Source organism: Puntigrus tetrazona, chromosome 13, assembly GCF_018831695.1.
Source record: "Puntigrus tetrazona isolate hp1 chromosome 13, ASM1883169v1, whole genome shotgun sequence".
Classification (NCBI taxonomy): domain Eukaryota; kingdom Metazoa; phylum Chordata; class Actinopteri; order Cypriniformes; family Cyprinidae; genus Puntigrus; species Puntigrus tetrazona.
The window spans coordinates 17,800,294-17,872,382 of NC_056711.1; the positions used below are offsets into that span (position 1 = coordinate 17,800,294).

Genomic DNA, 72,089 nt, shown 5'->3' on the forward strand with positions numbered 1-72,089 from the left:
ATCTGTGCTTTAAATCAGCAGGGATGCATTAAATCGATTAAAAGTGACAGTAAAGACATTTGCAATGTTACAAAAGATTTTTATGCATTTCAACAAAAATATTAAACAGGTGTTTTCAACGATGATAATAATAAATAATCAGCATCTTGATGATTTCTATAGGATCATGTGAGGCTTAAGACAGAAATAAATTATATTTTGTAATATATTGAAATAGAAAGCATAGTAATATTTATAAAAAAATTACTAATATTTTAAGTTACTAATATTAGTAATACAGCAAATACAATAGTAATAATTTACAATATTGAAGTTTTTATTTTATTTTGCTTAAATAAATGCATCCTTGGTGAGAAGAGACTTATTTCAGAAACATTAAAAATATTACCAACCTCAAACTTTTGAATGATAATAATTTTGTGTTATTTTTTTACTTAGTATTGCAGATATTTTATGTGCACATGTTTCTATATATACATCATTTTGAAAGTTAAATTTATGTCTGTACGACTATTTAAGCGGCAAAAATATATCCAACCTATGTCCAACGCAAATGATCTCAAACAAACGACACTACCGAAATGTGGAAATGTTGAGGAAATTTAATTTATGTAACTTTTTATGGCATTGTAAAATCAGCGGCTGAATCACAAAAACATGAAGTAAATGAAATTCAAAATCACAAGAAAATCCTGATCTTTTTTTAATTAAAATGCATAAAAAACTACATCATTAGCACACAATGAAGGAACAAAAGAGCGTATTTCGGGAACCAAAATTACAAACGTACAACGAGTGAAAAAGACAATTTGTTCAACAGGAGTGTGTTGTGCTTTTTAGCTCTTTTAGGACCTGTGCATTTTACAAACACCACCGACTGATGAGTGCCTTCAGTGATATTCACTTCACTGGCAACATTTGGGTTGTGTTTCAAAACCTGCAGCTGCTTACATAGGCTTCTGCCTTCAAACAAGTGACTGATTCAGAACGCTTTCACACAGGGAGAAACCCACAGGCGTGTTTACACCGCTTACTTCTTTGGAACAGATTCTGTGCTGCCTACATAGGGAGCGCACTACACTCTTAACAATAAAGGTTCTAAAAGGGTGTTTTGCTGAATTGCATATAAAAACGTTTTTTGCTTTCCTGAAGAATTTTTCAGCAAATAGTTTTTTTTTAACTCGTAGTCAAAGACGTTTTTAATGATCTAAAGGACGTTTTCCGATTTTTTTGTTTCTTCACCTTCGATGCCAGTAAAGAACCTTTATTTTCAAAAGTTAGGTTTTGAAACAGAACCTTGATATCAACGCAACGCGCAATCAGTACTGATACAGCGGAAATAAATAGATGTGTTTTGGGTCTGATTTTGGGGCAGCAAATCTTAATTTGGATTCGTGATCCATAATCGACAATCAAACTTGAAATAAAGCCGTTACACCGAACAGGATTTGATATCCACAGACGTTAGTAGATCCAGACCGAGGCACTGAGAGAGAATCACCATACGACACAGAAGCAATAGTTTACCCAGGGTTTCTATTACCCAGAAGTCTTTGCAGGAGAGAATCGGTGTAACTAGACCAGCTCCCATTTAAACCCATCTTTCCTGTAGCCTGCAGCTTGGGGCCTTAATCAAGCAGAGGCACAATGGGAAGGAAAATAACCGCCCACATAAAGGCATCAAAGCGGCCGTGAATCAAACTGAACACGGGCACTTCTGCTTGGATAACAAGGCCTGAAGGATGACCAGCGATTGCGAAAGGAGATACGTCTCTCTTCATCCATCTTTCTACCTGTTTCCTTTGCTCTTTTGGGGCCCTCGGCCCTCAGGTGATGGCAGCAGGTGTGAGCATGGGAAAAAACCTCTGGGTTATGTGCTGAAATATTCACTTACACCTGTTACGCGGATGTATGTGTGTGTGTGTGTGTGTCACGGCCACTTTACCCCCTTGTATGAGCTTGTGCATGGTTTTGTTATTCAAATAATCACAGACGATCTGCTTTCAAACGTGCACCAATTATTGTCTCCGATTTCAGTCATTCCAAGAACAAGGTAAGAAAAATAGACACATAATGTAGGTGCTTAGAGCAACATATTTTTCACACTTTAGAGACGTGGAATGACAACAGGTGATTGTTGGATTCTTTGGCTTGCGATGGTTGAGGCCTTTCAGGCACATGACTAAATATCATGTGGAATTCAATCTGGTATAAGAATGTCTCTATTATGTGGTTTAACAAGGACATATAACCTCTTAAATAAATGTTTTAGTGCATTAAAGCTGCATTGGAAAACATAGGCATTACGTTAAAACTTTTGTATAATTTAGAAAGAATATATTACAGTAGCACAAATTCCAATTTTATATTAAAACAAAGAAAATCCAAAAGATTGGAAAAAAAAAAAGAGACCGAAAACAAAAACTGGAAATGTTTATGACCCGGAAACGATCCAAAATAGGAACGCATTCTCTTTGGCTCGAATAAATAAAAAAAAAAAAATTCAAATAAAAATAAAAAAAACACACAAACCAGAAAACTGAGCTCAAACGAATAGTCTGAAGAAAGTCATAAAAAGCGATCAACACTGAGAAAAAAAAATACTCTAAAAACTATTCCAAAAAAGGCAAGTCTCCACAAGTTCAGAGACGAATAAATTGTTCGTGATTTTGGCATGAAGCGAGGAAAAAAAAAATCAAACACCTGTCTGTCTTTGGATTATAGACACTGTTTTGCGTTTCAACAAATCGAGGACCCGCAGCTAAAGGGTGAATCTCATGAAAGCTCATCCAGATCACATTTCACCCTAAAATAAAAGCAAAAAATATTTTTGCATAATGAAAACGATGCTATGTTTATGTAAATTTAGATGATTTGCAAATGAAATAATATATCATTATTTTATTGCGCTACAATAATAGGGGTCAAATGCGCTTCATTTCGATGAAAACAATGCCACAATGAAAAATGCAAAAACGAATGTTTGTAAAAAATTAAAAAAACAATTAGCATCATTTTCTTCATGCAAAATGTAATTACTCATTAAATATGACCTGAATATGTTCCTGGCAGGTTCAGTGATATTCACCCTAAAATCTGTTTCTATGAAATTGACATTGCATCTCACAAAGCTCCACGCTTGATCACATCTCACCAGTTCAAGACTATTTCGGCAAGTTTGGAAAGTACCTGAAACTTGTGGGTAACATTTTTGTTCATTGTCGTATTTACACATTAAAAGTCCCACAGTCTTGCAGCTCTGTGAAGCTTTCTCATATTGTCTGCACGACATGCTTTCATGGTTGCGAAGCACTCTGGGATTTACAGCGTTCAGGCAGATTGGTTTGTAAGGCTGGATAAATTGGCTTTTTTCAGATACAGGCTCGTGTTCTCTTTGGTTTTTCAGCTTTTTTGGTAAGAAAAGTTGCTGATATATTACTATGGGATGCCTTTTCGTAATTATAATCTTTCTATATACACCTCATTTTCCTGTGAGACTTCTGTCCTCCTTCAGTTTTGATCAGCGGAGGTCCATTTCTGTCCAGACACATTTTCTCGCGGGTTCACTTTGGTGGTCTTAGAAGCAATCGACATGTCATAGAAGATACAGAACGATCAAACATGCAAGATTTTCAGCTCTACTCTAAACTTCAGCGACTTCTCTCAGTCTCCTGTTTTCTCAGTAAGGCCTCCAGACGGACTCGTCTATGCGTGTGGACGCACTCATGGCTGTGGGCGAGTTGCTGTGGCTTCCGTCAGCATCCACGCCGTCGCTCTGGTTGCCGAGGCTGGCGTTGAGCAGGCTGTTGTTTCCGCCCGCCGTGCCCCCGGCCCCGCCGGCCGCGGTGCAGGACGTCAGCATGCGGGTGGGCGACCTGTCACCTCCCGATCCGGTGCCGCCGGTGGGAACCATGGAGAACTGGTAGGAGCCGGATCCGGTGCCGTAGTACAGGTGGTACGGCGAGGAGTTGGTCTGGAAGTGGGAGTTCTGGTTCTGGTTGCCGGGGTATGGAGGAGGCAGGTAGGTGTGGTAGCGGCTGGAGGTGGGCATCCCGGCCACGCTGAGACCACCGATTCCGGTGCTGGACGGGTTTGCAGAGTAGGTGAAGGGACCCGGATAATGCATGTGTGAATCTGAGAACCGAGGAGCTGTTAATGGAGATAGAGACGGGAAGGACGTCCTCTGAGGGAACAGATCCGTACCTGGACGAGAAAGAGAAAGAAAGTGAGACTTTAACATTTAAACAGCTAAAATATAATAGATTCCATGCTTTTTACAAGTTTACATTTTTAATAATTTTTAAAAACTTTGACCAAATTAAGAAATGAAATATAGATTATTTATAAAATAAAATATAATATATATATTAAAAAATACTAAAAGTCTGTGGATAATTTAATTTCAGCCCAAAATTTTTTATTTATTTATTTATTATTATTATTTAATTTTTTTGCATAAAGGGTAACAAATTTATTAATTTGGTAATTAAAATCTAAATGCTTATGATTACCTGTATTTGGATTCTAAGCATAGTTTTACATTTGAACAAGTCTTTTGAAATATTTTTTGCACAAAAAATAATGCCTATGATTTTTTTAATTAAATGATTTGCAACTGGAATAATATATTACTTTTTTTTTTACAATAATGAGAACAAGAATTATAGTATTAAGAAATTGAGCTCTATATATTTATACATACATTTGACATTTTATGCCGCTACTATTTATGCTAAAATTTATGCTAAAATGCACATTACCTTAATATTAATATAAAACTTAATATAATGTTAATATACATTAAAATGAAATGCATCAGATGAACTACTGCCTCAGATCCCTATTGACACGCTGATCTTACGCCACCTAGTGTCATTTCTGAACTTCACATCGTCTGATAAACAGTCAAACAGTCGAAAGTATAATGTTATAAGGCTGAGGAGGAAGAAGATGATGAAGACTGGTATGCTCTGACGTCTGTACTTTCATTTAACGTTCACGTCCAGTGCGCCACGGCTTTATGAACAGGTGCAAGAAAGCTTCTGTGCACCTGCACACATAGTGCTGTTTTCTGGCTTGATTTTTCTGCGCATTGCCCACGATCGAGCAGGGGCTGCTGGGATACTGGAGCAGGCTTTGGCATGCCAGCGCCTGAGGGAGGAGAATGCCGTCTGTGCGTGCCACTGACTCGTTTAAAACACTCTCCCCCCGTTTGTCTGGGGCATTGGGTCCATTTGCAAACAGAAACAGAGAAATAGGGAAAAACATAGAGTTCCATTTCAACTTCCTCAAACCATACTCTCTCTCTCTCTCTTTCTCTCAGAGGGGTGTTGACTTTCTCTTTCTCTCGTTTGGGGGGCCAGGATCTGATTTGCAACTAAAGAGAATTCAAGATTTCAGCTGCCACTGATTTAACCGAAATGGTCACAAATTCCTGCCAGTCTGTGCAGTTTTACTCGTGCTCACACACACACACAGATACACGCACACACACACACACACACCATACGAGATTAATTACTAAAGACGGAAATCTGACAAATGAGTTTAAAAACAGCTGCAAACCAGATATAACAGCCAAACTGTATACGCTGTTTACCCTCATTACCCTCGCAGACACACATTCACTCAGACTCGGCGTCTCCCTCTAGTGCCGGACAAGATGCTAACAACAAGAACGTTTCCAGAACAGAACCCTTGGTGGATAGTTTAACTGTTATTATTAGAAAAGAGGGTTTAATTTTAAACCTGGCAGATGACAACTTAATGTTATTTACATCATAAAAAAAACGCATTAAAATAAAAACACATCATTGAGATCTTTTCTCGAAGACCATTCCTCTAGAGAGTTACTAGTTTGCTGTGTTTCTCAGCATAACCACTTCACACATGATCTACATTAGTATCAGTGGAAAAACTCTTTAAAAGCTAAAAGAGCAGGAAACCATGCGGTATAACCCATAATTGTGTTACATTTTCCCCTTTTAAAAAAATAACGGTTTGATGTTTCTGACAGTATATTTAAATGACAGAATTCCCTTTTTTAACCAACACATTTAAATAGAGGTAGATTTTTTATACACTCAGTATTTTTTTTTTTATTTGGCCTTATGTATTATATAAACATCAATACCATTAATAACAATGTTAATATTATTAAACTTGCTAATATTATTGAACTCTATCATTGGGAAAATAACACATTTTTACACAAAAACATTAATATTAATTAACAGTATTATTAAATAAATATGCATAATATCATTATTTAATATTTATATAATACAAATAATTGTATATTTCTCGACAACATATTTTTTATCCACCCAGTATTTGCATTATGTCTTATTTGCAGTGTTCAGAAAATAAGACATTTCTAACGAAAAATATAGAATAGTAATAAATATTATAAATGAGTATTAATTAAAATAAAATATGCAGAAACAATATTTAAACAAATTGTATTGATAATATTTAAATGTTATTATTAATATTAATAACATTTTATGTGCTATATATGATTGCATTGATATTAATTAAAAATTCTGCAGAAAATGTATTGAAAAAAATTAAGGGATATTTGGTCTAGGCACAAGCAAGCCATGACAACTACTGAGGGGAAAAATCCCTTCTCCTTCTGTGTTGGCTTTAGTAGTTGTGTCCCTGAGGTGGGAAAAAGCGCTACTTTAAAGCTCGGCAGCGTTTCCAAATGAAAAGAAAAGAAAAGAAAACGTATATTCTCCTTCAATTGTCAAACTCTGTTATCCTTCCTCCATTGTGAGCTGCCCATCGCAGCGATCAGTTCACTTCTCCGTGTTCCACTAGCCCACAGTCAAGCGTGTAACCCGGCTCACTACAGAGGTTTGCCTCATTTGACTGCCGTAGAAACTGATTTTGTTTGTTAACAGAAGAGCAAGCAGTAGCTAGTCGGCAGGAATTGTGCGTGTTTGTGTGTGGGATCAGGGTTCTGGTGAGGATGCAAATCTCGGCCCTCACCTGTAAAATGGCAATGCAAAAACAGATGGATTACACCTGGACCAGGCAAATTATGTGGCCAGGAGAAAGAAAGACATGGAGACATAAAGACTGAAATATATACTTGATACTCTATATAATCTAATCAAATCGTGTATATTTGCTTTAGAACGTAGGATATCGAAAATACCACATATCCAACAATCATACAATGACGTGGATCCCAGACTTGCTTACTAGTTCATGGTTTGAGTTTCTACTATGTGGTTTTATGCTCAACTGGTGACACAAAGCCACAGGAACCAACCAAACAATCACTACATGTAACTCAACTATGCCGTACACAAAGGCCTAAAACTTTTGATTGAGATTAATTGAAATGCACAATGAGTTATATATAAAAATATGGCATTACAATAAAGAATGATAGCACGAGATGAAAGCTATTGGGTTAAAACCAAAAAAAAAAAGCAATAGACTATTCAAAATGTAGTTGTTTTAACAATTCTCTTATTTTTATAGCCTATTTTTCCAAATGATAAACCGATGGTTTTACAAGCGGGGGCAGAAAACTAGAGCAGGGCTGAAATGGCTAAATGTTTGCACTGGATGTTGATGAATGATAACTGAAGGTAATGGCATATCGCTGCAGCAGGCAGAGAACCTGAGATGCAGGCAAACATGTAGATCTTGTGTGTTTATGTTAGAGCTGTAGTCCATAAGACAACACGGCACGTCGCATGCAAAGTAGCTCATCTCCGACATGTGCTGCTCCGCCATCTCATACATCAGCACGGCTCAGGTTACCATTCACAAACATCTGATACTGTACTGGAGATTTATAAATCAGGTCGGTGATTCAGGACCTGGATCGCAATGAGACGCATTTTTGAATAAATCAGGAATGCCTTTTTTTCCACCAGTGAGGAATTTTGACCTTATTGACTCTAAAATCCATTTGTTGAAACGACGGCCTTATTATTGATCCAAAAATCACAATTATTAAGCTGCTTTTGCTGTTCTAGGACGCTGAAAGGAATCAATATTCAGTTCTTTCGGAAGCAATTATTATGAAATAGAAGAACTGTTGGATCTCATTATTTCTGTAGGCGTTTCTGATCATTGCAGTTCAGAGCAGTGAGTCAACATTAAACTCACGCAATGTCTGCAGCGCAGAACACATGCGATCTGAACCCACGGCAAAAATGAGATCTATTTAATATCTCAGTTGCTTCTTATGGAGAGCAAAAATCAAACTCTCAGACTGCTCGGATGTCTCTCCTGAGATCTGCACATAAATGCAAACACTTATCATCAAATCCAAATGATCTGGGCTACTGTTTAAGAAAAACAAAATTGATACTCAGTTGGACAGTTGACCTAAAAAAAAATGAAAATCCTGTCATCATTTACTCACCCTCATGTTATGCTAAACCAGTATGCATTTATTTCTTACGTGGAAAGAGGTTTTGGGTTCCATTGACTGTTCTTACTTATTCAAAAAATTTTCTTTTGTGCTCTACAGAAGAAAGGCATGAGGGTGAGTAAATGAAGAACATTTTTTCTTCATTAAAAACTCCATTTAGACTCTCAAATCCATTTTTTGTACAATAGTGTAACCTAATTTAATTTACTATTGACTGACTTGAAGTATGTTCAAATCCATATTTTGCAGTTCTAGAATAAACCTCGGAACTCTAAAACAGAATTCTGCCTTCCGATCATGTATCTGTGTGCGTTTCGAACTCTCTTTGGCCACGTGTACACTGCAGCGTTTCAAGAGTGACAACCACAGTTAAATGTTGGAGTAAATACCCTTAATTATCTTGTGACGGCTGACAGTAATAAAGAGTAACGCATGTTGAAGAATGTTGCTAACCAAAGACTTTTGAGAGTTGTAGATATATTGTATTTTTGTAGCATCTTTTGACTTCCACAGAAGAAAGCAAGGAATGACATGTGTAAGTGACGACAGAATTTTAACGTTTTTGGGTGGACTACACCTTTAATTTAAACAGATTTGAAAATGTCTGATTCTGAAATGATTTCCTTTGCAATGCATGAGTTAATCTAATTTGAGTCCATATTTGGAAGCTCTAGACATAAACGACTTTTGAATTTTGTCTTTCAAGCATCTTTAGTTTCAGTTTTAAACTCTGCAAATTTTCGGGAAGGTCAAACGCAGTTAAATGTGGGAAGTGAATACCCTTAATTACCTCGACAGTGATACGGCTGTAAAAAATTAACATGCCTGCCAGATCAACCCATTTTATGCTGCTAAATAGCAAAGTGTACCTAACGAAATGAACCACTCAGTAGAGGAGTGACAATATTTTAGCTGCAGTCAGGTTTTTAATAAACTTCAAATATTTCCTCACATCACAGACCAGGGATTATGTTGAAACTGGCATCTAGTGTTTTGAAACATGTCACCTGAGTCTATTAGGAATAATAAATCAATCAAAGTGCAATTAAAGAAAGCTATAACTTAAATGTCACAGGGGCTGGTGTGACAAAGGGAATCTTGTGTGTGTTTGTGTGTGTTGGAGGTAAAAATGACTCAGCTGGTTGGGATGTTTGGGGTTTGCGGGAACAGGAAGGGCAGGAATTCTGCGTCGCCGTGGGGAAGAAAAACCGTGCCAGAACCAGGTATGTGGCAGTGTGTCCATGGCAGCATGAGTTTGTGTGAATGTTTTCGAGTGAGAGTGTTTATATGTATGTGTGTGTGTGTTCACTAAAGCAAGTGTGTGTATTTCACACACCGGGAATGTTTATTGATGTTTCTGGTTCCATGCATACGTGTGTAAACGAAAGTAGATAATTTTTTTACATTCTGTTTGTTTCAGAGTCCTCCACAAAAACTATGCATTCTGATTGGATCATTAATTTTATGATTCACCCATTACGACGGCAACACACCCACACACACACATCTGCATATTAAAGAAGTCATTTGAGGACAGCGGTGTGTGTTTTGATGTAAGTGATTCATTGAACTACCAATTACATAAAAAAGCGTGACTGAACAATACGTTTTTTTCTGAAGAATAGATTCAACAAATAAATAAATAAATAAATAAACAAACTAAGTCAGAGTCAAAGGTGAACTATGTGCGTTTTTTAAAGTTTCTCTTACTTGACCAGCGTAAGTCGTCTTCAACTTTGCAAGTCTTCAGTGCAGGAGGGTCAATCTGATCTGGCCATAATGCTACAAAAAAAAACAAAAAATAAATAAATATATGCATACATAGGCACTGTGTGTTAAAAAAATCTCATAAAGTTGTTCAGATATTATTCAGTATCTCTATATTGATATTTATGTATTTAAGTTGCTGCAAATTCATAAGAAATAATAAAATAAACACAATAAAGATATTTTACATGTATACAAAGCAATATAAAAATCCTGAATAATAAATACAATTTATCAAACCAAAATATAAATGAATGCAATAAATAATAAAGCACTGTGCAATAAAGTTAAAAGAAAGTTCTTAACATTATGTATCTTTTAGCTTTAAGATGCTGTTATATTCAGCAATACAACACATTTGTAATAGTAAACATTGTAAACAATTTTGAAGGCTAAAACAAACTGATCAACTGAAAAGTGTAAACCAGAGACGCTGTTGCTTAATATTAATTTTAAGCAGCAAAATCATCATGCATATACAGTGATTATTAGATATGCCACCCAGCTCTGTGTGTGTGTGTGTGCGCTTATAGGATTGCGACACAAAGAATTTGTCCACACACGTTCAGTGTGAGAGAGCTGCTAGTGTTTTCATCAAAGGTGCCGAGAAAAACAAACATGAAATCTTATGCTGGTGTCACATTACACACACACACACACACACACACACATGTTAGAACTCCATCTGTCAAAAGTGTGTGTGCGAGTAGATAACTCTGAAATCTTTCTGTTTTGCTGATGAGCCAAGAAAAGTATCAGTGTGTCAGGAGGAATGATATTTTGGGTGTCTGTTAAAGGTGTGATTATCATATTTCTTATCTTGAGAGTGTGACGCCTGTATGTGTGTATGATCCGAACACTTTAAAACACTCTGTCAGCATTGAAACACAGCTGTCTCTCTCTCTCTCTCTCTCACTCACACACACACACACCCACACACAAACAGTCACTGCACGAGTCTAAAATAAGATACTTTGGGAATTATAGAGTGTGTGTGTGTGTGTGTGTGTGTGTGTATGCGTCAGTGCACTGAACTGCCAATTTGACATGCAAATAAATCCTGTTTGCTCTCAGACCGAGATGAGATAGTTGTTACAAGCTAATCGTTGCGACAAACACACGTACACATATGAGATATGAGACGTATGCAAGTAGATTTTTACATTTTCAGAGAAAAATATGAGTGGTGCTTGTCCATGCAAAACGTAGTCTGTTTTTTATAGTGGTTGGCTACAAGTCCAGAACAAAAGCAAGCCTACGGGATTTATTTTTTAAAATTGAAAATATTATTCATCTCTGCCAAAGTTTAATATTTGAGGTAAATCTCTATAACCATAAGCACGAGCAGTAGTAACAGTGATGCTTGTCTTAGCAAACACCACTAATAACACGCTGTTCTCAGTCTCTCACTCTGGTTTTCGCCGCACAATGATAAATTCTTCAGTATAAATGCTCTTATTCAGGCCACAGCTGGTGCTTCTGCTGAAAATAAACATCTCACTCAAATATTTTGATTGGCTGATACACAATGTCAATAACAGACAGATTTCTACCACTATTAAAGCAGCATGTCACAGAAACAGTCTGTGAGCAGGACAATATGTGAGATTTGTGCATCTCAGAGTGGACTGATGTTGGGGTGAAGCTAAATAAAAGTAGCAACGTGACTTAAAATAAATATATTAGTAATATGACAGCAAGTCTATATGCTTCCAACAAACAGTAGCATAGCGTGACTGAACTATTAAATACATTTTTTCTAGTGAATCAGTTTATTTCTGTCAAACAAAGACTTTCTGGAATACCCTGTTGTGATGTATTTACATAGATTGTGTTGTTAATAATGGTGAAAAAAATAAAATTAAGATTCTTTCAAAAGTTATTTGGTAATTATATCATGCTAATTAACTTTATTCAACTGTCCAGATAAAATTTGCTCAAAAAAAAAAAAAAAAAAAAAAAAAAAAAAAAAAAAAAATATATATATATATATATATATATATATATATATATATATATATATATATATATATATATATATATAACAAGTATATAACAAGTATATATATTATGAAATATAAATATATATATAGCAATAAAAAATGTCAAAATACAATAAAAAGGATACTGCTCATTTAAATAGTACTGCATGGTTGTGGACAGAAGAGAATAAAGAGTAAGTAAGAGAGGGAGAGTGGAAATGCAGGCTTTCCTCAGAACCAGCAAAAACAAACACAGCCACCATGAAGTCTGGTTTTCCTGTAAGATCTTTCGCCACACCTCCTTAAAACACTCAAAACCTCTCTGAAGTCCACACACATGTGTAGTCTCAGACTTAAAACCTGTTCACTGTCTGAAAAAGACCATTCAGACTATTCATGTTTGTGACACTATTTTCATGACAATGAAGCACATGTCACATACTTTAAAATTCACAGCCATGTTATATTTAGACAAACATTTTTACAATGCATAAAAAAGTAATGGTCCATAAAGCAGACTTCCTTGTCTTTATGCAAAATAATGAATCTTTCGCACAGACATATTTGATGTGTATGTCTGTTCAGTAGGTGGGTTATGCATGAGCGCTTGAATAAACACCACACAGCTTTGCCCTCATCTCTACGCGCTCGTGCTTTTAGCTTCTTCTTTTAACTCCCTCTGTGTTTTAGTTTTTATTTATTCCTCGTTCGTTTTATTCCCGTCTGAAGCGTGTCGCTGCAAGTCAACTAAAGCCACCTTTAATTCGCCTCCCTGTTCCACCGGCATGACAATAGGTGTGTGTACGCACTGTGTGCTTTGACAAATCTGTTTAAGTATGAACCATGTCTGTGTTTGTGCTGTGAATTTTGTAACTTAATATCTGTTTACAGTCATCAACAATCTGCAAACCTCAAGACTCCAGGATGATGCAATCAACACCGCGCATACACACGCGCGCGCACAAAGAGAGTTTGCATCACTCAGGTGGAATGAAAGACCATCTAATTACCCTGTGATGAGTGTGATAAATCTGATTAAACATGTCTGTCTTACACATGTCTGTCTGCAAACCTCATACCACCAAGAGCGGTCGAATGTGTGTGTGAAGATTTAGGCATATATGAATTTTGGGCCGACACAAGAGACAGACAGCCAGAGAGACAGTGCCCTGAGGTGAGAGATAACTATGCTAATATCAGACATAACAGTGAGGTTTTGATGTATCACGCACTCACACAGGCCTACAGCAGTGACAGACAAGCAGTCTCCCGACAGCTAAAGCTCTGTTAATGTGTTATGTCTGCTTCAGATATGTGCGTGTCGGCAGTCTTGTTCTCCGACAGCACCACAAAGTCTTAATTCCTCTGCTAATCCACCTGCAGATACGGATCCTAGATGTGCTTTACCAGCTCCTGACGCGGTGAGAGTAAAGCTCCCATTCTTCTGGAGCTGAGCTCTGTATGAGTCACGGCTATGGTTTTGCAGGAATGCTTGTGTAAGCGTCCACCCTTCAGAAATCAGGTCAATCTGATGGAGGAATTTACCAAAAACCCCAAACAAAAACACCAGCTAAACATTCAGCGTCTCTAAATCACTGGCTCATTGTGGATAAACTGCTCATCAATAATGAAGGTTACGAAAGTAACCACATTTTTATGGGTTCCGGTTGACCATTACATCATATCCTAACCAGACACGAGTTATCATTTTTTAAAGCTTTGCAAAACTGCTAAATTATATATCTGTTGTTTGCATTCGTTTGAAAAATGATTAACGTTGTTTAATGCGTGATTTTATTCAGAAAGGATGCATTAAATTAATTAAAAGTATAAGTAAAAGCATGTTGAATTTTTTTTAAAGAATTTATTAAATAAATGGTTTTCTTTCTAACTTTATCTATTCATCAAAAAATGTTGAAAATATTGTCAGCATCAAATCATATAACTGAGCACTAAACTAGCATATTAGAATGATTTCTGAAGGATTGCGAGACATTGAAGACTGTATTGGCTGCTGAAACATCAGCATTGTCCTCACAGAAAAAAAAATTATTAAAGTATAATAAATACACAAACAGCTATTTTAACTTAAAAAAAATCATATTTTTCAATTTTACTTTATTTTTGTTCAAATAAATGCAACCTTGGTGAGCAAGTATTTAAAAACATATAAATGATTATGAATGCTTTTATATTTTTTTTATATCTTAATATTTTTAAAGCATAATGTGGGTTTTATGCTGATGGAAAGGCACATCATGAAGTGAAATTGTGTCATTTAAAACCAATAATAATAGAATCAATGAACCAATGAGATTTGAATGTGGGGGAGCTACCTAACATGACCTGACAGAAATAGAAACTGTGTGACTGACAAAATGAATGCTGTGCCTTAGCATGCTATCAGAACTTACAAACTTACAGTAGTGAGGAATAAATTCGTAGCTTTAGATTCGGCTATGGATTTACGAATGGTCAAAAGAATGACAAAAAGATGAAAGAGGTGCAGCGGGACGTGATTTAACCCTCGGGAGCATTTGGTCTTTCTCGCTTTTTGATCGATCGCGGCGAGATGTGAGTCACGACCGCTTAGATAATCGTAAACACACGCCAACTCTGTTTGAGTTTGTACGAAATATGAGCGATTCTGCCTACACTGCAGATGCAACGAGCAAACAAGAACAAATAAAAAACGGCGTAATTGTTTAACGAAATGACAGAATCAAAGCCAATGAAAACACACCAGACGTTTGACATACAAGATCTCACTGTGCATGCAGCTCGCAAAAAGCATCCAACTTACTACGGAATAAATTTGTAGGTTTATGAACCGAATGATCGAAGGAACTAAATAAAACTGAAATGTGAGTCACTGTAAACACACACCGAGTTCTTTTGAAATGTGAGCGATTGAGTCTGTGCTGCAGAAACAGTGAGCAAACAGAAATGAATAAAAGAAGCACATTTCAGCATTACGGCATGAGAATGGGTGGGGCGTGAAATCTGCCTGGGTGTGTATGACTGTTTGAAAAAAGAAAGACTGCGAGCGAAGCGCATACGTGCGTTTGACAGTTTTTGAGAATCATGCTCATGCTCGTTTTCTTTCGGAAAACGTATTCTCGGCCGCTATCACACACAATGACGTGGGAGCCGAGATCGAGAGGGCTTGCTAGATTCCAGACGTCGAGGTGTGAGTTGTTGTGACGAGTCTGAACGTCTGAATCGAGCAAACACACGCACACACACACACACACACACACTGGACCTGTAGGGCATCCAGGGACAAAACACGCACCTGGTATCTGTGTGGTGCTGGAGGGGTTGTAATGGGTCTGGTGGGAGCGGGCGGTCCCGTTGCCAGGGTTCATTCTCAGACTGGCCCTCTGGAAACGCTCGATGTCACTCAGGCGATCGGTGTACTGCTTATGAGGGTCGTCCGGCTTCACGCGGTGACCTGCACAGAGATGGAGAGAAATGCAGCGGGTTAGTAGGATAGCAATACCCCAGCAAAGTTAAGAGTAATAAATCAGAATGATGGAGGCACAATGAACCAGAACATCTCATTTTTCACTCGGCCCTCGGTTTTTGTCCTGAACGTTTACAGTAAACATATTTCATTTTGGAGTAAATCGAGCCCATGTCAGTTGAAGGCTGAAATGTGAAACTTTAATGACTAATACAGGAGAAAAAACATGTAACATAACGTTGTCCGGCCATTTTGTTTATGCACATTAACTTTCTGGTTATTTATTACTGAGATGATTTGTGTGAGTGGACTTTCTTCATGTGAAAATCCCCTTTCTGTTATCATAATGTGTGGAAGTTTTACAGGCATTACTAAAGTTAAAAGATTTTATAAGTACACGTACACTAGCATTCAAGAGTTTGAAGTTGGTAAGATTTTTATTTGATTAAAAATGCAGTAAAAACTAAATTGTGAAATATTATTACAATTTCAAATAACTTTTATATATAAAATATTTTTTGTTGAATTTTTTGATTAATAGAATGTTCAAATTAATTGCATTTATTTGAAATATTATCAATATATTTACTATTTATTAAAAAAACATATTGACACCAAACTTTTAAACAGTGGGGTACAATGTTTTTTTTTGTTTTTTAAAAATGTATTTGCTTTTTCTAATTTAAAAAAATTTATATGACATAAATCAATAAACAAATAAATAAATTCCATATACCAATTAAAAATAAACCCACTAAAATGCTAAGGCAGCAGCAGCTTTCTAAGACAGCATCGTAACTTATGGAACCTGTTTTGAAACACTTTGCAATGACAACAACTCACACAGGAGCAAACACACATTTACAAACCATCCTAATAAAGTTTGACATCAGTGTTTCACAAAGCTAACAACATCCTGTTCTAATAAGCATATAAATACACAAATATTGAGTAAAAAGGGTCTGGAAAAGAGCTTACGGCTTTCAGACAGAGCTGTGTACTCAGCCGTGACTCATCCACAAAGGAAATCACCGAGAAAAACCTTGCTGCGCGAGTGTGTGTGTGTGTGTGTGTGTGGGTTTATTACAGACAGTAAGTTGCCACAGCCATTACAGACACCCCCATCCCTCCCGCCCATCATCATCATCATACGTGTAGTCTGGTCAGCTCTAATGGATGAGTTTAATGTGACTATCAGTGGCGTGTGTGAGGAACATGTGAACATTTTGTGGTTTTTAATGTGGAGTAATGGCTGTATTTGAATATTTTATTCAGATATAGAGGGATAACAGACGCTGTGATATGGATTTTGTGTGTTCTTGCCCTCTCTTTCACCCAAGGGCAATACATCACTCGACAATTTTTGTACCCCTGGGGTAATATTTCTGTCAGTTTATCCCTCCCTCCATTTGTTGCTGCTGTCTCTCTCTCTGATTTGATTTAAATGCCAAATAATCTTTTTTCTGTACTTTTTGGCTTGTTTATGAATTGTGGGATAAGCAAAACAAAAGTCCCAGAGGAAAAGAAAAAAATCACTTTCTAGTTGTTTCTCCTAGACTGAAATGAGATTAAATTAACTGTAACAATTATTTTTCTATTTCAATTTTTTTTTTAGGCCATTTACTACTGAGTAAAAACCAAATCTGCAGAAATCTCATAAGTGTAATCAAACATCAATTTAATTTCTCATCAAAATATCAGAAATGCTATCCACACTCTTTGCTTTAGATCTTCTTTTTCTGTAGGTCTCATTTGTGTCAATTTTTTATTTCTGTCACTACATTTCAGCAGAAAATCTAAAACAAATTTTATCCTTGAAAGCAAAACAACTGAGATCTCTCTGTTGCAGCTTCTCAGGTATGAACGATGTCAAATATAACGTGCAGTGTTTCACGTTAAAGCTGCAATCTTACTGTAGTGGTATCACTATAGTATGGCATACTGTATAAGTTCTTTTGTTCAAGAGCTAGTGTAGGCAGTTTCTCCTGGATGCCTGCGAGGTCAAATCCTACATCTTCCCTGCCTACATTCACCCTGTCTGAATTATTATGGATGAATAAATATTTCATAGGTAAGGGGCACTTAGACAGGAATGTTGACTTTTTGTGAGAATGATATCATAACCACAGAACACACAGACACGCTAATTAATAATAAGTGGATCCCTCTCATATACACACATGTCATGGGAAATGGTCTGGGATGAACTCAACACAACTGCAACAGATACAATATAATAAACATACACCACTCTTATAATAGAGGCATAAATGCTATGAAAATCTTATCTTAAAACAAACACATTTATTTAACTTTTATCACTGGGTTAGAGGTATGTATTATTGATATGTGAAATTGGGTCAATAATTACTACACAAATGGTTATTCGGGCAAAAGTAGTGTGTGTGTAAAAAAAAATCAGATCAATCATGACAACTGATCATCCACCTGTCAGAGTCAATGATTCATAAGGACATTCACTTGAATTGGTGCCTGATTTAATCTAGGTTTTGGTATGATTTGGTTGAGAAACTAATTTAATGTACATTCGTAAAGAAAGTTCCTGAATAAATCAGTTCATGAATCAGTTTCTGAATAAATCAGCTCAATGAATGATTCAATGACTTAAAGGAAAGTAACCTGTCAGCATATACATCCTTAACAATATGTTTACATATTTACATTAATGATTAATTTTTGATTTTCTGATTAATTAAATCATTTTACCAACTCTGTGTGCAGCAAAATGAACAAATCTTAATTCAAGTAAAATAGTTGATTTTAATGAAACGTTATATGTTCAAAAGCCAAATTCCCCATAAAAGATCTTTCATCTTATTCTGAATTAGGAAATCATAACTACTCATCCAATGATAAATTATAAGAAACTACTAGTTCACCTCTCGATTTCTTCTTTCATCACGTGACCAGTGCAATGAACTAATCTCTACACCACAAATGTGCACTTTTTTGTTCTTTCTGCCAGAAACTCGTAAAAAGAACAACTACAAAGAATAAGATGTTTTGTGCACACTTTAATATTAACGTCTTCCTCATCTTGACCCATTTGGAACACATCCTGCTCTGTTTTAGCATTACTTACAGTTTCTTTGGCACTCTTAAACAGTGTAAAACTATCCTGCTCAATAAATACTGTGATATAAACAGTGCAGCTATCGTCATCGTTCATTCGAGTCCCTGCTTTTCTGCGAGTGGAGTGTGTACACAGAGGCCCTCTCAGCACACTTTCAGCTCTCATACTTACACTGATCAACTGATACGCCCAGCTTCCTTCCTTTCCTCCCTCTCTTCATTCTCTCTCTCTAACGATGAAAAGAAAGAAACATATGTTCCCTTTTGGACTGACAGAACACAGGCTCTTTTTTGCGCTGTCGGAGTGTGTGTGCATTTGGGCAGGGCTGGAACTCCACATTCGCTGTGGAGGGCCAGACGTGTCACGGCGGGCACACTGTAAATATTTGTACGGGTGTCTATAAATGGGGCTGATAGGCACTTGATAACATTGTGAAATCGATCTGTACAGACTGAGGGTAAAGCACACTTTAGCTCGATTGAGTGCAGAAGGTTTAGAGATGTGAAAAATAAGCAGGCTTGGATGGATTTTTCTGGCTTTTGTAACATTTTAGTGCTTATTTTAAAGGAAAATCAGCATATATATATATATATATATATATATATATATATATATATATATATATATATATATATATATATATATATATGCAAACATGCAAGAAGCAAAAAAAAGGTATACAGTTGCATTCATGTTTTAGAAATGGACTGTTTTAGAAACTTTTGACTTTTGGTATGATATTCCCAGCCACACCATATATTGTTTTTACTTGCTATGTAAAATAAATGCAGTCAATTCAGTACGTTGTTTTTTTAAACACTAATTTGTAGTATCTAAAATCTTACAGATTTTGGGTGGCCCATCTAAGGGTCTGGAAATGCATTTTAAAGCACTTTTATGAGACTTGAAACGTCTCAGCGTGGTAAATAATGCAGCGCTCCACCTGTCTCTCTCCCCACAGTTGTAGCTGACAGTTGATAAGAGTGAGTTTTTGCGTACGTCAGGTGTGGAAACCGAGGCCTCAGATGAAAGTGTGCTTCCGTAGTAACGAACGCTTGAGGCGTTTTTACATCTGCTAAGATCACTGCACCTGCCTTCCTTTTCGAAACATCCTAAACTTGGTCTCTCTCCATCTGAAAGTTGTCATGATGTCAGGCCAATGAATGACCAATCCCATCAGCCCGTGACAGGAAGTGGGTTTGTGCCAGTGAAGTGTGTTGGGCGGTAAACTGAAATCCTGAACAGAGCCTCTATTCAACCTCAAACTGCACACCGTTTCTGAGATTATATGACTGTTTGACTGTATGTCTTTTTACACCTGTAATATTAAGGGTATCAAAGGTACTCTGGTAGCAAACCAATGTCTTTACTGGTAATTTAGCTCGTAGTACAGGTGATACATAATTTGGTAGGTGCCCATCATACATAGGCTGCTTTTGGATACGTGCATGTGTGGAAATGTGGTCAAAATGCCTATCTTGGCAAGGCATTAATGTAAACACAGTCGGTTATGTCTTAAGAGAATGTAAACAGACGGGACAAAATCCCTGGATGTGTGTCAAAATATCTGATCTGTGCATTAGATCTTGCAGCGTAAGTGCGTATTATGTTATTTTGCTGATATTAATAAAAAAGTTATCTTTATCATTAACTTTAATAAACCCTTTCAACTGAACATGAATACAAAGATAGGCCAAAAAGTGTACAAAATAAATATTGAATTACTTAAGTACTAAGCTGCTTTTACCTAATTGAAAAAAAATCTATATCAGAATATAATGTCTGAATTAAATATTTACACTAAACCATATTAATATAAATATATTTAAATAAAAACATTCAACTATATTTACTTGTTGAGCCATGTGAAAATCATACAAACAATTCCAATGGTACCAGTCGCAAAGGAATAAAGAGTCTCTTTTATGATTATCTTTACGCCATGATTCATTCTCCAGGGCAAGTTGGAGCAAGTGAAATAAAGAAAGACCCTTCAATAGTGCCCATATCCATCAGACAAAACACCAGCCAGAGGCAGTCACCCACCTTTGTGTTTTCTCTGTCTGTGTTGTTACGCCCTCTTTGCTTTTCCTGTTCATGTCTAATGCAAAAAAGAGCATGATAAACAGAAAGGGCGTAACAGCACACATGTGTGCTTGTGGTTTTTTGTGACTTCAGCGAGAAATTACATATGTGTTCATATATGTGTATATCTATCTATCTATCTATATAAGGCGGTTTGATGAGTGTGACTAAAGAAGAAGATCAAAAATAAGAGTTTTCATTTGTTTCACATTTGATCACATACTGTGTTATTTGCTATTTTTTATGATTTGACTCTTTTTCTAAGATGTGTTAAATGAGTATGTGCGCCCAAACCTTTGAGTGGCAGTGCTGTTGTATGCATATGTGCATGCACCTGCATATGTGTGGTTTGGTGTTTGGTTGGCTTTGGTTGACCTAGTTGTAACTCAAACCAAGAAACTCTTCTGACCCAGATGATGTGATGTGAGCTCGACTTGTACGCACATTGTGTCTCCGAACAAGCGTGCATCTGATGGAGGTGTCCTGCTGTCTGTTGGCTGTACGTAGCTGGAATGTGCTGAAACCGAACGCCTGGAGTTTATAGGACAAAAGAAAGAGCGCACTTTGTGTAAAGAGCGTGATTTAGGAGCGCATTCCCGTGCCAAACTAATGAAATTCAAACGCAACCGAGCTTCAGCGTGAGGAATTTCACCCGGCTCTTTAAATGTGCAGCTCCCAGCGGAGACTGACTGTCTAAAGGCTTAATTTGAGATTATTCTGGAAGATGGAGTGGAAATTAGGGAGGGCATGACAGAGAAAGGGGCAGAGGAGTTCTGATGAGAACTGCTAGAGGTGTTAAAGGGCAGGAAGAGACCCTTGACTTAAAAAAGCAAGCACCTACGCATATGTGTGCGTGTGACAGGATTTGACGCAACTGCAGCTTGCAGGAGTGTGAGAACTGAGATATATCTGTCATGTAGACTAGGTTTCAGTCTTATAGTTCACACACGCAAATGTTTACTTTGCCATCTAAATGAGGACACAGTGCAGACTATATAAAGTCTAATTGCAGTTTCTAATTGTAAATCTGTTTATGGAATTATCTAACCTTCAAACCATAACCTAAAAATAAACACCATTTTAGAATTAAATTTTTAAATATACATACAAAGATATATATATATATATATATATATATATATATATACACACACACATTAAAAATATGTAAAAGTATTAGTATTAGTAAAAAAAAGTAAGAACAGTGAGTATTAGTATAATAAAATATGTATTAGTATTAGTGTTATTGATAGAATTGAATAGATAATTGTATTATAATACAATTATGATGCATTTTGCACATGATGTCTTTAAAAATATCTATGTAAATGTCCTCTGCACATTTGAAATAAGAAACCTGTTACTTCTTACAGGACAATCTGCACTGAAATGTGTTGCTTAAAGAGTTCAGATCAGCAATTGCACTGAAAATAAATACAGATGCTCATTTCTAATATTGGGATTCTTCAGAATGATATGCAGAATTTCTCAGACTTTCCTGCATTTAATCTTATCTTTGGATCTTCCCATATTTAAAAATAATAGCATCTATTCTACTTCCTCTTTATTATCTTGCCATCACTGCAATGGGTCAAGTTTCTGAAAAGCAAACAGTCATCATTAACATACGGCGGTCATGGTCAAACGTGTCTGTCTGACGTCAGAAAGCAGTGGAAGTGCGGAAGCGAGACATGCTAGCAGGAAATTTAGAGCTTGAAAACGTACATTTTTCATGACACAATGAGGTCTTTCATCTTAAAAGATCAAGGATAAATTGATTCCTCATGATATGACCCATTTAAAATGCTGAAACACTACGCTCTGACAAAGAGAAAATCTCCTTTTTCCAACAAGCTCGGCGTGTGTGTGTGTTACTGGAAGTCTGGGCACATCTCGCTTCTTCAATTAGGCTATTTGCAGAATTTTCCTCACTGTTAAAAATGGCAGAAAAATAAACAGATGATTCACTATAATATTCCCGTAACACTCCTCCCTCCCCTTTCTGTACCTCTCCTACTCAATGCCTCTCAGACGTTTATCATGGACTGTGAGGTGCTTTATTATGCTACTTTATTAAATTACTCTTTAAAGCTGCTAATGGTGTCTGCTTGGGTGAAAGAATAAACAAGGAAGTTCACAAACACAAGTTGAGCCTGTGAGATGTGTGTGTGCAGGGGTGTAGTTACTCCATGCCTCTCTTGTCAGCCTTTGTTGAGTTTATCCCTCAAAGAAAAGAAAATATGACCGGGAGGTGAAGATAATGAGAGGACAGAGCCATCCGTTACATTCTTTTTAGTAGCCGTGGAGCTCTAGTATCAGCATGGTTTTAATGAATGCATGCTAAAGCATCTGCAGTGCATGCATTTGCTCCGTAATGAATCGCCTGTTCGTTTTTCAAACGCATTCCATTCATTTGCCCTCCGATATTGGCTCCATTCATATTTAGCGTCAGCGATGACGAAAGCTGCCACTCGCCGTTAGCGCTGCTTTGAAGAAGCGTTCTTATGATGCACACATAACAGAATGACTGTTAATAGCATTAGTGTGATGATTCCACCATTATGAAATGTGCAGAACACTCACACAAACATGCAAGATTTTTATCCTCTCAAAGGAAAGCAAAATCTTAAATTTGGCTTTTCTGATATCATCTGCAATATGCAGAACTATGTATTCATATCTATGGGTGCGGCATGCATTATTTAATGGATGACACACCTGGCAGGTGTTTTACACGCACACACACATACTAATGTATGCATGTACACTCCTTTATTTACAGAAACACAGAGAGATATCTGTGGAAAAATAACACAGCAAATGATATTGTTAACAGATTTACATGCCCTCTACGAGCCGTGTGCCAAAATGCAAATACAGTCGAACCCGAAACTCTCTCTTGTGAATGAAATTTCAATTCAACCGGCATTTGCGCTCAATTGCCACATAAGCTATTCTCAGAACTATCTTCAGGTTTTGAAGCCTTTTTTTGCAATGACTCCTAAGCCTGCTGGTGACGTTTTGCTTGAAAAGTGTGCTTGCATCTTTAAAATGAATGACGCTAGCTTTGACAAGTTTCTAGGTAATGGCATTCATACAGACTGAAAAATATGGTGTTGAATTTACTCTGAAACAATGTTCACTTTAGAAATTCTTAGTTAATTTCTCAGCAAGTGACATGTCAAATTACACAAGAAATTGTGAAGTAGAAAGGCTAAAATCTCACTCTTATTACATTGTTATAGGGTGACTATATTATCAGAAAACTTTCTAGGTCTTTTGTATTTATACATATATGGTCCAGGTAAAGCCTGTGTTGTGAGGACCAAATTCTGAGGACATATTTTGAAAAACGTCTTATTTTGAGGAAATATTTTGAGGAAAACGGCTTGCAAATCAAATTAAATTATGATTTTTTTAAATGTAGAAAAGCAGAGTTTTCTGTAAAGGGTTAGGGGATAGAATATACAGTTTGTACTGAATAAAAAATGATTATGTCTATGGAAAGTCCCCGTAAAACATAAAAACACATCAGTGTGTGTGGGGTCCCGTCCATCAGGTTTATCAACTCCGTAGGTAAACATTAATGAGGTATTATTCTATTGGCAGCACTATCAAAGTACACATACTGCCTCAGTCAGCCCGTGCCTGGGGGAGAAGAGGGTGTGGCTTTCTAATGAAAGATGCCATCAACACAACATATCTGACAAAAGCAGAACACACACACACACACACACACACACACACACACTCCAGTGCATATTCACACACAAACTGCAAATAAGCCACTCAGTAAATTCAATCTATCACACACAAAAGTATTTAGCATGATGGGATGATCGGTATGTACTTTATCACGTTATCATTTAATATTTTAAACGTATTGTTTAGTAAAAACATGTATCTCATATTTGTTGCTGATCTCACACATCATTTCAAACTGCATGGCGTCTGAAGCACCTGTTCATTAGTGCTAGCTGAGTGAGTTTAGACTACAGGTACGGCAGTGTGACCCGCTCTGCAGGAAACGGCTCTGAAGTCATTACAGGCCAAGCGTCAGTCAGCCAATATGATAAATATGACATGCATGAGGAAATCTAGAATTACAGCCGTAACCAAAAAGTAAACATGGTGCCGGATTGAACAAAAAGAGATTTTTGCATATACTTTGCATTACTACACGTCATTGCAATTTTTAAAATTTCAAAACAAGTGGCACATAATGCTAGATTCTTTTTATAGAACAAAAACATGCACGGATCACATTTCAAAATATGTATAAAGAAAATTATTACGTTTATGTTTTGTTTTCCTTATTTCATGCAAACACATCTTCTCTTATAATAAGGTCTTATTACTGTCATACATTTCTCATACAACAATGCAAGATTTTGCACAAATTATGCAATATTGTACAACAAATGATGTAAATGTACTATATAAGACATCAACTATTTTATATAAGACTCTATTTATATATAATAAAGCCAATATATATTGCATTAAATTATGAGAACTGGCAGTGGGGTGTGCTAAACTATCCAATAAATAAATATTGTTCTTAAAAATAGGCTTTTTCTTTAAGCTAAATAATTACTTATTACTTTTTTTAATTAAAAATATGAATTGGACATATTCGTGGATGTTTGACATCCTAAATTGTCTTTTCAGGTATGCTAGATGTATTTACTTATCATTTCAAACCAAACAAAACTGCCGTTTCGCTTAAAAAGTGTACTATGAAATCTAGCGCAGTGACAGATTCCTTACAGTTCACTCTCATCTCTCTCTCTCTCTTTCTAGTCTCCTCTTGTTGTGGTCGCGGGCTGCATTAGCGTTATGGATCCGCACCCCTAGCAGGCATTCAGTGCTGTGTTAATTCAGCGGCTCTAATGCGGTCAGGCACTGCTGACCCCACTGGTCAGAAAGAGTGGCCACTTTCATTGAGCCCTCTGTGTTTGCGGCTCAGAGACGCACCCTCACTCTCTGCGCCCGAAACGGCTTAATAACACACCACAACTGACATCTGAGGTTGGCAACCATCTTTCTAGACCACGGAGGACTGTACGCTGTTTAATATTAACACACGCTGCTGTGCAGGTATGTATACACCCAAACACAAGAATGCAAGGAGACATCGAAACCGACACTTACTCACAAAAATACACTGCACTATTTGGGAACACACACACACAGTGGCTCTACTCCCCAGTATTATCTGTGGATGACTCATAGGACTTTTAAAGCCCTCTGTGCTCCAAAAATAGTTCAAATACTCATCTCACCGTCCAAAAACCCCATCCCAACATAGTATATGATGTCAAAACCATAACGCACATTCACCAATTTAGAAACAGTAGTGTGCAGTGATCAACCTCCCAGCTCTAATACAGTAAGAAAAACTCCAGGAACCAACAGATTAACTAATCTGTTTTACTTGGCACACGTTCTAAAGACTGCTCAGGCTGGTTTTTACTGCAGTAAATAACACGGTATAAAGCAGACACAAAGGAGAGACTATCTCATCGCGTATCACCTCTTCAAATACTTTCCCTCGCTATCAAACACCGCAGAAGAAATGCTTTTCTACCAGAGTTGTGATTTGCAGTCTAGCATAAAATTATACACAGACGATAAATCAATAAACTGGCAGCGCCTCTTTCTGTTGTATTCTTTGCGGGTTTCAAGCACAAAGAAACACGCAGCTCCTGGTGAAGTGCTCTATATGAAACAAACCGTATGAGTTCATGCAGAACATTGCCATGCAAAGAGGTGAATCACTGTTGGTGCTGCTTGGTAAACGCTCTTTTTGGTAGTCATTCAGGGGAAATTCTGGGTACTCACGTCTCGGTTCTCGAGGTCCATCCACGGTGACTTTAATCGCGCGGTGGTATGTGGCGACCTGGGGTGGTCCAGTGAACACAGTGATGGTCAAAGTGAAGCTCTTTCCTGAGGACGACAGGGAGACACGGGATAAAATGTCACTCGCTGGTCTAAAAAGCTATTGCGTGATTCACAAAAAAAAATCTTTTAATACTAGAAACATACATAAGCATGTTAAAACCGTGCCCATCAAGTTTCATTCATGTGGCTTGAGTGCTGTTGAGACTAAAATTACATTTTAGCCATTTTAACAAACTTTTTGCAACTTTTCTCTGAAAATATTCTGCTGACAAACACTAAACAATAACTAATACAACAGCAACATGCCTATGACAAAATAATCATATTAATATTTGCCGCACAGGACTATCATGTAAACTCTCAGAAAAAAAGGTACAATTTAAAATTTGAAGCACCAATATGAACCTTTAAGGTAATAATATATTCCATTTAAGGGTAAATATACTGCAGAAAATGTACCTTTTAGCTTTAGGACCTTAGGGCCACAGCTCAACTGACAGCTCTACGCATTTTTTTCTTTTCAGTTTTGAAAAATTACTACATTACATAAAGTTGACTATATGCCAGAGAAGCCCTCAGGTAAAACAGAAACTCCCTCGGGCTGCATGAAGTAAATGAATTCGATGCACAATCCCAGTGAGGTGGGTCACATACAGCTGGGAGAAATGAATGAGTTTCCTCTGAAAAGAGACAGCACTACTGCTTTGATGCGCTTTCAAATGCGTTTATGATGTGGATTAGTCAGACAATGTGTTCCAGATTGTTCCTGGGACTCCGCTGTGTCTGTGTGCATGTGTGTGTGTGTGTGTGTGTGTGTGATCTCAAATGCAATGAAGCTGCGCTTTGAGGGGGAGAAAGCCGTGGCTTGTATGAGGGCTATGAGGGTGGGGTAATTGACTGCAGAAATGAAAGGTACTTTTAATTCGCACACTGCAGCGCTTTCCACTCATCCGTCTGCAACTATTTAAAGTGTAACATTTACAGGAAAAATGTGAGCGCGAGGAGAGAGGCCAAGAGGAAAAAGACGAGAAGGAAAAGCTTGTGAAAGAATGTGAGCTATGTAAGAGGTAGGGTGTTTTTAGGTGTGTAAACAAGATGTTTTTTTTTTAAACCTCAAATCTTTTACGAAAAAAAAAAAAACTGCTGTGGGGAAATTATTTCTCTGGGGCAAGTAATTGAAGCGTGCTGTTATGTGTGGCCATTTTTCAGAGCCCACTGCGCAATACTAGAGCTTACGCGTTTCAGTTTAAATGCATGAAAATTGTGCTTGCATTAAAAAAAAAATCGTAATGTTGCATATGCATGCGTAACACATGCACGCAGCTGACCACAGACAGACAGAAAAACAGAGATGTGTGCTAGATGTGGCACCTCTGCCGCTCCTGCCCACGAAGCGCAGGTCGTTGAATCGCGCCACCTGGTTCTTCATGACGGCAGACGCGTTTCTCAGCTCCGCGGAATAATTCTCATCGTTTCCAGCCATCACCGTGACCAGGGTCCCGTCAGGAACGTCACCCAGAGCCACCACCTGATAAACACACAGATCAACCCAACAAACCCGATTAACAACACACACACAAACCCAACAAACCCCAAACCCAACAAACCGGCTTGCAACCCCCGCGATGATTATTACGATGTAACCTCACATATCGACGACTACTGTTAATATCGTTCTATTAAAAAATATTTAATAGCTTAATTTCCTAGCCGATTTAACCCAAGCCTTTTTAATCTAAATTAGTTTACGTTTGCGGCAAGTGCATGGCTGTGATTCGCTTATGTGTTCAATATAAAAATAAACACAATTTTGATAAGAATAATAATCGCATATAACTTAACAGTATTTTCTTCCGCACACAAAACATTATAAGCGAAACATCGTTGTCGCGGTGATCATTAGCCACTCTTTTCCAATTATATAATAATAATAATAATAACAACAATATAATTATATTATTATATAATAATAGCCTAATAATAATAATTATTATTATAGGCTAATAATAATAAAAATAGAATTCAAGGACAATTCAATGTCTTGTCACTGACGTGATCAATATATCAATAGGCTACTTTTTAAAAGAAGTATGCTATGATGATATCAGAAAAGAAATATGCAAGTGTTTGAATTATTCAGGTGACTGGGCTTTTAAAAGGATTTTATGTCAGTATTTTAAAAAACCCGAAATGTGGTGAGCATGACTCCCGCCACCGGGACCAAACGTCAAGTATTTCACTCTACCTGTAAACGTATGATAAAATAAAAATGCGATAAGCTGATATTAATAATAGCACATACCGTTTGTTTGACACATTTTGGTTTGAATCCTAACCGAAAAGGCTCGCGCAACCTACCGTTGCTATGGTTATCTCTTCAGGAGAGCGCGACTTCTGTTACTTGCCGCGTTCCGACCGCCTTGCAATTTAACGGACAACAACAATGAAATAATTAATATTACAGAAATTAATGTTTTATTTACCTTAAAAGCCACGGGCAGCGTTTTGTTGCACCTCCAGTGCGACGGCAGCACCGAGCAGAGAAAGTTGGGGCTGTCGGTCCGCACCAGCTCTCCGGCGTGATCCGCCAGAACGTCCACCACGGAGCGGCTCTCCAGCGGCCGGCCGGGCCGCAGCGGCCCCGGTGCGGTCATACTCGGGCTTTCGGGCACTTTAGCGCACGGGAACGAAGCGGAGGGCGGCGTGAACCGTCTGCTCGTGCTCGGGTCTACGGGAATATGCATCACAACTGATTACGAACGAGACCCCGCGAAGCTCAGGCACCCAAGTGGGGTAAGTAGCCTACAGAAAGTCCGTGGTAGTGGCCCCGGAAAACTCCTCCGTGACCGTTTACTCGGAGTCTCGGAAGCGTTAAAGTGCGCTCGAGTTTCTCACTGACTTCAGCAAAAACCAAGAAACCGCAAGCACACACATACGCGCTCGAACGCTCTCGTTCTGCACGATGAAAGGAGTCTGTAGTCAAAGCACAAAGCTAATACAAGTACGCTTCTCAAAAGCATACGAAACTGTTACGCTAAAGCTGCGTATTAAACAGCGTTTATTCCAGAGTGCGTACGGCAGGTGGGCGCTGCTCCTGGATGACAGTTTTACGACACTTTCCGTTCTATCAGTCCAAAGTATCTGAAAATAAAGTCCACACAAATTAATCCCACAGTTTCAGAAGAACTTCTGCAAGAAAGTCCGCCTTAGTTGTCAAATACACTGCTTCCAATTGAATGTTTAAGCGAGTTTAAACGAGAAAAAAAAGTTGGTGGTAGTCAGACGTATGTGCCCGCAAAAGCTGCGCTCTGCGCTCTGCAGACTAGCGTTATTTACTCATCTCATTATAGCCTGGAGTGCGCCGAGCGCTCCACCAATCAGCGGTCAGGGCCGGGTTAACTCGACCAATCAGAGAACGGGGCTGGGTTTGATGCGCCCATCAAACGCGCCGAAGCAAAACTGAAAGCTCCTCGATTATCAGCCATATATTTAATGAACAATCAATAAATATTTCAGCCCTCTCCTCACATGTTATGGCACATAATGGATTAAGGTTTAGAGTTTGCCAGGTGTAACCTTTAAAACCACAGGCAAAAATTAAAATCGTTATACATGTCTGCGTGCCAGTTTATCTTTTGTAAATAATAATAATAATAATAATGATGTATTGGGCAACTCAGAAACAGTTAACTGACATTAATTGTTAAAGAAACAATTTTCCCTCAAAAACAAATTAGGTTAAAAACTGTAGCAATAACAATAATTAAGCAACGCTGAAACAGTAATAACATTCAAACAAGTATTTTTGCACAGGGAAAAAAAAAGCGAAGTGCTAAATTAAAGTCTATCTCCCATGCATCTTGTGCTATATTAATTTTCTAATAACTAATGGTTTTGCTCCATCGTAACAGAACAACAATAATTATGATAATGGATTTTTATAAGTCTCATACATGGTATTTAATTAGAATCTAATGAGTTCTTGTGTGGTTGACACACCCTGAGCTCACACTGTCACCACTAGTAGGCGCATTTGTCGTTTAAAACCCATCGGTGGCGCCTCGGAAAGCGAATTAAAGCGCATTAAACTAACACTGAATGGGAAGGAAAAAGACAGAGAGAGGGAGACAGACTGAAAGGAAAGAAAAACAGAGAGGCAGAAATAAAGCGATTCTCGCAGTTACAGTCGGTCCTCTTAACGAATTCACCGTTTTGTGTGCATTTCGTAATTTTTTTGTGCATTTCGTAATTTTTTTGTTCTTAAATGTTCTTACGCGCACTAAAACTTAAGATAAGAACGCAACAGAGAAACAAAATAACCCTGTACAAACGGCTGAGTGAACGGAAAAAAAGCATTTTCTCTCTACAAATGCCCCAAATGCTAAAATAACTATTTACATAAATGCATACATTATTTAAAAACGTGCGGTAAAGTATAAACCAAATGTAACAGTCTCACTCTGCACGACTGAAGCATTTAGTCTAAACGCATTCAGAAAGAACATGTGCTTTTTTTCCATTCGCAAGGCAAATCGACTAAATATCGTTATTATTAGTAGCACTGTTATTAAATGTTTTCTTCGCAGTTGACAACAATTTAACGCGTCTCGCGTTTCTTGAAAGCCAACCGAAATGCCTTTACAATAATAATTGACATTTCAAACAGCCGATTAATTCGCTGCGGTCGTTAATTAAATTTTATTCCGCTCGTATTCGTTCTTTTATTAGCTCATTCTGCGAGGGAAAGAGGGAGTGTAGGTTTCAGGGATATATATATATATATATGCGTGTGCAGGGGGCTTGAGGTTTAACTCGTGTTGGCAGGATTCGTGCCAGAACTCTGCGGGCTCGCCTGCTGAAGAAGAGCTCAGTTTGAAACCAGCGTTTGGTTACAAGAAGAGAACGTCGCTTTAAAACAAAACGCGCGCGTTTAATAATCACAATTAATATACAATATAAAAAAACAACAGACGTGCAAACGCAATAATTATTATTGTTATTAATAGCTAATATTATTCCGAGAAGCCAAGAATCCGTCTGTTATTATTATTATTATTATTATTTTTTATTTATTTTTTTGTCATCGCAGCATTTTTTACACTTATGTATATTTTTATCCCCATGTGAGGAAATAGTGTGAACATAGCCTAGAAGAGAATTCAAAGTCTCACCAACACCGGTGGTCTAAGAAAGAGAGAGAGAGGGGGGAAAAATGCACATTATCCTACATCTCAAGATCCTTAGCATGTTTCATCAACATCTGCTCGAAAGACTTATTGCGAAGGTGTCTTCCCCTTTTCACGCCTCCCATCCGCCCGTTGCATTGAGTAACCTCTTGTCGAAATAGACGCACATGTTGACATGTGTTGCACACAGCCTAAAAGCTTAAAATAAAGCGGGATATTTTCATTATTCACACGCATGCAATAGCCTAGTCAGGCTGTGCAGTGTGCCTGATACTGCTAATTACTAATAAGCATTAATAATGCGTTTAAAAGAAGCGCATCCCTGCATTGTTTTATAGCGCGTTTATTCTTATTGATATATATGCAACATGTGTTACATATATGTCGCATGTGCGCTATGTAGGTATTGGCCTGAAGTGTGTAGACAAATTTTAACAGTCTGTTAAATGCCTGATTATAAATAGGCTATAAAGGTATTTTTGGGGCGCAGTCTGTCAAACTTCGTCTCGCCCAGCGCAAATTATCCTCTGGCGCCACAAGAAGAGCTTTTTAAACGTCAGTCATCTAAAAAATATGCTTACTTAGAAGAAAAAATAAATAAATAAATACTGTAACTTAAATTGTTATCCCGAACACGAACGTGCCAAGAAACCTCACCAAACACGAACCGGCCAGGGGTCGTTGTGCATGCATATATCGGTGATATTTCAGCATCTGTTCATTATTAATACGTGACCGCACGCGCTCAGCCTGTCATATTCAGACTCCGCGCGCAGTTTCTACGGTTACAGTCGCGCGGCGACGTGCCCTCCTTAATGACGCGCGTCCCTCTGATATGTGATCTGAGAGAGGCGCAGCTTACAGCTCGAGTCAAATACACATCCAGTAATCAAGCGCTGAGAAATGATGTGAGGGGATACAAAGAGGCACGAGCCCTCCAAAACAGCCTGAAGTTATTCCAGAGACAGGCTCAGAGAGCTCCGACGTGCCATCATTCCTTAAGGGTGCAATAGGGTTAAATGCCTTAAGGAGAGAGAAAAAAACAACAACTTTTGGCTTAATTTTCTCCCAAAACACTAAATAGCTACAAAACCACAACAGCTCTTTGCTAAACATGCTTGTCACTGCGCTTTGGAGAAGCAACACGAATGCACGCAACTCCTAAATGTTGGTTTTGAGGTAACTTGATATGTCTGGTACTAAAACATGTGGCACATTTACTAATGAGAAACCCTGAAAGTATCACGCATTTTGAGAAAAAAAGTAAATGTTTTATGTGAGGACTACAACGAAAGGGAATCCCTGTTTGCATTTAACCTACAAAGAAAGAAATATACCTTATATACTGTAAATATATACTCTAATGACTTGCAAAAATTAGCAAAAATTACAAAGACTACAAATTCTATTAAAAACTATTAAAAGATAAATAGTATGAAAGATTAAATCTTAGGATGTAAGTAAAATCTCTTATACTCTAATTAAAAAAAAGTATGATGCAAATTAACAATTAAATTCTTTTAAATTTTTAAACATTTGGACATATATTAAGTTAATTGTCTATGCTGAATCCAAGGGCTCCACTTGGGAGGGAGAAAAAAAAACATTGTGGCCAAAAGCATCACCAAAAAGTCTTTGGTTGGCACAGGATCGATACAGTATGCCTGAACAGCAACAAATTGCTTTCCATAATTGGGAGGGAAAAGACTTATTGCAAAGCATTCGCAAAGCGGGCCCACATTAAATGCTTCAATCACAATGGAGAATAATTTTGTAATATAGTCGTATACTAACACTGCATCCTGTGCTAAAAGAAAAACACCATTTACATAAAATACTTGAGAGGTTATGAAATGCCAAAAGTGGTTGAATAAACAGACAAAACTGGTTAACCATCTGCTGACGTGATGGTTTTAAAGTCATTTTAAAATGACTTTTGCCTCATATCCACTCAAAATCAATTACTAGGCTTCTTGCCACACGTTTCATCAAAAAAAGAAATTCAATCACATCATATTTAGCAAATTATTTCGATGCAAATTATGCTGCATAATCAAGAACTATATTTAAATGATCATATACTCTGGGACCTAAGTCCGCATTTTAGGCTTTTCACTCAATTGCACCCACTAAGTAGTGAAAAAGATGTTAAACAGTCCACATGCCAAACTAAATTCACTGCATCAAATAGTAACTTCATGCGACTTTAAGGTTGAGAGCATGTGCACACACACACACACACACACACACACACACACACACACACACACACACACACACACACACACAAGCACAAACACACAAACCCACTTAGATTTCATGCAAAAGCAACACAACGATCTGAAAAATACTGAATCTGAAGAAACCACAGATATGTGCCCAAACGCTCTGAACTGGTAAAACATTACTTCATTAGTCATCACCCCCAAACACACACACACACACACACACACACAGGCCTTCATACCCGCAGATAAAAATCAAATCGGGGCATAAAATGCTGACATAAGTCTGTGGATTTGCTATCTTCCCCCCTCTGTGGGCGGCAGCACATTTCTTTACGTTTACAAATTACAGAGGGAGCAAGTCTGGAAGCCGCAGAGAGCATTCCTTCCGTACAGTGTCTCCTTGTGTTTCAGCTGCGGGTTTGTCTGCCTGAGAAAGCAGCACGGATGACCTGCAGTCAACTCTAAATCTCTCGTTTACATGCTTGAGTTTCAGCCCCACCTCATATCAGGTGTCCCTAATGACATCATCACAGTGTCCTATCTAAAGCGCAGTGCACCTCTCTGAAGTCTTTGTGATGTCATCTTTCGTTTTCGTTGCATGCAGCTAATACTCCAGTTCACGCGAGGAAAAAATAACATCAATGCACAATGCATAATATTAATACGATATATAAACATGCTCTCGGCACTGTTGACTGCAATGATGCTCAGTTTACCGCCTTTTGTCAAATACAGTGAAGCTTGCGGTGAATGATTCACTCTAAGCTGTAATTTGTTTTATATTTTAAGTAAAGCTTGTCAGATCAAAGCATACTTCGCTGATGGATGAATCTGAATTGTTATTGTACTGAAATATTACAGATGACGCCATTCACAACGTATATGGATCTTTTCAGGGAATGTAAAACAAACAATTATTTTGTATTTCTGTCCAGAAGTGCTCCCTCTCTCACAAAGCTCAAAATTAAAGCCATATTTGCTCACTAGGATGAATAAACTTGAAAAAGTCTCCAAAAAACATAATGATGGGTTTAGATGACAACGTCTGTCTGTGTCTGGGCATTATTTAATGCACGGCTAATTGCGACGCATGCTGTTTCTTTGTAATTAATTGTGAAATTTACTATGAACTTCTAACTGAAAGAAGTTTCGTGTGACATAACACCGATAATGTATGATGAATCGCGCCATCAAAATAGTCTGTTTTTCATGGAGCATGCAGGAAGTGTTTTACAGAGAAAGATCGGAGTTAATGTTTGCGGTAGAAAAGTGCAAAGATTTATTACGCTGTTAAGAGTATTGAGACTCCACAGCAAGAACTGTCTGAGTAAAAAGCCTCCCTTGACAAATAAATCAAGATATGTACAATTTCAATGTCGTTTCCTCTTTCAGTCGGATTTGGACTGACTTCACGGTGGTACAGTCATCCTCCTGGCCCCTAGAGGAGGCATGTGCATCAGCTGAAGCTACCGAAACATCACTGGTGGGAGACACAGGAAACACAAAGTAAGATCTGATTTGCACACATCAAATATGCTAGCTACACAGTCTCCCTAGCTCTTGTTTAAATGTTCATTATACATCTGAGTCCTGATAAACATCAGTTTGGATTTGAGTTAGCATTTTGCTTGATCAAGTTCAATCTCTTATGTCTGCACATGATCCGTAAATACACCAAAAACTCGCTCCCACATTCAGACAAGGCAGAACCTGACTTTTCTGAGCTCGACGTGTTCCTGGATTAACATCTTTGTTGACCCTGAAACAACATTGTCATTAACCAATCAGATTTGAAGAACCGTTTGATAGTTTTTGTCAAGTTTGTCAGTGTTTGCTGCTTGTATGCCAGTACCATTCGTCTATCATTTCCTCTGATTTTAGCCATTACTCATGGGTAAGAGTGTAGAGATATGGTCAAAATTAAATATTTGGATGAAATTGTTGTTCCAGGGTCAACAAAATATGGTGACCCACGAACACAAGGAGCTCAGCAATATCAGGACGTGCTTCACACAAGAGCTACTCACTGTCTCACTATCACTGCGTGTCCGACGCTGTGATATTGCATCTCTAATCTACAGTAATTGCATGTTTTAGCAAGTCAACTCTATAAAAAGAAAGGAAAATAAAAAGAAAACCCCAGAGTGCTTTATCACATTTTAGATGTGCAGAGGAAGTTTACATAGTTTACACACAGCTGCAAAACAGCCCTTTTAATTAAAAGTGCAAAACAGTGGGCGGAAAATGTGTACATTTACTAACATCATCGAGTGTTAAAAATTTAAATTTAAAAAGAAGAAGAAAATATCCTCTTAAAAAATGCACCACACCAGTCTAGTCGCTAAACAGTCTTGTTATTACTGCAAAAAACAACTACAACACATTTCACCACCATAACAAACAGCAGGCTGATTCTTTCCCACCGAAATATGCCTCTTTTAACTTGTATTTAAAACATTTGCAATTCCCAAGCCAAGAAGCCTTTTTAAGTCTGCTTTTAAAAAAACGTTTTTTCATATGTGGTCAGACAATGTACAGCGTTTCATTAAAATCATGCTGTTGACCAAGCACTTTTTGCCTCTGACTGTGGTTGACCAGCAGCATTCATTTGTGACTTCACAACACATGAGAATCACCATGACTGGTGTACGTTTGTGATGTCATTCACACCGAGTCATCTGAAGAGAAATCTGTGTTTTGAGGGTTATTATAAAACTCTAAAATGAACCACTAATGTGTGATTCTTCAAACGGAAGCATTTGCTATACTTAAAAAATAGTACTTTTTCACATTTAGTTTTATCATTTACAAAATATCCTGGAATCAATGATACCCTTTTTTAAAGACAAATGGGATAAGCCTTGGGCTTGAACTCAAGCCAAGGCTTAACTAATTAACTATAAGGCATTTTTAGGTATTGTATTATGAAATACAAGATATATAGACATTGTAAACTATCTATCCTTTAAAAGTGACATTTGTGATGCCCACCTATGCTGACCAAATGCAAAATAATAACTGTTCTCAAACAGGTCTCCAAAAGGGTTAGTTTACTCAAAAATGAAAATTAGCATCTAAGCATCTAACTCTTCTGTCAGACAAAACCAATCAAATTTTTTATAAAAACTGTCCCCTTCGAGCCTTTACATGGGGCTTTAACACATGTCGGAAGATGGTGCATGTGCATCCATAATAAAAATTCCCTCACACTGCTCCACGGGGTGAATAAAGGTCCCCTGTAGTAATCCACATGTTTTTTTAAAGATAAATATTCATGTTTCAAACATAATAAACACTTTTTTTCTTACTTCTGCTGACTGTGGTAATTCGTCTGAAAAAAGGAAATTACAAACAGGGTGCTTCAAAGGTGAGTAAAAGTGCCAAAGTGTTCATGAACTGCTTTTTTTAGGTATTTACAGTCACTTCACATTAAACCTAAATAAAACAGAATATGTAAGATATTACATACACCACCTTTAAACTAAAAATATCTGCAAAATCACCTTAGGGGACAGAAAAAAAATTGTGGCAAAAAATCTCCCATATTTTTAAATATTACAATCTCGTGGACATAATTCTGCTGGCACACAGTTCTATTATGCGGCTCTATTTTTACAGCCGAACCACAGTAATCCACCACCACCGCTGGGAAGTCTGACCCTCTAGGAAAACTTCAAAGCCCCTGGAAAAGACCCCCGAGCACAGCATAAAGATGTATTTTCAGACTTGTTGGAACCAATTTGATGGAGTGAGTGAGAGATGAGTTTCAGTGGGCACACGGTGGTCCCGCCCTGACAATAGATGGATGTACGGATGTCTTAATGAGGGAGACAGAGAGAAAGAGATCCAGGGGTGACCTTGTGGTGGGGGACTAAATTTACACTCCACCCCACTGGCTCCCAAAATAAGCCACGTCCCGCTTTCATAAATGCACTTCGCCACAGCCGCCATAACTCAGGGCTTTCCCAAAACAAGAGCTCATGTGCCGGCAGCGTTAGGAAGTGTGTCTGCCTGCCAGCAACCGCTAGGGCTGTCCACCAGCGTCTGCTTACCACATTTTACCCAGAATACAATGCCCCTTTGTGTTTGCATGCGGTGGGCCCTTTCTCAGCCGGAACACACAGACAGAGAGAGAGAGAGAGAGAGAGAGACAGAGAAGAAGTGGGTAGAGGAAGTACGGAAGACTAGATAGATCATTAGATCAAATGAAATACAGATAGAAGAAATAGAGGACAGAATGATAGATAGATAGATAGATAGATAGATAGATAGATAGATAGATAGATAGATAGATAGATAGATAGATAGATAGATAGATAGATACATAGATAGATAGATAGAATGGTAGAACGTTAGAAAGACATAGATAGATAGACAGATAGATAGATAGATAGATAGATAGATAGATAGATAGAATGACTGATGATAGAATGATAGAATCATAGATAGATAGAATCATATAACAGACAGATAGATAGATAGATAGATAGATAGATAGATAGATAGATAGATAGATAAAGGAACGTGAAATGAAAATGAAAGTGTGAGGAGAAATGGTGTGAAATGGGGGCCTTTTATGTGGCCTCATGCGGAATGCTGTCATTCATTCCCGCCTGCAACAAAAGCCACATGTTTATCTTTTTTTCTGTTCAGACGAAGCGTTCCATCTCGCGAGCGTCTGAGAAGGAGGAGATATGCTGTATAGAAAAGGAATGAGGGAATTAAAAAAGTAGGTCGACACAGAACAGAGGAATTCATCAAAACAGCACGCTTGTCAGAGCATGTGCACATGAGTGTGCGCAGTCAACATGCATGATTATGTTGATGCAGATTTGACTGAAGTGAGCATACATAACACATAATACACCAAGCTCATAGATTCGATTCCCAGGGACTGCATGAACTGACGAAATGCATTCCTTTAAAAGCACCGTTGCAAGTCACTTTGGATACAAGTGTCAACTAAGCACATAAAAGACATAAAAATGTATATGATTACATAATATGCTGAAATCTCTATAATGCAAATCAGGCTTGCCTTTATAGTTTTTGACTAAAGCTCTGTTCTAGTGTGTTTGTAAACACAGTCACAGTGCTGTTGTTCTGTGCTTGTTATTTGAGCTAATCAATCCAAGAGCATGTGAAGTCTCCGCCATTGCATTGATTAAAGACAAAACTTGCTCGTTAACAGACTCGCTGTGTGTTTAATCACTCAAAATGGGCTCGCCAAGTTTGACTTCCTATCAGTGGCCCATAAATGAGAGATAAGAGTGTTTTCACACCGCTGAGCTCATTTTTGCTGGCAAACATGTTTTCCCTAAGAAATAAATGTAAAAATAATGAAGCTTTAAAACATTACAACATTACTAATCAATTAAAGGAGCAACTCATAAATCATATACTGAATTAAAAATGACTTGCCAGCTGGTCCGTGACCTCATCAGAAAAATGCAACATAAAAAAGGTAAAAATAAAGACTCGTTCAAATCAAAAGGCACATAATAAATGTGTACAAATAAAAAAATTGGTTAAATATAAATATTACTTGCAGTAAGCAACTAAAAATAGCTAAATATAATAAGAATAATAATGAAATTATATGTATACAATAAATATGAAATGGTATTTATAATAATATAAAATTGATATAATAAATTAAAACAATATTTTCTAATAAATATGAAATAATAATTATAATAAAATAAAAAGAAGAATTTATTAAAAATTAATGAATTAAATTTAATTAAATTAAATTATATAATGAAGCATTTTTAAATAGCTATTTCACAGATTTCATATAAATTTTCACAGTTCATGTGGAATAAAGCAGTTAAACCCTGCATAAGGCGGATTGTCCCTGTAAAATTTTGATGTTTAAAGTTACTTCCTAAATTTGGCTTTCACGCTTTCAAAGACACATCAGTTAAATGAAGCATGGAATGTCCAACAGAAAGTAACACTGCGAATATTTGCTATAAAGTTGTCTAGATGGAGGGAAATCGCCAAGTCATCACTGTGACAACGAGTCAGCAGCATGATGTCTGTCATCTGTCTGCAAAAATGAAAGAAAGTGTGAGAGATTTTGCAACTTGTACAGTATGTATGTGTGTCTCGCATGGGAATGTCGTGAGTGATCCAGACAGCCTGACCACTCCAGACACAGAAGGGCAGAGGAATGGGAAGAGAGAAAGTGTCAGTGTGTGTGTCTGCGAGAGGGGGAATCCCTGTCTGCTTGTCTGGGGCTTTTCCTCAGAAAAGGAACTACTGCAACTCTGTAAACACACCAAACACGCTTGTTGTTTTTGCTTTGTTCAGCAAACATGTGCCGTTGAAGATTAGATTATGCCAGGTATTCTCAAATTAAAACTAAAACTAGTTCGCTAGTGAAACTAAAATTACTACCTCATCAGATGAATGAAAAGGCCACTTCCCGATTTCCCTATAGTTTATGAAATGTTCAAAGATACTAGATTACTGTAGTTTACACTTTGTGCACAGTAGCTGCATTAAAAATGGACATGTGTCTATTTAGATTATAACTTCAGTCAACATGATATCAAATGATATGCATGTCAGTATATATATATATATATATATATATATATATATATATATATATATATATATATATATTGCATGTATATTCCTAGTTTTATTGTGAATTATTCATCCATGTATGCTATTCCAAAAAAAAAGTTCTTATCTTTATACAGTACATGCAATAATTTGCTCCACCAATTTTCCTTCACCAAGTCACCAATTATTTGCTAAAATTCACTAGCAATTCTGAATGAAATTGACTTTGGAGATTATTTGTAGATTGAAGTCTATACCTTTTTTTCATACAATCCAATCACCTTTTCAATAAAATAAAGCCTTCATTCTTTCGTTTAAAATCCACTTTAATTGTAAGAAAATGAGCAGCTTGGGCATTCTGCCTAATATCTCCTCATGCAGGAAGAAAACAGATTTGGCTATTCAGATGTGACTATTGCTTTTTTACAACCTAATGTTCTATATGGCATCGATTTTAACTGAAGTGAACCACAAACGCATTGAAATAAGCGCATCTGAAATAGCTGTTCACTTAAAGAACTCTGAGTTGAATCCTTTCACAAGGACCAACCTGAAAATCTCCCATCACCCAACGCAAGTCAATAAACCGCTTGTAAACAACTTCAGCTTTTTCTGGGAAGGGCGCCTTGGATTTAGCGAGTGAAAAACCAAAAAGGCAACAGAGAGAATCAAAAACTCATAACCTCAGGGCGACCATCATCTTATATCCTATCATTATCCTCATATTTTCAACGCCATAATTAACTTGTTTTATTGCACTCTGGCAAATAAGGGAGAGAGGAAGGGAGAGGTTTTGAAGACGATTAAGGATTTTTGTCTGTGTGTGAGAGTTCTCATGGTAGAAGAGTCTCCGTCGCGTATCAGTCTTGCACGCTTTCAGACGGATAATTGAGGCACTGATGACGCATCGGTCTGAGGTTTGAACGACAAATAAAACGATTGTGTGCAGATGCTTCAGGGCACAGTTTTAAAGAGGCAAAGCAAATTCTAATTTTCCATGTATTCCGTTTATTCTTGACCAAACTTAGAAATAAGTTACTTAAACCCGGAGATTTCAACTGCAAGTGTGTCTCATAGCAATGCTATATGTCCTAAAAATGATAAGCTGTTGTATATTTGAATCCATAATTAGCGCTCTTTAAGATGCTTTGCAGTTTTGCTGAGGTTTGAAGTCCTAATGTGGACATGTTCTAGTTACTTTGTGAAAACATAGTGTGAACTGGAGCTAAAAATGCGGCACTAATGTTCTTAGTGGTTTTGCATCTTGGTGGGGCTGTAGCAATAACAGTTATAGGGTGTGTTTGGGAGGATCTGTATGTGTTTGCTTAAAAAGCCGAATGTGTGTTAGCTTCTCTGCGCTTTCATTCAGGTGTTGGGAGAGGTCTGAAAGTGATACTAATGGAAAACAAGCTTATCAGTGTTGAAGAGCAGGTGTCGAGCTGTGTGGTGAAAATACATCATTACTTCTGTTAGTTTTCAAAGTAACAACAACAAAAGCTGCAGCAAGACCCAAATCAATCTACAAGTTCAGAATGATGTTTTAAAAGCCAGATCCTCCTTTGATAAAATACCAGTGGTCTGTGGCTCTGAATGACTCAAATTTTATATTTTATGTTCTTATTACAGTCAAATTATTATAACTGTCCAATCTGTAAACACATTAAAGCGGGATAATATTAATTTTCCTCGAATATTCTGGTTAAGGTTTGTTCTAAACCTCTAACCCTATCCATGAAATGTCTTCTTTCTTATAACAGGAAACTATTTAAAAAAGTTGTTGAATTATGAGATTTTCCCGCATATATTTAAAGCTAAAATGTTGCTTGCACCACTAGTGGCATCAAATGGATTCGCAAAAGATTATAGTAAATCATAACTCGCTTTGCAGTCGAGTGTGACGTGGCGAGGAGGAGAATCAGCACATCCAAGTTCGAGGCCTTGGTGCTTGCCCTCTCCAGGTTGGAGGAGAGTTCTTGCCCCCAGGTGAAGGACTTCAAGTTTCTTGGGGTCTTGTTCAAGTGTGGGGGAATGATGGAACATGACACTGAGATTTACCAGTCTAACTACGGTCATACTCATGAGATTTGGGTGATGAAAGTATAAACAAGATGATATAATGGATATAATAAATAGCATTTAATTTCCATAATAATTAAACTAAAAACTTCCCTGAACCCTCATCTTCTATTAAACGGTCTTGCAGAAAAACACACCGCTGGTTACTGCTTGCAAGCTGATTTATAGACAAAATGATTTCGACCTCTAGTTCTTCAATACCATTTTAAAATAATCCCAGTATGCATATTTTGAAGTTAAAAGCACAGCTGGAGTCTAGAGACAAAGAAAAAAGGTTTTCGTTTATGTCATGTCTTGATAACTAAATTATTCCCATATTTCCAATTTCATTATTCTATAGTGCTGATAACTACTCTCAAAAATGAGTGAGCAGATGTGCCCAGAGTACATTTACTTAAGTGCACTTTTTTTGTATTAATACTGTGCCTAACTGCTATTTTTTCTGTAAACTTATGCCTTTAATTTCCCTACATTTGAATAACACATATCGTAACTCTGCTACATTTATGTCAAGGTCCTCAAAGTACAAAGTCACTGCTTTGTAGTAGCACTGAAAGTCAGTGGGCATTTTTTTTCCTTCTCTGAAACGTGACCTTTTTTCCTCTGAAACAGTCTATCAGTAATCACTATGAAGTGAGTTCCCAGCATTTTTGTGAAAACAATAACAAATTCCAGATGTGAAAATTATTTACAACAACTCAGTAATAAGAAATTGATATTGTGTAATATACACAGTATTGTCTGCTAAATTGCGTAAAGGACTATATTACTTATAAAGCCACAGAGGCACTTTTGTGTGTCTCCTAACAAAACACAATAGTTGTTTAAATTGAAGCTCTTCATTCCAAAGATACTACACGCTATTCAATGTATTTATACTTGAGTACTTTTAAAAGCAAATGCTTGTTTACTTTGACTCTCAAGTAATGAAGTTATGCATTTTGTCCACCTCCATTACAGTTGTCATAATGACTGTCTATTGTTGATGGCCTCACTGAAAGTAGGGTGTAAACCTTTCGGTTCCTGTAACTTGACAATATTTTGACTTTAGCATAACATAAAATAACAGTACAGTGTGTCACACCACTCCTAAACAAGTTCTTATCACTGTGTATTTTTACATGTAGATCAGCTACACATTCTCTGTTATAGATCAGTGGTTTGAACACTTATAATTCAGCACAAGCAGATGTTATATGTTACTGTTTTGTACTTTTACTTTTATTCATCCAGGATTAATTAAATTGATCAAAAGTGAATTAGAATTCTACAAAAGATTTCTGTTTTAAATCCCTATTCATCAAAGATTCCTGAAAAAATGTCTCTTAAGCAGATCAAATATATTCATTAACTTTATTCTGCCTGAAACTTAAAAATTGAATGAAAATCACAAACATGTACAATTAATCATAAGGAGAGACAATGAGCAGTACTGAAATAAAAAAAGGTCACTCGAGGTGGAGAGAAAATTTTCATAAGCATGAAACAAACTGTACTGTGGGACTGCAATCTCTCCTAATGGTCCATTACTGACTGGAACATGTGAGCTATAGAGATGTTAGATGCATTTATTTTAACATGCTCAGAGAATCAAACAGAAACTATTTTATGAGCATTTCCACTGAGCTTTCCAGTGCTTTGGATATTCTGGAAGTGTTCATCCTGCCTTCATGACGTCTGTTCCACTGCAGCGAGGGTCTCTCAAAAATAGCTCGTCTAGACATTATAAATGACATTGACATCCCTCTACCTCCTCATATCATGACAGATCATTATGGAAGGACCACCGAACACCTCTTGTTCCTCAGACTCGCTGTGTGTTGTGGTAATGTGTTTCGCATACACCCAGGAATCGGCTTCACTCGCTGCTGTCACACACAATCACACGCCCAAGCGCTGAAAACACACACTAACTCTGGGTGAACCCAGTACACGGCTGCCACTGAATGGAGCACGCATACATGAAAAACACTTTTGATGAACACACATTGACCTTTTCAAGACTTAGTATTCTGATTTACAAAAGAAGCACATTGGCTCTGTTCCAAAACCTGGTGTAGGAAGCATTTTAAGCTTCAAAACATGAACTATTTTAAATGGAAAATCTTCTAACTGCACGTTTTCTTCAGAACTATATCAGAGATTAATTCAATATGCAATTTTGTTAATGAAATGTATTTGCTGATGACCTTTTCACCTTAACCAAGAGTCCTGACATAGATGACACAAAACTGACTTCAATAAACCCTATATCTATGACTATATCCACATGCAATATCGTTGACAAAAAGGGTGAAAATAAACCACAACTCCTCCATCTCCAAAATCACTATATATTTTCTTTAAAAAGAATAGGAGAAAAAGTATAGACCTCCACGAATTTTCATACTTGAGGTTGCCAGATTACAATTTCTCTGAAAAGACACACTTTCTGCCCAGCGTTTTACTTGATGAACTGAAAAACATTGATAAATGTTTAAGTTGGAAATCAGTGATCGACACTGAGATATTCTGCACAGATGAATGCGTAATAATGTCAGTCTGTATTTCATCAGACGGCTGTTTGCTGCGACTATATCTGCCAGACCTTCTCAGTGAGGAACTGCAATAAATCCAAACATGGATGTGGTTGCTGAATAACTGCACTTATGCAACCTTTGTTCCACAAGTCTGTTCTGTTGTTTTAATAGAAAAAACATGAATATATAATTGTAATAAGTTAAAATTAATACAAGAAATTTCTCAGTTTTACCAGTTTTCATAGACTTGATATGTAAATTTACCATGATAGGATAATATAATAAAACAGGAAACTGAATGGGGTAAAATAATTAATGTGCATCAGTTGATATTCTTATTATTTGTGCTTATAGGTCAAAGTACAATAGTTCTGATGAAATTTATCACATGGCATCAATCATGATGAGTAATTGTGATCTAATCTACAAAAATACAATATATAGTAATCTATTAAACAAACACAAACAGATTGTTGGACTCTTATTTCATATGTCAGGCATTTCAGGATTAAAAAAATCTGTCTGCAACCTAAACAACGCTCCCTTGATAAAGCGACTACACGAAAAAATCTCTCACTCATCACAGACATTATATCTCTGATCGCTAGCTTCAGGACCAGTGACAAGAAATCCCTTCAAAACACTCCTTTTATACTCGGGACATTTCCCTAATCAACTCCAGTCCCACAACAGAGCCTGCACTTTATAAATAGGAATTGTTCTGAGCTAAATTAGACACAGAAGCCAGACCCTCCGCTGAGACCCTCATGCAGTTTTCATTACGCTCTTCCCTGTCCAATATCCAGACCCTCAATATCTGGTTACAGATTTCAGTTCTTGCCTTGGATGCTGATATTTTCGGGGACTGAGGGTAATGGGCAGGAGCCGAAATCCTTTGAATGTGCTCCAGCGCAGTGAAGTATCAATTTATAAGAGTATGAACCATGTGTTTATGAAATTAATAAACTCTGTGCAGTCATCTGTAGTTTTGCACGACCTGCATGCTGCATTGGTAAATTTGCGGGCGAAGCACTCAGTGTCCTTAAGTTCTGCCACGAATGCTTCAGAGCAGAATATGATAGATGTTTTCTGTAGCTCAGGCCGATGGAGTTTAGATTTGCTCTTGGTGTTATGTGAGGTCATGTCGGTAGAATTCAACCGGCAGGATTCCACCGCGGTTCCACAATGCATTTCTACATGCATGCAGATGTATGCTTGTGTAAGCTACGCGTGTTTGCACGCTGTACAAAATGAAGTGTTTGTGGAAACCTGAAGGCAGCCTCCTGCATGGGTTTTTCTGAGTTGAATTCAACACAAATAAAAATTGAAATTTTGTAATACTTTTTTCATCTGCGTGTTAACCCAAACCTGAATGACTTTTGATATATTTGGAAGACTTTTGAGGTCCAAATATGACATGCTTTGTACTTTCCTTCTCACAAATAAAAAAATATTTTTTTTTTCTTTTTCTGAAAGCAGGTTTGGAATGACATGGAAGTGAGCAAATGATGATAGATGGGTTTTTTTTATCTTTGGGTGCACTATCCCCTTAATTACTTCAACAAAGTGTTGACCAAAACATTAAGATGCTATTAGGGTTGTTTTTTTTAAGTGATTAAGTAATAGGTAATACTTGTTCACTATTAACTATGACTTTTTCCTCAAATTCTGGTCCTACTTTATATTAGGCGGCCTTAACTAAATCCTGCCAAACTAATCATTTGGTACAATGCACTTATTGTGTACATACATGTTGTTACATTGTCTTTATAAAAATGCCTATATGTAATTAAATCTGTAATAATTTCTGTAACTACATTTATAAGTACACCCTTACGCCTTAACCGACCCTTAAACCTACCCATTCCACAAAACCTGCCCCTATCCTCCCTAGATTATTCCTTAGCTGCTTATTAATAGTTAGTAAGGTAGTTATTACGTTTAGGTATTGGGTAGGATCACGGATGTTGAATAAGGCTTTAATATGTGCTTAATTAGCACTAATATTTTAGTAATATGCATGCTAATAAGCAAACCTAACAAAACTTGTTTAACACTTTTTCAGTCTTTGTAATCAGATGACAATGTGGATGCTGACAAACGTTAGCATCACAGCACTTGATTAAACGCAAAATGGAGCTTTTCCTTCACCACTGTTACGCGCTTCCATGAAAACGCTTTATTATTTTATGCCCTGAAAAAGATCACAGGTTCATCAAGCTTGACGAAATGATCCATCCTTCTCGATCACTTTTAGCCACTTTCACTTCAGCTAGCGTGTCTTTTCAAAGTGAAAAAGCCTTCTCACCTGACCTGAATACAGCGTGCTGATTCGCTAAAATGGACTTATCTGCTTCAGTTCAAAAACAAAAAGAGCGCTTGACAGCTTCTGCAGTAAAAAGTGAAGTCGTAATACAATACCAGCTTTTTTTGACAAAATGCGTTCAGATCGTGCTGTATGCACACCAATAAGCACATTTAAGTGCCATTTATTGTTTTTTGCGAATGAACTCTTCATGTATATGAGAAATAGGCATGTTGTGTGGATGTCGACTGATGGTCTATTTTGATGACAAGTCTCAAAAAAGAATAAAGTAGTAAAAAATTTAAAAATCTTTAAATTGCCTTAGATAATAATTCAAAGAATTATTCAGAGTTGTCTGTTAAAAAATCCGAAAGAGTGTCTGCGGAGAAATATCTTGTCTTAAGAGAACTTAAGCATGTTCTGTAAAGTTAACTATCGACAAAATCATATGAACACTCATCATATGAACACTCGTGAAACAAAACTCAGTCATGAAGTCTCTTTAGACACCACACAGACCACAATACATGAAATGCAACAAAGTTAAAAATCAACTGATCAAAAAAATTATTTTTTTTAAACCGAGAACAACAGGCTCATGCTGACATCACAAGACAACAAGTTGCTAAATGTGCCAACACAATAAACAACATTAGTGTAAACAACTGGTTAAACATATCCAACCATGTTAATTAATATTAATACCCAAGCGCATGCTGGTAAGATGTTGAATAGGACTGAAACAAATATTTTTATGTAGTGCATGAGTCCAGTTGTGCTTGCCGCTTTGAAGAATAGAAAGAAAGAAAGAAACAGCAGATCGATCTAAACAGATAGATATATCCTTCACTGAGATGCATTACTGGCGTACATGAAAATGACAAGTTGCTAGAACAAATATGTAAATGGAAATAAGGACATTATTTTCACATTGCATGTTTAAGATTTAGGCCAATTCGATGCGAGCAGACCCATACTCTCTAATGTGTGTGAATGTGGTTGCGTGTTTGTGTATCTTTCCATATATGCAAGCGAATGGCTTGTATGGATACGTTTATATATATATTTATATATTGAGAGTGTGTGTGCGTTTAGACTGCTGTTTCAGTGCAACAGGTGTGACCTCATTGTGGTTGCTGGTGAGCAGCAGAAGCAAACAGAGTCTGCATCAGATTAACACGCAACACACACACACACACACATACACATGCGCGCACGCACACACCAACCCACCCACCCTCTCGTCTTGTTCCTTCAGTTTTTTCTCACACTCACTCTTTCTCTTGTATGCGAACCGTTTTTGAAACTCTGTCTGTATTGTACATCATTGCACATATTCACTGCAAAGGTTTTCTGATATTTATTTCTTGCGTCGTCCAGTGAAATATGTAAACATACTTGAAAATGAATAATTTTATGTAATAACGTACTTAGTAAGCGTAATAAATGTATTAAATTAAGTTTTGGTATTCATCCCATAGGCAAAAAAGTTCTTGTTTTCTTCATGAACCTCAGTAAATTGCTTTAGATATGTACTTAAATCAAGAACAAACTTTTCAGCGGAGTAAGAAAAATAACTTTCTAAATATTTGATGAAATTTAGCTTTTCAAGTAAATATATCCTGTATTAAGGAGGGTTATATATTATTAGTAGATAACAACACACACAAATTTTTTTAATAAATAATAATTATAATTTTATTTATTTAATTATCTATGATGTTATGTGTTTTGAATATGTGTTAATCTTCTACTAATTAAGTTGCCTTTAAATTAAAGTTCTGAATTTGGAAGAACTTTTCCGAATTTTATATCTTTCTGATTTTTTTTTAGACCTTATATATAATATATATCTATTCTTCTTGACAAGTATAATATAGCAAATACACTGTAAAAATATAGTTTAAATACAGTTTTGGACCACAAAACCAGTCATAAGTAGCACAGGTATATTTGTAGCAATATCCAATAATACGCTGTATGGGTCAAAACTATATTTTTTCTTTAACACCAAAAATCGTTAAGATATTCTAAATATTGTCCTATCCATAAATCGGTATATCAATGGGAAGCTTATTTATTCATTTTTCAGATAATGTATAAATCTTAATTTCAAAACAACTGAACCATTTTGTGGACCAGGGTCACATACATAGTGGAAATTTATTCAGATTGCTATCTTTGCTAAACATTATCATTATTAGTTATACTATTAATAATTATTCAAACCTACTCCAAAATGAAGTACGATTTCACACACAAAAGTGTGAATGGGTGCAAAAACAACATAAAGGATATCTGAACAGCTCAGATTGGAGAGCTAAATGGCTTTCTGATTTTAAATGATTCACTTTTGGTTTCATGGCCGAACCAATTGGAAAAGGATATTGCATAATCACAAATGATTTCCAATGGTAATTAGAGCCGCCCTTTGGTATCTGAGAAGTTCTGACTCTAAACAGTAGAAACTGAATTCATAGTTCATTGATTTAAGAGAGAAAGAAAGGAACAAAGAAAGACGACTGAATCAAAATCGAGTCTATTTACTTAATGCTTGTTATCATAATTGTGAGTGAATCATCATTCTGTTCTCAAAATGTAATTACTTTCCATATATTATCACAAATTCATACTACTTCTCAACCTCTTCTCTCTTCAATAGCAGTATATTCTGCTTGTATGAACGAGCTCAGGTTAAAAACACTCCAGTCCCACCCTACATTTTTTCAGTTTTATTTGGAAATGAATACAATTACAAAAGTAAAATAAGTTGCGCAAGGTGTTTCACGTCGTCTTTAGACTGGGTAAAATATCCTGCAAACTCTCTTGCCCCAGAATCTCTTATTTTGGCAACACTGTTACTAAAGGAAACACACATTTTGACACTTCTGTTTTCTCTTTCTTCCCTATTTTTGGATGTGAGCACTTTGTTAAGACAAACTAAAACCCTCAGCTCGTCCCACAGGGACGTAACCACCACAGACATTGGGATACATTTTCCCCAAATTATTCTGATTAGTAATCAATCAAGAACTTTCACTGACTGATGGTCCATTCAGTACTGAACATGTGGAATGAGTGTGGAACGGCATGCTGGGAGTTTACAGTAACATAGCAAACCTAAACCCCCGCTAGCATTTAGCTACCGCTTACTACAGAAAGCGGATGACATCAGCTCTCACTCTGTCCAATTCTGAGCTACTTTATTTAACTCACACAGATCCATCCCAGACTCTACATAATGTTAACCAGCTCAGAGCTCTGCTGATGCATGTAAACACAGACTCAACCGTGCCATGTGAGGATCAATTCAGCAGCAATTACTCAAATTCTAGACTTTCATGTGAGCGGATGAGTGGGATATGAATGGATCTGAAGTCATCTATGTGAAATGAACTGCAAAGAAGTAGAAAAACAACACAGGCAGGCTGTATATATTTTGTCTCTGCCGGGCAGGGTGGCGTCACTAAACTAGACCAATTGTAATCTTGGCGAGGAGTGATTTGCTCTTCTTTACTTTGATCTTACACAACTTGTTTTTTTTTAAAAAACAGACATTTTCAATTGGATGAGTTGCTTTTGAAAGCAGTTACATTAATGCTGTAAGCTGGTATGTTGTAAACAGCTTACATAAAAATATGACTTGCTTTTGATAAATAATTAAGATAAATGTAAACCAAAAATATATTCTGTGTGTGCATGCATATATATATATATTATATATATATATATATATATATATATATATATATATATATATATATATATATATATATATATATATATATATATATATATACGCATACAGAATACAGAATACATTATGAAAATATACAAATATATATAAACAATATTTGCTGTATATATAGTACAAATTTGAGTGAATTTTATTTATTTAGTATTAAAAAATTAAGCATTTTCAATATCAAATGAGTTTTTTAACCAATTTTTATATTAATATTGCATATTTTAAAGAAAATGACAGGTCTTCACTTTATCCACTAGAAATTGATTTGATTGTGAAAACTGACGATTGCATATGAGAATGACAGGTCGTTTGAGGAATTTGTGATGTCAGTCACATAGGCCATCCAGTAATCCAGTCATCCAGTAATTGATGCATCAGGTACAATTAGACAAGATACATGCAGTAAAGAGTAAATATCAGTTTTGACTTGATTTAAATCTTCATCGCATCCTAAACGAGCACCTCATGAGCAGAATGATTGCGCATATTGTTTTTAAAACAAAGCCGGACTCGACCCTAGAGCAGGAAGCACCTCATCACATGTTGACGTTACCATAGTGACAAATGGCTTCTTCTGAGGAGCTCAGGAGATGCAGATGCCAGTAAATCACTAATGTTGACTTGGGCTCGTACCCACACATATACACAGCGACCACAGAAAGGCCGAGAGTGCCCTGGCTCCAGAAGTTGACTGGTTTGTGAGTTCCAGTAAAGGTTGGTCTAGCTGGTTCCTCCCTTGCGCCCTGCGCTGAGAGAGCGTTTATGGTGCTAATGCTTGCGGTGAGCAGGCCATTATGATCCAAACCCATCAGAACTGCTCCAAACAGACTGCGGCATTATAAAACAAACATCTTACGGGACACAAATTCACAGGTAACTCATATGCACAGATTTGGGCATTGAATAGCCTGATCTAGGTTACACTGCGTCTACGTAAGGCCGTAAAGGCTCATATGCATAGAATTACAGGAGGCTCTTTTGCATCAACAGACATTTATAGCAGTCCGTTTACAAAGCAAAACTGGTCTGTGCTTTAAATGGACAGGTTGCACTTTAAAAAGTGTTAGATAATAGTTTTACAAGGGAGTTTGTAGTCCATTTGCAACACGTCAGAGCCAAGCACACACTGTCACACGTTCAGACCTGCCAAACTGCAACAGACTCACAGCAAACGACAGCAGATACACTATTGCGAACGTTGCGACTAAGCCTGACAGCTTTCTGGTCACCACAGCGGTGGAGGAGGAGGGAAGGGAACGCCACGATGGGTGACTTACCTCGCAGTAAACTGGGCGAGTAGCTGGAGAATGTGTCGAAGATGCTGTTTGAAGCCATGTGTCCCGCTCGGGAGGGAAAAGAGCTGGCCTCTCCGTCGCCTCACCGACTTCAGCCTGAGAGAACGACAGTCAGAGAAAGAGAAATAGAGAAACTACATAGACTGTCTGCAACCAAGAATTTGGGGTTTGAGAGTGCCACAGGAATCTTTCGCCACAAGCCGACTAACAGAACTGCATATGTGCCGTGTGGTGAGAGCGAGAGAGAGTAAGAGAGAAAGAGAGAGTAAGAGAGAAAGACCAAGCCACTCGGAGCAATGGACTCACCTATGACGGTTGTCTGTCTGTCTCTCTAGTAGTGGTGGTTGTACTCTCGACGTGGTTTTAGTTAGGTAGTTGAAAGTTCAGGTGTCTGCCTCTCTCGCATTGGTGATCTCCGTGGTAACAACCTGTCAGTCGCATGTCTGAGGTATCCGAGGTCACAGCTCCCGCGGTACGGCTGCTGCACGGCAATCCCATGACCTGATTGGTGGACCTCAAGTCACATGACTCTCTCTCTCTCACTTGCATGCAGTGAAGTTCTCTTTTCTTTCCCAGTTTGTCTTACACCCATCTGATTGGCTGATGGGTGTTTTTTAAATGGTTACTCAGAGGACCATGGTTACCTTCTAGAAGAGGGACCAAGAAGCGTAGACGTGAGGCCAACTCTCAAGTCAAAGGCACTGCAGAAAATGTGGGATGTAAGAGGATTATTAGGGAAAAGAGAGTGCTGATATGTGTGTGAGTGTGTTTTGGTGGTTTTGAGCATGTTAAACCACTCTTCCACCCTCACTCACCACTTGATAGTATCTCAATGTTAGCCTCATTAAAAACAGCAATGCCAGTAATTTCATTAGGCCTCCTGCTTGCTTTTTAACCGTATTTGTACCCAATACTCTGCTTTATGAAGTTGACATGGCTGTGGACGGCCTACTTTTTTATTTTCGAAATATCTGCGGTATTTGACACACCTTTTATGTATGGCCTGATTTCAGTGGCCTTGTTAAAAGCAAACATGTATATCTTTTTATCTACACCATTTAACTGTGCATGTGTGTTCGCGTGTGTGTGAAAATGTGCCCAGAATAAATCTCACGTTTGATGTAGTTTTGACACAGCATTCCAATGTGACAACTAAGAAATACTGAGGTGTTCTGGATAGTTGTCATGCCATTGTTAGCTTGTTGCTGAGACTTTTCTACAGCATGTTGTTGTTAGGGCAGTGCTAGATGGTTGCCAGGCTGTTTTGGCTGGTTACTAAGGCTTTACTACATGCTTGCTGAATATTATTAGGCATTATTTCTGGGATAAAGGGATGGAATTATAAACGGATGGATAGACATAGATAGCAACAAAGGGCTGAATAGATGGCAACAAAAGGCTAAAACAAAAATTACAGTCATGACTAATTAGTACATATTTTACGAGGTGGCATACGACCTCACTTGTATGATTTTGCTTAATTTGTCTAAAACCCAGTGATGGGTAGGTTTAGGGTTTGGCATACGTCATTTAGCAACACTCATATGAATTTGTACAAGTGAGGTCATACAAATTTGTGTGAATTAGCCACCTCATAAAATATATGAACTACAGTGAGATTGGACCGGAGATTCAGCTGGGAGGACATCTAGCAACTAATTAATAATAAGTTAACTGACATCAGGTCTGTAACATGATTAGCTATGAAAGGGATATCTTATAGAGGCAGCGTAAAAAGAGTGTGTAAAAAGGATATGCAAGTATGTGGAATACATTCAAAACAATGTTCCTCAACATCAAATTGCAAATGCTTTGCAAATATCATCATCTATAGTGCATTACATCACCAAAAGTTACACAGAAACTGGAGAAATTTCTGTTCTGTTAATAAAGGAAAAGGCCGAAGACCTGTGGTCATAAGTGAACATGGTCAAGAAGCGCCGTTGTATCTTTGACAATTGACAGATAAATAGATAGGTAGATAGATAAACAGACAGACAGACATAGATAGACAGACATAGATAGATAGATAGATAGATAGATAGATAGATAGATAGATAGATAGATAGATAGATAGATAGATAGATAGATAGATAGATAAACACAGACAGATATAGATAGATAGATAGATAGATAGATAGATAGATAGATAGATAGATAGATAGATAGATAGATAGATAGATAGATGGAATAAAATATAAGATAGATATAAATGGAATCGATGGATGGATGGATGGATGGATAGATAGATTTGAGTGTGTGATTGAGTTTATGTTGTAACATGCCACTTTGCAGCCACAGTGCCATGAAAATAAGCAGTTGTGTGCTGGTCAGTCAGCAGCACAGGGAAAATGACACAGTGGATGTGTGTGTGCATGAGGCAAATAACACACTTCCAGGGAGTGTGGCCTATGGTGAGGCCACAGAATGACTTCAGGGCTTTTATCAACCTTAGTCCAACCTCACAAAGTTTCCCCTGAGAAAATCACCCAGTCAGTGTATGTTTGTGTGTGTGTGTGTGTGCACCTGTGTGGGATCTACCGCTTTAACATCATTGTCACATGAGTAAAACAGGATAAAGAGAAAACACCGTAGAGAGGAACTTGAATTTTATTCATTGAGAATTGATTGGATCCATGTGGGTATTCGATACCAGAACAGCATGGAGGGCTTTCTTTTGTTTGAGGAAGTGCAGGCTGCAGGTCAAATTCACCCTAGAGAGCATCTTGATGCATTCAATCTATTGTTATCTGCTACTGTTGCTGTAATGTTACACATTAAGTCACTGACTATTGGCATCGTGTAATTGTATAACATCTGCATTACCTATAGCAGTAGCCTTTGCAACATACAAAAAATGTCATTGTATAAGACAATAGATAATTTCAATGTCAAGTCTAACAGCCATATTCAGATTTTTATGCACATGTATAAATTTAGCAAGTACACCACAAGTGCGTGTCTTCCCGAAGAGTGCATTGGACATTGAGGATGGGGCCGTCCAGCTTCTTTCCACAGACACAAACACCATCTGCTCTGTGTTTTGGGAAAAGGGTTTCTTAGCAGCGTCGTTCGCTAACCACAAACAAAAATGGTGGAAGCAGCACTGCAGCGATCGGACAGAGATGTTTTTTTTTTTCTCTCTCGCTCTCTCTTGTTTATCAAGCCCCTGTATTTAAGTTTAATATAACTACAGTGTTTTGCTGAGAGACCTGCGGTGGGCCGAACGCTGCCAATGTCCCTCCACCCCACGGGTGGGGCAGAGCGGGGTGGTGGCTAGAGCGTGCGGTTGCAAGCGCAGATGTGCAGGGGCTTATTTTGTGGTGTATAAATTGCAGGCTGCCCCATGTGCAACTCATAAAGGGGGAACACAGCAAAGGACAGAAGGAAAAATACAGTGATGAGGTGGCCATCTTCACTTCAAACGCATTTTCGGACCAAAAGCGAACGCCCAGAGTCTAAATCTGGATATGCCGCTTAAGGGGGATCGAGGCTTTTGGAAGGAAGGATGAGAATATGAGAAACTACAGTCAGCCATTTCAATTTCATGAATCCCAGAATCATGCTGCTTACGGTATATCAACACTGACCATATTAAAACAATATTGACTTCAGAATAGCTCACCCAAAAATGAACATTTCCTGAAAATTTAGTCACACTCGAGTGATCCAAGATGTAGAGCTTGTTTCTTCATCAGATCAGATTTAGAAAAATGTAGCATTCCATCATTTGATCACGGATGGATCCTCTGCAGTGAATGGGTGCCGTCAAAATGCGAGTCCAAACAGCTAAAAAAACGTAACAATAATCAACACAATGTCATCAATTAATGTCTTGTGAAACAAAAAGCTGTTTGGAAGAAAATATCATGACGTTTTTAGCTTCAAATATCTGCTTCCTTCAAACCATTACAGAAATGAGTCCTCTATTCTATAGTTCTTAACATTGTCTTATCTATATCATTGCACATTGTTTAAGTGTGAACAGTCTAAAACAGCTCTAAACCAATTTGTTGCTAGATTTTCATGTGAGAAGATCACAGCAGATGATACGTTATTTTTGTTTTTACTGGAGCAAGCTTTATTATGGGCTATTTTGACCAGAAGGAACCGTTTAAGATTTAACGCCATAATGATGAATTTGTTTCTTACAAACACACAGCATTTCACTTCACAAGACGTTAATTGATGGACTGGAGAGGTGTGGATTAATTTTGGATTACTGTGATGTTTTTATCAGCTGTTTGAACTCTGATTCTGACGGCACCCATTCACTGCAGAGGATCCACTGGTGAGCAAGTGATGTAACGATACATTTCTCCAAATCTATTATAATGAAAAACCAAAATCACCTACATTGTGAATGACCCGAGGAGGAATTAATCACAAGCAGATGCTAATTTTTCAGTGCAACTTTGGGAAATTCATTTTTTGCCCATCCAATGTAAATGTGAACTTTGGAAGCAATAATTAATTGAGAAATTATGTTTGTTGATACTAGGGTGTTAAAATTATTTTATCTCCCGGAAAACTCAAAGTGGGGATAAAAATTCATATATTATTTAATGTGTACGAACATGAGTATATTTACCAGCATATATGCTGTGTTTCACTGCACATTATTTTATGTATAAACATTTACAACTTGCTTGCTTCTGCTATGGTGTACAACTGGCAGCACGCATGCATGATATTAACTGACAGGAAATGCAAGATCAACAATTAGTTGTTTGCTGACATTATGACTTTAAGATGTGTTGACATCTATAAAAAGGTGTGAATGTTTAGTTAATTCATCAGCAGGGAAAAAAGATATTTGTCAGCCCACTTCAGCAGAAAATGCACCACAAAAAAACAACCTTTGACAGCAACATGTTCCTACACACACGCTCAGCCTGTCTCACATTTGATCACTTTCTCTATTTCTGTCACCTTTTCTCTCTGTGTGAAAACTGAAATAGTGAATCATTTTTATATTAAAACTAAACAGTATATTGAGAGCAAAATCTGATCTCCTTCATACCTCCGACCTTGATCATTATGAACCCAATTAACAAACATGCTTCAAGCTCATTTAACTTTCATTTAAAGCATAAAAGTACATGAAGATAAGTAAAACGTTGAGACTGTGTAATTTTATACCAGCACTTCAAATAATGAAACAGAATATGCAATGGTGGTACAAAAAAATATTGCCTTAGAAGAAGTTTTATTTATCATTTATATAGTGCCTTTCCGTAGCCCTTGGTTGCTTAATTCATATCATCAATATATGACATTTTTGAAATGAGTTGAGTTGTATTAGTGCTGTCAAACAATTAATCGCATCCAAAATAAAAGTTTATGTAATATATGTGTGTACTGTGTATATTTAACCCACTCTTAAACTTACCCACCAAACATGTCCCTAACCAAGTCCCACCTCAATAGCAGCAAAAGTGTTTTATAATAAAATATGAACACAATAAGTACACTGTGCTCATTTTTTGATGTAAGTACAAAGTAGTTAAGTCCACCTAATATAAAGTGTGACATAATCTTTTTGCTATAATAATATATCATTATATAATATTATAGCACTAAATACTAATACTAGCACTACTAATTTCTAAATTAATCTCATTCGCCAGTTTTTGTCTTGTCCTGTTTGAGATCCTCTTTTGAGATCCCCAAGTGCCTTCTTGCATGTGTTAATGAAAGATAACATTTGTGTCAGTACTTGGCTTCTCACACGTTTAAAATAACAAAGCTCAAACAAGCGTTGGATCCGTTTTTTTTCCCACAGGTACCGTTGCTGATGGTAGAGTTTCAATTCATCATTCTTGCCACTATTGATACCAATTGAATAGGTCAGGTTTTTTGAAAATAATGGGAATCTCAAAACATTCACTCTCAACATCCTTTTTTTTTGTCTGGTGTACATAAAAAACGTCCAATTAATCCGAACGACACACGACATAGTATATTAGGTCAGAACATCTTTCCATTGTACAATATGATCAATTATCAAGTTTAAATCTTAAAAAAGAGAAAGTGAGAAAATGACTTTGGCCTGTTTATCGCCTTGCCAGCCTGTTAAGCTCCGCCTCTTTCCACATAGCTGTACCCACACCTCCTGCCTTCCGCTTTCTCACACTCTCTCTCAACCACATAGCCTTTACCGGCAGAAAAACACACCAGCCCTATGCATTTTCGTCTGAAACTAAATATTAAACAAAAAAGCACTAGCTAAATGTTATTCCATTTATGCATATTAACGAGGGTTTAGTAATACTGAGTATCATCAATGACGGCCCACATTCTTGCATCAATGATAGCTTCAGATCTGACACTGTGTTTCTGTTCATTCTTCTTCGCACACAAGTACAGCCACATTATCATGCATACAATTCTCAGTTACCGAAATGCACAATCTGCACCCTCACTCCAATATTTCACACAGTCTCCTAACACCCACTACCCCTTCATTAAGTTCCTTAAAGAGCATGTCTGTCAGGTTTACGTGGCTTTTACAAAATTATTTTTCTCATGAGAACGTCAGCTATGTTTTAAGTAAAGAAACCTAGGAATTTAAACAGATCGTGCCACTTTGTTGAGAACTTTTAATTAAGTCATTTATTTAAAGGGATAGTTCACCCCAAAATAAAACTATTGCATTCTGTATCGTGAAAAAATATATACAATTCTGGCTAAAGAAAGTATCATAGAAGGCAGCATAATTATGTCAGTTATATTTTCTAATATGCAGAACAGTATGTGGATAAATATATAACTGTATTGATGCGTAAATGATGACAGTATATCTTTAAGCTAAGACAGGCAGCATTTTTTGTCTAAAATACATCAAATTAAAAAACGTAGACCAACCCAATAATCAAGCTAAGGATATCTTCACAACTTCACCATAACAATACAACCATATAGAGCCATGCACTCATAAAGACTTTGCTAGTTATTTCTAAAATGCCATATTTTGTCACTTCGTGTGTTAACACACGTGTGTTAATCTACATAATACTCCAATAAAGTTGACCTAAAGTTAGCTTTTAGCAGACAAAAAGTGTACATTCCTTCCTATCTGGGAAAACAGAAAAAAAAATCTAAAATGATGATTTATATTTGTCTCAAGGGAATTTCAAGGAGTCCAATCCAATGCACTCTAGAATGAAAATTACCTACTTATAGCACAGTTCAAGGTTTACACTATAAACTAAAATCTATTGGATATTTAAAGTAAGGAACAAACCCTTCTATGTCCCGCCACAAAATTCCTGTTACAGCTGTGCTTTTCAATTTAACTTTATAGAGTTTAGATATTTTAACTGGAAAACAAAACAAAAATTATTACTAAAAATATGATTTTTAATTGCAATCACTGGGATTAATAATAAGCTTTGTTAGCTAGTAATACTGCTTCGTCTTCATAGAAGTGACCTCCTCCATGTTGGGGTTGCTCTGTGACCCATCACAGCTGCTGATGGGGTAAAACTACATCAATGTGGGGTTATAGAGTTCCACTGGCAGACTCCACTGCGTGGGAGCCCTGAAAGCCACGGTCTCCACCTCAAGATTCACCATCTCACATTCCTCAAACCAGACCAGACCAGATCGCACCAGATCTGGGCCAGAGCATGGTCGACCAAAACCCAACCACCAACCTCTGCTCCTTACCATTCAGAGCACTTCAAACATGCAGATGTGTGTCATATCAAGCAGTGCCAGTCGATCCCGCGCTCGCATTTTTTGTTTTCTCTCTCCCACAGCATGAGATTGTCTCAGTTTCGGTTGCGTTTGGCTTTTGATGAAACAAACACATCGCTTCTCATGCCAGACCTGCATGAGGTTACTAAAGTACCTTTGCAGATAACCTGACTTATGAATTTTGCATGCATTGTTTATGTGTGCCGTGCATTTTTATTTCTGCTCACATTTACGCACGTTTTTTGTTTGTGCGTTTTGTGCATGTTGCATGCTACAGCTCAAGAAACACACGGTTTTAAATGCATGTGCATAATTATGCATGGTCGTGCGTGTCTATGTATGGGTTAGTGTTTGCGTCTGTGTGTGTGTATATTAGACCTGTTGATTTCCTGTGGTGCAGACAGAGGTTTGCATGTGCCAGACAAAAAGGAGAGCTCAGAGCTTGGGACAGGATGTAGAGATGTTGTTCACACTGAATGCAGACAGACACATTTACATACAGTACACGGTGTGTGCGTGCATATAACACAGCATATATACAACGGCAGCAAAACCTATATTTGCACGCTTAAATGTTTGAATGTTAATGCATTAAATGTGCAACAGGTTAGTTAGCAAGCAATTTAAAGAAAGATAGCGTGCTACGCAAATCATTGTGCAAAGAGTCACTGCGCAGACATTTTTTGGTTATGCAATAAGTGAATCGTTACCTTTAAGAGTTAATGTTGCATGTGTGCGTCTTTTTTCGCAGTCAGGTGGATGGAATCTGATGCTGTCTGCAGTCTTGATAACATCAAACATTCACATAGAGAAATGAGATGATTAATGGTATCCACCAGATAACAGTTCTGCGGTGTTTAGACGTATACACGTATATGAACAGATAAAAGCAGTCTGATGATTGCAGTTATGATTACAATGACAGTAAGTCTATCATAAATTTTCTATTGTCACAGACTTGTAATAAAATTTCAGCAAAATTCAAAATTACAGCAAAATATATTTTGCTAATAATTCCGTTCGTTGGTTGTCTAAACGTTAAAAAAAAAATTAAGTTTTTTTGGGCTTATAAAGAACATTTCATTTTATAACTTGACAAACATTATGCGAATGTTACTTTTGCATGTTCTCTGAATGTTCTGGAGCTAGTTAGAATGTCTAACTAAACGGTTTTAAATAAAAGTTCCATAAACAATGTATAAATAACGTTATGTTTTGAGAACGTTACGATTTTTTACAGCAATCTAGGTGTATTACACTAGGTAAGGTTTATTTAAGGAAAGTCCCAGCACATGTCCTGAATGAGTTATGGGACCTCCCGGGTCTACCTGACTCGAAAAAAAGACGATGGAAGAAGCAGAAACAATGTAGATCATATATATATATATATATATATATATATATATATATATATATATATATATTGATATATATAATATATATATATATCATAGGGAGATGCCTTTAAGACAGATCATTATATGTGGATAGATCAATGTATGTAGAATGTATGTTTTGAGCATTTTATAAAATCTGATTGGATATATATATATATATATAATGAGGGAGATGCCTTTACAGACACAGAAACATATCTAGTTATGTTGTGGATAGATCAATAATCCTATGAATCAATAATGTATGTGTGGAACTGTGATAGGATGCCACCTGTGCAACAAATCCAGTCGTGAGATTTCCGGTTTACAGCACCACGTAAACTGACGGAGCCCTGTCAGCGGATGTTGAGGCGCATAGTGCAAAGAGGTGGCCAACTTTCTGCAGAGTCAATCACTACAGGACAATTCCTTGCTCCCAACTTTGTGGGAACAGTTTGGAGCTGGCCCTTTCCTCTTCCAACATGACTGTGCAAGGTCCATAAGACATGGATGACAGAGTCTGGTGTGGATGAACGTGACTGACCTGCACAGAGTCCTGATCTCAACCCGATAGAACACCTTTAGGATGAGACCTGAGAGCCAGGTCTTGTCATCCATTATGTGATCTCACAAATACGCTTCTGGAAGAATGTTAAAAAATTCCCATAAACACACTACTAAACGTTGTGGACAGCCTTCCCAGAAGAGTTGATGCTGTTATAGCTGCAAAGGGTGGGCCGTCATATTGAACCCTATAGATTAGGAATGGGATGTCACTTGAATTCATATGTGAGTCAAGGCAGGTGATTGAATAGTTTTAGAAACCATCCTAAATTTGATCGTACGATCATTTCTCAAACTGAAAGAACTTTCGAAATTGTTCGTAATTCCATTATTAAAATACAATAATACAATACAATAATATATAAACAATATAACATTTAAATACATACATTAGTGTGCATAAGATTATATAATTTTCTTTAAGAAATTGCAATTGGAGTAAAAATGAATTTCAGAAACAAATAAAAGCTAAGTTTCTGTCTAACATTAATTTCTTCATCATCTATCCGTACATCCATACATCTATCTATCTGTACATTTGTGAATCCAAGCATCTCTTTCATTACACCCCCACAAAAACACACACATTCGAGTTCTGTGGAACTTCAGTTTTTGGGTGATTATCAGAATGCCATGAGTCACCGCAGCCAGAGTGCATTCTGGGTAGGGATGTGACCACAGGTTGAGAAATGAGTGTTCCACGGTAAAGTGGCTGTGTGTGTGAAGTGTGAGTGTTTGTGTTCCATGTTAAACTGGCTCTGTGTGTGAGTGTGTGTGTGTGTGTGTGTGTGTGTGTGTGTGTTCCATGGTTAGTTGTGCGGTTGGTATGACCTGCTTTCAGTTGGGCCCATCACTCATTTGGTTCAGAGAAATCCTGTGAATCAGAGAACGCATTTCATGTGAGACAAAAAGAGATTTATTTCAAAATGTTGCCAGTTTGTCCTAAGTTGACATCCAAAACTGCCTGTTCGTATGCGTATGACTGTATGTGCATATATATATATATATATATATATATATATATATATATATATATATATATATATATATATATATATATATATATATGATCATCTCTGATGTGTTTTTCTGTGTGTTTTCCTAAGAGATGTTATCATGATGTTGCATTGCTGATGTCTGTTGGTCTTCCTGAGACCACACAACAGTTTCTCATGCTTCCCTTTATATATATATATATATATATATATATATATATATATATATATATGTGTGTGTGTGTGTGTGTGTGTGTGTGTGTGTATATATATATATATATATATATATACATACATACGTATCTGACCCTGGACCACAAAACCTGTAATAAATGTAATTTTTTTATTTGCAATTTATACATCATCTGAAAACTGAATAAATAAGCTTTCCATTGTTCATTATATTTGTTAGGTAGGACAACATTTGTTCAAGAGACAACCATTTGCATAATACTAATCAAAAATTAAAATGAATAAACTATTATTTAAATATGCTAATAAATGAGAACGACAATAAAAAATGAATTTAATTGTTTAATATTTGAATATATAATGCATTCATATATAATACATTATTTGAAGAGAGAGAAAATGTACTAGATATTTTTAGCTAAAATACAAGGGCAAAAATGTATTATATATACATTAGAACTATTATTTAATTTGAAATTATCTATTTATAATTTAGATAAAATTCCATTTATATAAATTATTTATACAAGTGAAATATATATATAGAGAGAGAGCGCAGCAAATAGTTATTATTAACTTAGAAAAATGAAAATGAAATTATTACTTAAATATGTAAATATATTTACATTTATATGTAAATTATTCATGTAAATGAATATAAAAATATATATATATATATATATATATATATATATATATATATATGCATAGAGAGAGAGAGAGAGATACACATACACATTAGTTATTATTATTACTACTGTTATTATTGTTCATTTTAGTTCTATATTGAACAATATTACTATGACGCTTCTCTTAAATATTTTTCTAGTGAATATCAGACAAAGTCACTGATCACACTTAATTCTTAACAATTAATTCCCAGCCTAAATGTTATAATCGCTGCAGACATTCTCTTTTGTTTCGAACATGACAGAAACAATCAAACAGAACAAATGTTTGATCCAAAGAGCAGATAGTCAGTGTTCTCTGTGTGTCTCACGGTGGCAGATGTTTGCAGGGTTTGTGGTCGAAGTCAAAGCTCCACCACACGCAAACGAAGGAATTGACTGTGAGGACACATGCAGAAAGCACCAAGCTGAATTCTGCATCATCTGTGTCAAACATGAAGCTTTCGTGACAATAGTCTTAGGTCTGGTTTCCGCCACTGTGATATGTGCCTGAGCGTGGGTGTGTGGAAACATCTCTCTCTCTCTCTCTCTCTCTCTCTCTCTCTCTGCGTATCTGTATCTGTCCTTGCAGAGTAATGCAACTTTCCATATATAAGATATAAAGTCAGGTTGTTTGTGTTATCCTCTCGTTGCACACACTTACGTTACACTAAAACAGTTTATTATTCTACACTAATCAGGAGATGTTCTACATTTAGTGGTGTGCAACTAGAATGCAAACACAAGTTTTCACAATATTTATCACTCAAACTCCAAAAAATCATAAAAGCAATACACATTTTTATAAAATCATGTTTTCCATCGTTTGTGTAAAATGCATATTTTTTTAATTCCTGCCGTTTTGTTTCAAACAAACATCGTATACGAGATGAGCTGGTCTGTATAACAGTTCAAAAAACATTTTACATAGCAACTTTCAATATTGTTAACAAAAAAAATGTAGCGATTACTCAAATGTTGTGGAAAATCTCGGTCCGTGTGAACATCCCATTATTAGTCAGAACAAAAAAAAAGTCGGCCCACGGGGTGAGACAAACGTTACTAGCCACGCTTGCCTTTTCTCACTTGGCTTATGGGGGTTCATAGGGAAGTGCCATTTCTTTTGATCATGGTGCAGTGTGTCTTCTTTACACTGTAATACTAGAGAGATGTGTGCTCATGGGGTAGCAGAATAGAGAGGTTTGTTTATCAGTACGAGAGGTTTGCTGTAGGAGGTTAAAAGGGCCAAATACTCCTGTGGGCTCTGTGATTGGGGCCACAGCAGAGGTTTGTGGGCAAAGACTCTGCATTATAAAGCTCAGGAAATCAGACCAAATCAAGTGCATGAACACACACTTTGGCAAAAGAGAACGACACAGATGACTGGTTTTTATGCGGATTCATGGTTTGTCGCCCAAACGTGTAGCCTGCGACATTCATTTATCAAACGCTTTTATTAAAGGCGACCCTTGGTGACACTAAAGAGAGAGAAAGGGACTTTAAAATAAAAACTGAATCATTTTCTTAGCGCACGTTGCTGTTTTTGTGGTGAGCAATTCACCTGTGCAAGCCAATCCACAAAATTAGTTTGCCTCCATAATCTTAAATCCAAATCTGAAAATGCTCCTCGCCCCCGAAATGACCGACCTTCTCTGATGACATCAGTGTGACGGCTTGGGCATGAGCATGACATCATTAACCACGCCCCCAGCCGTCGGTGTTCATTTCTGAAACGCCTACATTACTACATCCAATCAATTTGCAGTAGAAAAACAAGCCACGCCCTCTATTTTCTTCAGAATTTCCTCTTGTAAGTACGTCACAATTAAAATCGGTTGCAAACTACTTTATATACGCAAATTTAAGTCGCAAAGACTTTAAATAAGAAAAATTCACTGTTTTAAAAATGCAACAATCAATATCTCTTTTAAGGTGGTAGGTAAATGTAATTATGTTACATTAGGATAAAATGAAACTTCCTCTCTGCACTACCAGGGTTTTTTGTACCAGTTTGTACATTGACATAGCAGTCTGTAAGCAATGACATGTATTATGACTAAAACAATTAAAGACGCTAAAAAATATGCAATGTCCAATGGCCTAAGACATCCTTCATCCGTTATTAGATTCAGATGTTACCTGAGGCAGGTGCATGACATCCTTGATTGCAAAGGCAGCAAAAATATCCTGGTCTTTTTTTTGCAGATAAGCACACAGGAAGCCACACAGCTCATTGAAACAGGCAGGAGAAAACACACAAACGAAAAGGAAATGACAGAATATAAGAAAACTGAATGCATAAACATTTATTAAAAGCTAAGACTCAGACATCAGCTTTTGTCAGGGACAACAATTCTTGATATTTGCCAGTTCTGGTTATTTTAACATGCTAACATTTTAGCAGGCATTAAAACAACAGTCTAGTGTGAAAATTACTATTAAAATGTAAAATTAATTCATACATCCATAAAACAATTTATACATCCACATCATCAGACACCCAAAATAAAAGTTGTCCAATACAACTGTCACTTAAATTTGTAATTAAATTTCTCTGTAAGGTTATTTTGACTGTCTACTTCCACTTTTGAAACTTTGCAAGTGCACGTCAACTGAGAGCTAGTTGACATGTAGTTCCAACATTACATAAAGTAAAGTAATATCTAAAAGTGGACTATTAAAAGTGCAACCAATTTTTCTAATAAATACAAAATAAACTACACCTAACACATTGAATTAAACATTCATTTTTAATACAATCTTCAAAACATCAAGTTTTTTTCACTGGAGCAAGCAAACAGCTTAATTTGAATGCGACTTTTACTTTAAAGTTGCATGTTTTTCTTGGTCTTGTAATAAAATACATTTCTATATATATCTACCGCTGCAACATACAAAAGCAGATTTTTTTTTTACTTTGTTTAGAGACTCACTCAAGATGAAATATCTTTATGTCAGTGGCCGAATCAACTTCCAAAACAGTGTCTGACACTTGAGAACTTTATTGTTGTAGAATACAACTTTATCGTCTCGGTCACTATAGAGACTCTGAACATGTGGTCAGTTTCACTGGCAGCTCACTCGAGGGACATCTGCATGATGTTTGACAGATGCCGATTAAATAGTTTGTGGTTGACCAGAAAAATGGCGAGTGACATCTTTCTTTCTTTTTTTCTTCTCATGAGAAAATGAAGTGGAGAAAACAACTTTAGTTATGATGAGATTACAAGAGATTTCCTGTAGGTCAACAAAGCGTAATCTCATGGAAATGTATGAACCGATCAAAAGTATACCTTCAATGCAATGTAGGTCGCTTTCGATAAAAGCGTCTGCCAAGTGCATACGAGTTTTAAACATTTTGGTGTGATCGTAAAGAAAAGGGGAACAGGAAAAAATAATGCATGGCGTCTCAGAGCTTTCATCCTTGCATGCATGCATAACTCACACACGAACACACACACACACACACACACACACACACACAGTGTACAACCCAAAGTTGAAAAACAAATTCACCTGTATTTCAGTAAAACGTGGGCGTCATGACAATATAAAGGCCATCCAAAAAACCATTGGTAACACTCTGACTCACACATGATGATCTTCTCAAGTAATTTTTTTCCCTGTTAAACTCTTATTTGATTATTATGCATTTTCTACCATTGATATTTGAAGCTCAGTAAAAGTGGTATTCTACCTATGGCAGGTGATTATGCATTTAAAGGTGATTTTTGATGTCCACTGCTACCTTACTTTAGCACTGCATAAGAGCTAACTAACCAAGACAACGTACATTACAAACTACATGGTGTCGGATACACTGCAGTGAATGGGTGCCGTCAGAATAAGAGGCCAACAAACTGATAAAAGCATCAGTATTTCAGAAGTAATCAACACCACTCCAGTTCATCAATTCACATTCGGTGAAGTGAAAAGCTGTGTGTTTATAATAAAGGTTTGTGTTTACGATAAAGGTTCAACTGTTTGGACTTTGATTGGATTTTGATTGCATCCATTCACCGCAGAGGATCTATTGATAGTTATGTAACAGTAAATATCTCCAAATCAGTTCCTATAAAGAAATAAAGTCATCTAAATTTTGGATGGCATGATGAATATTACATTTTTCACCAATTTTAATTTTTAGGCAAAACATTTCTTTAACCATTAAGACTTTCTTGACTGAAAGGTGTCACTAGAAATGATCAACTTTTTCACCAGGTATTTGAGCAGTTAAAGAACACACTAACTTTCTCTATTCCTTTTGGATTTTGTTTGCACAGTCAAAAACGTCGACTGAGTGTACTGATCATGGAAAATGATCTCAGCACTATCTGATGCTAAGGAGATAAATGCAGTTTTAGGTTCAGTGGACCAGTCCAGTGACTCATGCAAACTTCAGACCTAAAGTAGTGTTTAACAAATTCACTCAAATTTGCTCTTTAGAAGCAGTCAAAAGAGGCAGTGAGTCGTGACTTTAATCTCTTTAAGCATGGCTTTCCAATAAGCTATAAAAAAATAAACGCAATTTATTACAATTGTTATTTTTCATTCGCCTAGTTATTTTTAGCTGCATTTTATTCAATATGTTTCTCATGGAAACTTTCAAGAATACCTTCTGATGTTCATTTATGTTTATTTCGTGCATCAAGTGTTTTGCTCAAACCAAACAACCCGTGGCTGGACAAAAGAATACACATTTTATGACAAAATAGCAGACTTGGCAACACTGGAGATAACTTTTTTTTTTTACTTTTTTACCCATTATACAGTCTTTTATTAATCACTTACAATTCAGATTTCTTCTCATACTTGCAGATTTCTATTTCACAATTTGTGTGTTTCTTTTCAGAACTGCGAGTTCCATAATTCAGAGTTTACATAATAGAATTCTGTGCTTATACAATCTCTTCTTTTTTACACAGAATTGCAAGTAAACATATAAATTGGGAAATATAAACCTAGAATTGTGAGGAAAAGAAAAAATAATTATGAGAACTGTCCTGCATAGTTACAGACATTTAAATGTTAATTATCACCACAAACCCTATCCAGCGAAGAGTTAATGTCATGCAGTTTACAAATGTGCGATTATATAGTTCAATTTTTATAGTTAAAAAAATATTTGTATTTTATGCTGATTTGATGGTTTTGTCCTCTCAGTGGCTAAAACTTTGCTAGACACAACAAACTGCAATTTACATAATCCATTTTTATCTTCGCTGTGAGTGAACAATAGAACGATGAGAAATCAGAGGGCAGTAAATGCAGAGTGAGACACCTGATGACTGATGCCCATGTGATGTGGATGAAATCGAGAGGGTCTTTATCAGATCTCAGTCACGCTTCCTGTTTTTGAAAGGGTGCAGACAGATTTCACAGATGATTCTGCAAAAATAAGAAGCAAAACAATACACATTTTATAAGATGCTCAGACAGCGTGTGTGACTGTCGCAGCAGAAGTGAGAAACAGTTTACCGTTGCAATAGTGCTGCTTCCGGTCTGAATGGGGGAAACTAAGAGCGTCTGGCTGCTTGATTGTCACGCAAAGGCCCGGCTAATCATCACTGCACCGTTAGGCCCTCAGACGCAGAAACAGGAAGTGAGCAGGCGACAGAGGAAGTTGTTGGTTTTTTGATGGCCATTACCGTGGTTTTCAGACTTCTCTCACAGAAGTGGGGGCAGTCAGATGTTCGGCGTGGGAAAGGATGAGACGGTCCTGTTTATCCCTGGAGATTTTTTTTATTTTAAATGTCAACAAGCAGAATTCATCCCGTCATTTACTGCCCTCTCTAGCAAAACATATGCTTTTTTTTTTTGAAGCAAGAGTATAGGCCTGTTATAATCACTGACCAAGAAACATTACATAAATAATGTTTTCAGGGCCTCATAGTTGTGGGTGTTACTTCAGAAATTAATTATAAAACATGTAAATTGATACAGTCTGAAAAGTCATGAAAATAGTGAATGCATTTTTGTAGTTATGCTCTGCTCTGTGGTTTGTATATTTATTGCTCTTGTGTATAGACTTGCAAGCCATTGGTTGAGTTGGTTCTCAATTTGCTCTGAAGTATTGAAAACTCGGAAAAATGTCAAAATCCTGTTGTTCAAAAAGGGAAATTTGGCGCTAGCAACAACAGCGTCTGCTAAATGCTTAAATGTAAACTAAATTACATGATCGAAGACCAGTGTGTGCCATTATAAAGATTGTAAGTCAATCCCTGCACATTATAATTGGATACGTCATCTAAACTGATTAAGATGTACTGAACACACACAACTGGAAAGGCCATGGAGGCCAAAAAGTGTGGGAGTAAATAATAACAGAATATTAATTATCATGTTTGCTCTTCTAAATTGGTCAAAGCAGATAATGAATAAGACCATAAACCAGCAATGCTTAAAACATTATATTGCTACATGATACTATAATTATTGCAGTATTGTAATCTAAAGATCCCACCACAGACCAGTCACCTTCCTGCCCTGTGATACCACACCTCACCTTAGACAGGACAGGTCATGACAGGGCTAATCATGCAGTATTAGTTATACTAGTCTATAGTGATTTTTACATTGCAATTTTATTACATGGAAGGCCACTTTGACTCTGAGTTTCTATTGTGGCCAAACACTGATCTGCTGACTTGTACTGTAAAATCCTGAGAATTTCCATATCCACTTCCTTGTAACCATTCTCAAGGAACCGATTATGCTGAGATTAGAGTTCAAAATATTTTCTTTTTCAGGTGCTTTCAGAGCACCTTTGCTGATCTATTTGAGGTTTTTCTTAGAACACACAGTCACCTCTTATAGTAAAAAAGTATGGAATTTTTTTTTCAGCATCATTAATGCAGGCTTCAGTCTCACAAGATCCTTCAGAAATCATTATAATATGCTCAAGAAAAAAAAATGCAGGTCCCATTAAGTGGTAATACCTGTGTATAGTAACTGGATATGTATATAGTGTGTAACCATAGTGTAAGCACGCATTGGTACAAAGTATCTACAGCTGTAATATTTCTGTAAATACATGTATGCAGCAACCCTCTAAACGGTCTGTGTAAGTACAAATGTTTAACAGGAAATAGGTAACAACACCTTTTTTTCACTTCACTAAGTACACTTGTAACTACATTTTGTAACAACATATATAAAGGTAATTGGATCGATTTGATCCAGGGTGTGGAAACATGTAGGTTATATGTAAAGTGTGAGGAGGTCGATCTAGAGTTGGTGCACCAGTGTGCTTCTCAGGAACTGTCCACTAAATGGTTAAAAGTGTAACATTCTGGACATGAACCACAATTTGCATGTAAGGCCTAACTTACCAGCCGCTGTTGTGTAACATTAGAGTAATTACATGGCGAATCTACAGGAATTGTCTCCTTAATATAAAGTGTAACACTTTCAGTCACACTTTATATTAGCCTTAACTGCTATGTACTTAGATGTAAAAGTACTTACACAATGTACTTTGCAAAACACTTTTGCTGCTATTGAGGTGGGATACTGGTATAATTAGGGACAGGTTTGGTGGTATGGGTAGGTTTAAGGTGTAATGGATGGGTCAACGTTGTAATTATATGTACAAAAGTACATTATAAAAATGCTAAAATTATTACTAGTGTAATTCCATATAGGTATTGTTTAAAAATATAAGCACAATGTAAAAGCATGTATGTACTGTCCCAAATGATTAATTTAGATGTGGTAGTTAAGTCCACCTAATATAAAAAGAACCACACTTAACTGAAAAGTGCTGTTAGTTCTGATACACCTTTGTACTTTCATTACCAAAAAGTGTACACTGTTACCAATGTCCTGTCCCATTTGTACTTACACATGCAATTCATTGAGTTACATATGTGTAGTTTTACAGACATAACAGCTGTACATACTATGTGTACCAATGTGTACTGTGGTTACACACTACATTCACATCAATCAATCAATCAATC

At 36.9% G+C, this 72,089-nt stretch overlaps 1 protein-coding gene across 2 annotated transcripts; it reads right to left on the reverse strand.

Moving 5' to 3' along the window:
- Positions 1-690: 690 nt before the first annotated feature.
- Positions 691-53,080, reverse strand: runx3 (RUNX family transcription factor 3). Of its 2 annotated transcripts, XM_043255705.1 has the most exons (8): positions 52,939-53,080; positions 52,615-52,728; positions 29,183-29,427; positions 28,071-28,227; positions 26,640-26,744; positions 15,446-15,604; positions 10,112-10,183; positions 691-4,203 (listed from the first exon to the last, which is right to left on the reverse strand). In XM_043255705.1, the coding sequence occupies exons 2-8, from the start codon at positions 52,670-52,672 to the stop codon at positions 3,680-3,682; spliced, it is 1,320 nt and encodes a 439-aa protein (XP_043111640.1). In that variant the 5' UTR covers positions 52,673-52,728; positions 52,939-53,080; the 3' UTR covers positions 691-3,679. The 2 variants fall into 2 exon arrangements, with proteins under 2 accessions (XP_043111640.1, XP_043111641.1); XM_043255706.1 differs by lacking the exon at positions 52,939-53,080 and having other exon boundaries at positions 52,615-52,893.
- Positions 53,081-72,089: the final 19,009 nt, after the last annotated feature.

Excerpts from the sequence above, each read along its gene's own strand:
- runx3 (XM_043255705.1), bottom strand. The coding sequence starts at position 52,672 with ATGGCTTCAAACAGCATCTTCGACACATTCTCCAGCTACTCGCCCAGT. Across the intron at positions 28,228-29,182 it reads CGCTGCCCGTGGCTTTTAAG|GTGGTGGCTCTGGGTGACGT; the intron begins GTAAATAAAACA and ends TGTGTTTATCAG. Across the intron at positions 15,605-26,639 it reads TGGACCTCGAGAACCGAGAC|GTCACCGCGTGAAGCCGGAC; the intron begins GTGAGTACCCAG and ends ATCTCTGTGCAG.